The sequence below is a fragment of the Vigna unguiculata genome, chromosome 6 (genome assembly GCF_037176805.1).
Source record: "Vigna unguiculata cultivar grain cowpea cultivar isolate G323 ecotype 2 chromosome 6, ASM3717680v1, whole genome shotgun sequence".
In the NCBI taxonomy this organism is placed as follows: domain Eukaryota; kingdom Viridiplantae; phylum Streptophyta; class Magnoliopsida; order Fabales; family Fabaceae; genus Vigna; species Vigna unguiculata.
The window spans coordinates 31,240,019-31,312,107 of NC_140797.1; the positions used below are offsets into that span (position 1 = coordinate 31,240,019).

The window sequence follows — 72,089 nt, forward strand, 5'->3', positions numbered from 1 at the left end:
ATTAAGACTTGGTGTTGGAAACTTCGCAAAAACATCAGTATTGGATTAACTACCAAAGCATAGAAAGAAAAAAAGGAAAAATTGTTGATTTAATTTTCTTCGATTACAAAACTACATCCTTAAATTAATTTTCACCTAAACTCAAATGAATTTTGATTCTGTTTCTTTTTGTATATCTTATAAACACAATACCTAAAAGAGCTATGTATGCAACTTTCCTGTTAAAACTTCAACGCCCAATATTTGTCACCTAATTATTATGAAAACCATGAACTATGTTAAATAGGTACAATAAGATAAAAATAGTAATGAACTACTAATTTATACTTAAGTATATATTCAAATTACTATCACAAAAGATAAAGAAACCACCATGGTTTTAAATCCCATTGTATACTTGTATCATTAACATTATATATATATATATATATATATATATATATATATATATATATATATTTTGGTCGGCAAAAATATGTATATTTATATAATAGAGTATTTGGGGTATTCTATCCCCTATACACAGATACTTACAAGATTACCAAAATATATAAAATATAAATGAAAGACCTTAAAGTTTGTATTTAAACAATAAGTCTACAAAACTACCCCCAAACTATAGTATATATATAATCAGACAACCTACCACATTAAACAACTAAGATACTAAAAACATAACATAAATCCTCCAGTAAAAGCTCACTTCACAAAATTTGCCTCCGCACACATGCCTATATTGCATCCATGAAAGGTATCCATATGCGATTCTTCCTTGGTAGAAACTGAACAGTACACCTGCAGCAAAAACAAAACACTCTAGACCACAAAGTCTAGGTGATAAAACATAGATATCCTTTTACAAATACCATATTATTCTTCCTAACTCATGAATGCTCTATTACTCTCCCATGCTACACCTTTTAATGTAAAGCCTCCCTATGGTAAAAACCCCTCAAGACTAAGTACATACCTACTTCTGAAGATTCCTACAACCTAGGTGTGTGATGGGTGCCTACCTATTGATCTTAAGCAATGTAAGGGACAAAAGCACCAATCAGAAAAAGAAAAAGTTACATTTTCATTTTTATGTTTCAACCATGCCCATACTTTCACTTGGGCCATACTGAAGATTTCATTTGGATCTGGTAATTTGTTCTTAAAAACTACATGATTCCTTTGATTCCAGAGATTCCACACTATAGCAATCCACACCCCCCTCCATAACATATTACCTTTATGGTTGAGGTCCAACAGGTGGAAATGTTCAAAATGTGCTTGTACCTGATTATGACATACCCCTAAAGTCCCTGTTCATCTATTGCACATGTTCCAAACTTTGGTAGCAACTATGTAGGTAATGAATAAATGACTTATGCTCTCTTCATGCTCACCACACATAGCACAATTATCATTGTTTAGGTTGACCCCTCTAAGTCTTAAATTCACATTTGTTGGTATTCCATTTAGAATAACCCGCCATATAAAAAACTTCGCAGAGGGGATAACCTTTACTCTCCAAAGGTAATCGAAGAAGTGTTGTTGATCTGCTTCACTTGCTTGTAACTTTTGATATGCTGATTTAACTGTATAAACCTTATCTTCACCATCATTCCACATCCAACAATCCTTTCTTTCCCTAGCAAGAGTTATCTTATGAATGTATTCTGAGAACATTTCAATTTGAGGTCTTTCCCATTCAAACTATTCTCTTCTCCAGGCCAAATTCCATTCCCATTTGTTGTTGTCCCATTTCCCACATTCACTTATTGTTTGTTCTTTCTTATTAGAGTTGGCATATAACCTAGGATAAGATTCTTTAAGTGATCTATCCCCTACCCATATGTCTTCCCGAAATAAAATCCTAGTTCCAGATCCCACTTTCCAATACACACATTGTCAAACCAAGTTTTGTCCTCACTAGAACCATAAATCTTTCTTAAATCTTTCCACCATTTAGATGTGAGAAACTAAAGAACTAGTGGTTACTGAAAACTCCAACCAAAATTTTAAATTTGGATAATTTTCTCTAATTTATTATCACCTTTTAGGTCATGAAGACCATGAAATGAAGAAAGTAGCTAGAATAACATGATAATAGATATTTTTATATAACTTGTTCTTGGTGGTACCTTTAATCAGATAATTTTAACCTTCGAAAAACAAAAATAAATTTATTTACTTATTACATATATTATATTTATACATTGTGGCATTAGAGGATAACCCAAATGATATACTTCTCATAAGTTTAACAAATTTGGTGAATAAATGTGTATAATATTGTAGAACATTCAAATTATAAATTCAAAATTTGTTCTATTTTGATTTGTTTTCTTTTAATAATTTTCTCCATCAAACCTAATAGATGCAACATTTATGTTTCAGATATAGTAATCAAGAACATTCACTTAAACAACTTGTCAAGTTTCCAAACCTTTACTCTTATCGTCCGTTCAGTGCTCATGTACGTTAATCAATCACGAGTATATGTCAAAATGCTCTGATGCTAAAGTCAGCAATTGCTTGATCCACGTGTCAAAGGCGTTATGTTACTAAAGTAAAAAATTGTGTGATCCACGACGGCAGTTAATACTATTATTAATGTGAGATAAAAAAAAAACTCCAACAACCATACCTTTGTCTTATATTTATAGTTTTTCAAAGTAATCTCACACGAATGTTGATCAGTCGACGTGACCCATGATGGACTGGGGTGAAATCCTACAGAGAGTCCAACTAGTGTCAGTGGGATAGTTCACTCCGCTGCATGTTTGATAACCTCATAAGAACTCTTTTTGGAAGTAATCTCACACGCCCGATCGATTATTAGTGTCAACCGACCCATACAGTACAATTCATATTATTAATATAAGTCTTTTTTTTCTCATTCATATGTTCAACATATTCTTTCTCTACATTTATAGGCATGAACAAAGTTAGGAACATTATATTCTAGCACACACATACCATACATGAGTGAAATAATATGTATAATATAATAATCTTTACATAATTGATTTTGGTTTGGTTTGATTCGGTTTACACCAATTCAAAAATTTCATATTCGAAACTAATTTGAATCTTTTAGTTTCCAAAGAAAAATACAAGTTAATCCAAAAAATTCTAATTTCAATTGGTTGTCATTTTCTTAATACTTTTTAGTATTTTTTTTTTTTGGATCCGTTTAGTTATAATGACCCCTAACTAATATATATATATATATATATATATATATATATATATATATATATATATATATAATTAGTTACACAAAAATATATTACCAAATTATAAAGAAATGTTATCAATAACATTTTATCAAATGTTAGGTATATTTTACGGAATTTTAATAATATTTTACATATAAACTGAAATATTTATAAAAATGTTACTAATTTTTTTAATCACATTTAGTTAATAAAATGGTAATATTTTAAAAATGTTATTAATATTTTTAATAACATTTATTTATAAGTTAAAGTGGTAGCATTTTAAAAGTATTATAATTTGCACACATGTGTGTTAATATGCTACAATGTTTTTGGTAGTTTATAATAAGATCAAATATCCATTCATTACACGAGCTCTCACTCTATAATGACTTAATTAAAAACTTGAAACAAAGTTAAATAATATTTCAAAATTAAAATTTCAAAATCAATAAAACATTATAGAAAAAAAAGTGATCATGATAATGCTTTATTAATGACTTTAAAAATTAATTAATTAATGGTAAGAAATACTTAATGACCAACGATGAGATGTTTGGACGATCGGGTGGGATAAGCAATGTTGAGCCTGATGAACAAGACCTTTTATTCTAATAAAGAAATATTTCTTCGCGAACTTATCAATAATGCTTCAAATGTAAGTAATCTTTTAATTTGATTTTATATTTATACATTTTTTTCTTATAAGTGTTATCGATCATTGTATATACACACATGCTTTGGATAAAATTCAAGTTGAGAGGCTTATGGACCATAACATTTTACATGATAGGATGATTATAAGATTGGTGCCCCACAAGGGTAACAAAACACTTTCTATCATCGACACTAGTATTGGCATGTCCAAAGCAGGCCGGGCACTAATGTTTCGCATTTGGTTGCATTTTTGTTACATGCTCATTATATTTTAACAATGTGTCTATGTTTTTATTTTAGATTTGGCAGATAGTTTGGGAGTTGGGTTTTACTCTGCTTATTTGGTTGCTCATAAGGTTATCGTCACCTCTAAGCATAATGATCATGATCAATATATCTCGGAATCTCAATGTAGTGGCTCTTTCATTGTTACCAAGGACACCAATGCCCAACGACTCTCAAGGGGGACCAATATCACCCTTTTCCTCAAGGAAAACCAGGTTTATAAATTAACTCATTCACATTTTCTTTTATTTCTTTTGTTCAGTAATTTTATTTAACAGTTGGAGTACTTGGAAGAAACCACCATCAAGAATCTCGTTGTCAAAAATTGCCAACACATTTCCCATCCTATTTACTTATGGAATACCAAAGGGCATTGGCAACTCATTAACATTTGGTTGCACAACCAAGAGAGGGACAAACAATTTGTAGCTCAAAGACTTATGAATCACTTACCAGATGATCTTATATTCTTTATTCTTTCTAAACTGCATTTGAAATCCCTCAAGAGATTTGGATGCTTACAAAGATCATGGACCCTTTTGTTTGAAAATTCTCATTTCATGAACCTCTTTCATAATAGCTTCATTTGTAATAATCATTCCTCCTATGATGACACATCTCTCCTTTTAAGCGTCACTATAGATAGTACCACCTTATATTCAGTTTCGAATGAGTGGTTTCAAAATAAGGAAAAAATATGTTGGCCCAATCCACTTTAAGAGGATCACAATGTCATATTTTATATTTTAGGTTCTTCTACTATTAATGGAATTGTTTGCATATATTCACATGATAAATGAACTTCATGTTTGTGGAACCCAACTAACAACGATTTGAAGGTTATTCCTCCTAGTCCATTTGAGCCTTTACAATACGATATCAATTTTGATCGTCACTATCAAGGATTTGGTTATGATTGTGTTAGAGATGACTATAAGGTAATTATATATCTATCTTTTGGTGATGATACTGATATGGAAGACTTAAATGATTCCAAATATGCACCCATATTGGAGATGTATAGCTTAAAAAGTAACTTTTGGAAGAAACTCGAACATGATATTAATGTGCCTGTGTTTTACGATGATATGGATAAATTGTACTTTGAAGGAATGTGTCATTGGTTGGGTTATGAACTTTATGATAGATGTTTGGTATCATTTGACTTAAGCAATGAGGTTTTAATTATGACCTGGGCACCTTTAGACATACCCAAGGAAATATTTTATAAGTTTGAAGTAGATTATGAATGGAGACACTTATTGATCTTAAATGGGTCAATTGCTTTAATGTCAAATTATGAAGGTATAATTGATCTATATATTTTAGCTGAAGTTAGTAAAAAGGAAGCATGGACTAAACTCCATGTTTTTAGACCCATACCTTGTGTTGTTTACCTTATTGGAACGTGGAATATGGGCAATATACTCTTTAATACCCATGATGATGAACTAGTCTGGTTTAATTTAAGTACCCACAAAATTGAGAAGCTTAATGTGAAGCTTGATGTGAATGTTGTACGTTATGGGGCAGCTTATAAGGAAAGTCGTGTAAGAATTAATAGTTAATTATGTTTCTTATTCTCATCCACTGGTTATCATAATTTTCACTTGTACATATTCAAAATGTTTCATCAATTTCACACTATAATTAAGTATATGATAATTTCTGAAACCAATTGATAATATGAAAATTGATATTTAATTTTATTTTAAAGGTTTAGTCTTTCTCATTTATAATATGATATTGTTTTATTTCAATTTCAAAGTGATCTTTTTTTTACCTTGAAGCATGTGTTATCGCCTTAAAAAAGAAAGGAACTTGTTTTGATGATAAAAGATAAAAGGCTTAAATATATATCTGGTTTCTATTTTTGTTGTTTTTATTCAATTTGGTCCTCACTTTCGTTTTGTGTTCAATTAGGTTCTCGTTTTTGTCAAATTTTGTTTAATTTGGTCCTTTTCACTAACGGTGTTTAAATAGTTAACATTTTTGAACAATACATGCCACGTGTCAACTCCTGGTTTTTATATTTTTAAATATTTTTAATATTTTTTTAATTTCAAAAAAATTGTTCATGTGTCAAGTCACAATTGTTTCATGTGTCAATGCTAGTGCCATGTGTCAGTTTGTGGTAGTTTTATTTAATTACTCGAATCATACCCAGTTTGGTTCCAAAATTTCAAAATGGTACCCACTTTTAAGTTTTTCTCAATTTAATACCCAAATTTGTAATGTGCATCAATGTAGTACCCTGCCACGTGTCAACCTCTGGTTTTTTTGATTTTTTTTTGATTTTTTAATTTTAATTTTTAATTTTTTTTTGCCACGTGTCAAATCCTTGATGTGACACGTGGTATTGTCAGTGACACGTGGCAAGGTATCGCCACGTGGCAAGGTACATGCCAAGTGTCATTGTCTTGATTTCAATTTAGTACCCATATATGTTTATTTGTTTCAATTTAGTCCCTACTCTATTTGTTTGAATTTTTTTTAAAATATATATATTTTTTAAAATAGAGAAATATTGTATCTCTGTTAAGACAAAATTTATTATTTATATAAATGTTATATTGATATTTGTTACTAAAAATGACTTATAAAATTAAGTATTGAATAACATGTTTATCTTTTGTTATTCATGACTTTTACTATTAACTTTAATATAAATTTTAATACTTAATTTTATAAGTCATTTTTAATAATAAATATAAATAATAAATTTGGTCTTAAGGGAGACACAATATTTCTCTATTTTGTAAAAAATTATTTGGACAAAATTGAAACAAATAGAGCGGGTACTAAATTGAAACAAATAAACATATATGGGTTTAAAAACTACCATATATAAATAAACAAATAAACATGTAAATACCAGGGGTTCCAGAACCGCCGGTAAATACAAGGGTTTCAAAACTGCCGGTAAATACCAGGGGTTTCAAAACCGCCAGTAAGTGTTGCTTTACCAGGGGTTAGTCAAAATCGTCGGTAATATGTTAACGACGCTGGTTTTTCTAAGGGAAAAGCAAACCGCGGGTAATGCCTTTAGCGGGGTTAAAAACCCCGGAAATGCCAAAAACAATCCCGTTAAAAATAATTTTTCTTGTAGTGATTAACAAGGAAGGTTAAATTAAGCATGTATTATTTTATGTATCACGCACAAAATAGGCGTAATAAATTGAATCAAACTCATTCGTAAAAATAAAAAAATATTTAACAAAAATGTGCTTTGCAATAATCAAAGTAATATGAAGAATGGTATCGATTGATAAAATAAAAATGCATGTGCTTTGACATCTGATAACTTTTTTTAAGGATAATAATATATTAACCCACTTTTTTTTATCCAATTTTAACCCACCACTTCAATCACTCTTAGATTATCACATCCATCACTAAAAAAAATTAAAATAGATGATTTAAGAGTGATGAAAACGATGAATTAGAAGTAGGTGAAAAAAGTGGGTTAAAATATCATCATTCACGTTGTTGAATTAAAAGTTGATCTTTGGAGGTAGAGATGCATTCTAGAGACTATAGACATTCATTATAATTCTTTTTCCTAGAGTTCACAATTTATAGGAGTAACTAACTCTCGTATTCACGGGGGTTGGACATAGTATCTTAAATCTTTGTGATTTCTACTATTCAATATTTCTTTTTTCTATACTCTTGTGTTCTATTCCTGTTCTTAAATGCATGCATTGATTAATTGCATATTTGTGGGTATCTAATTATTGGACAAAATGTTAGAACCTATGTAAGACCCGTAAAATTAATTAATTAATTAATAAATACGGGTAGTGAGAGCCTTTATGGCATTGAATATTGATTGATGTGATGTGGAAAAGTACTAGCTCAAATGGTTGAGAGTATTTTATTGTGTGAGAGGACTTGGGTTTGAGTCTTATGTATGCCAATTATGTGTTGTTTTAATTATTATTATTAATTTTTAATAATATGCATGATCATGTTGAGTGATAACATAATTATAGAATTTTGTGAATTATCACGAAACACAAATTACTTGAGTGGTTGTGCATTGAATTGATGATGAGCATGGTATGGGTTCGAACTTTGGTGAAGCCCTTTTCTTTGGGCAAAAGAGCGTCTCGCTTAGGTGAGATTTCCTCGCCTAAGTGAGAATTCGAGGAATGATGTGTTGACTATTTTGACTCGTCACCTAGACGAGAGACTGGATTCCTAGGCGAAGGGTGGTCTCGCCCAAGCGTGTAAGGCTCGCCCAAGCGAGAGTTTGAGGATATTTTATGCAAGGTGCCCGCTCAGGCGAGAGATTCTAGCTTAAGCGAGATAGGATTTGGTGCTTGAATGAAGGCTTCTATCCTAAGCAAAGAATGGTGCTAATGGGTATTTCAAGTCAAGCGATATTGTCGTATTATAATGGTTTATGTTTGATTCGTGATGCATGGTCTACTGGGCTTATAGGATATCTCGAAGGTGGGCTTGCTGGTGTTCCTTGAGTTGTGGCTTGGAACGTATCCCTTGAGTTGTGGCTCGGGATAGGGGTTAAGCATGTGGCGTTCCTTGAGTTGCGGCTTGGAATGACGTCCCTTGAGTTGTGGCTCGGGATAACGGATGAACATGAGGAACTCTTGAGTTGTGGCTCGGGTTGGCGAGTGTTGTCGGTGTGAGTGTGCTGGTTGTGGCCAGTACGGATGGGTCCAGATAGATTGCCCTCCTCAGTAATTAGCTGACGAGTTTGGTAGTCTTGGGACATTACGAACTACGTTCGTATTGGGAACTCCACTTGGCGTTATAGTGTGTGATCCGTAGCATGGTTTCCTACACGTGCTCTATCGATTGTGGCCGATAGGTGTGGCAGCAAGGCGTCTTGAGGTACTCACTAGAAAACGTAGAACACGGTTAACATGGTTGTGGCTATATGGGAGGAAATGATGAGATTCCTTTGATGTAGTTGGATATCAAACCATGGTTGTGACCATGTGGGGTCAAAGGATGGAATTCCTTTGGTGTGAATTTGATATCAATCATGGTTGTGGTCATGTGGGATGGCAGGATATAATTCCTTTGATGTGTTTTTGATTTATGTATTTGAATTATATACGAATAAGTGTTTATTATGTTAGCTCACCCTATCTGCTTGTGTTTAGCGATGATTGTGTATACGATAACTCCTTTAGCAGGGTTAAAAGCTCCGAAAATGCCAAAAATAACCCCGTTAAAAACAATTTTTCTTGTAGTGATTAACAGGGAAGGTTAAATTAAGCATGTATTATTTTATGAATCATGCACAAAATAGGCGTAATAAATTGAGTCAAACTCATTAGTAAAAATAAAAAAATATTTAACAAGAAATGTGCTTTGCAATAATCAAAGTAATATGAAGAATGGTATCGATAAATAAAATAAAAATGCTTTCAGATTTTTGAATTACTCTAAAGTGTGTTAAATTTAATTATCATATAAACTACATTCACTTTCCCAAAGTGCTTTGCAATTACACACTTTTAATGCATTCCATTTTTGAGGAAGTACATAAAACATGACATAATATGCATTCCACTTTTAGCAAGCACTAAAACATGTCATAAAATTTAATCCATTTTTATGTACAATATTATGAATTTAAGGTCCCAAACATTTATGATAATTGAATAATGGTTTGATAATATATTTTTTTTCTTATTATTCTAAATGTTAGGAATTAGTTAAGATGAATTCACTACAAAGTGTCTAGCGCATAAATAGATTGAATAATAAAGAAAATTGCAAGTGCTAGACGATAAACGAGAAAGAAAGGAACAAAAAAGGAATCACACCTAGAAATCAATGTAATTTAATTAAAGTGTTAATGATATAATCTTCTTCTAGGGAAAAATTTGCTATAACACAGAGATTACAACTTCACAATTTCTTTCTAATTTAGATAGCAAAGTATTCAACTCTCAGTTAGCTTTCATTGAAAATAAAAGAACTAAATGATTTAGATTACAATTAATAAGAACAAATGTTAAAGAATTCAAACTAAAGATTATCAACAAATGTTAAAAAACAATCCAATGGTTTAGATTTTGTTTAAAGAAGTTGAAGAATATTATGAACATGTCATAAAATTTATTCTACTTTGTGAACAAATATTATGATTTTGGGATAGTTTAAATAATAATGTCGTTCCGGTTATTAAAAATAAATAAATACACTACTTCAATAAATTTGTTTTGGTTTAGGCATAACATCATTATTATTTTTTTTAAATTAGACAACACGTAAGTTGAAATAATACCTTAAATAATGTCATTGGTATGACTGTAAAGTATTTTATTTTTAAAATAAATCATAAACAAGAGGCTTATAATAGTATTCCCTTATTATAGCCTTATACTTTTGACAAGATCATGCTTCAGTTAAGAACATTAAATTAAATCATATTCAAAAAGTTTAGAGAAGGACCACCATGTTTTAAAACCAAGAACTTTATTTTTGTAAAATGCATTATTACAAGGTTGAATTTAAATTTTACAGAAAGTTTACTTTCTTAGGACAATTTAATTGTGGGTTTTGACACTTGATGTAATGGGGAATGGGGCTTTTGTTCAAGCATAACCTTATTTCAACTAAATCCTTACTTCTACAATTCAGTTGTGGTTCAACACCAATTGGTGATGTTTTTATAGTTGCGATGATTTGCCTCGCAGGGTAAGTTCTACCAGGTAATATATTTGCATGTTCAAGTATTTGTTGAAGATCATTCCTTGCATATATATCTAACGTGAGTCTGAAATAATCAAATGGTAGCATATTTGAACACGTTCCATGTTTCATCCATTCTGAATTCCAAAAGTAATTGTTGTTCCAAAGATAATTCGGCCAATCTTGATCAAGTTCATGAACTATTCCGCTAATCTAATAAAATAAATAAATAAAAGTCATCTTCTAAATATAATATCGAAATAATATTATCATAAAATAGAAGCTTACCAAAGAAATATTTAAACCAGTAGATGAGCACAAAGATGGTTGTGGTATGCTGTAATTGGATGGCCACAATCTGTGTATAGTAAACTTGAATGGTATTAGTGAGATTTACGGATTAATTAGTACATTTTAATAAGGTCTTAGTGTACTTGAATTTATTTTAGGACACATTTTGATCATCATAAAATTCATTCCATTTTTGTGTGCAGTATTATGAATTGAGGGTCCCAATTATATAATAAAATAAACAAAAAAGAAATATCATTCTGTGAATATATTATTAAGAAATAGAGCTAAGGAAACATTTAAGTTGATGGATGAACACCAAAATGGTTGTGACATGGTGTAATTAAATAGCCATAAGCTATGTATTGTCATAACTTAATTTATAAAACTTATTTCATAAAACATAACATACCATATGGCTGGCGCATGGTGTGTGATTGGACACCATACCACTTCTCCTCCTAACTTAATTCATACCATTCAATCTTCTTTTCATCTTCTCCTCCTTGCTGAGAACAAATTAATCTCTTTATTTTTGCTAAAATACTTGTGGTCTGAATGTGAAAGGGTGGGAAAGCCCTAGAGACAATGGGCTCCCAAGGGAGTTGGGAGAAACAACCTATAATGGTCTATAAAAGGTAATGATAAACATTAAAAAGGACCATTTTTCGTTTTATTTTTTTTACCACAATTAGGAGCCATATAAAAGGGGAGAATTAGGCAAATTGAAGGGTTTTAGAAGTCTGAAACCTAGAGTGAGAAGGGAGCACGAATTTTGAGTGGGAAAGTGAATTAGGATTGAGAGCAAAACTGTGGTGGTTGAGAGAGCAAAAGGAGGGTTCTTAGGTATCCCAAAGCCTAGGTTAGACAACCTTTTGAAGCAAGGATTCAAAAGTTAGGGGAGCTCTTTTTCATATCTATATGTATTTGGTGACAATCTTTGCATTCTGTGTTGGGCATGAATAAATTGTATGATAGACATAAGATTTTCGTAGCCAATATACTGTGAAATTGAGTTTCTTATGGTTTTGATGTGTATGGGAAATCCTTATGCAAATATATGCCAATAATGAGGTTTGAAATGCTGTATGCGTGGTTGTGGTTAAAAATTCGAATTTTATGGTCAAGTTGGAGTCTGAATCAAGTTCTTAATGCTGGTGTTATGTGATGAAGTGTTTGGGTAATGTTGAATGTGATTTTGGGTCTTGTTTATGTGTTTGGGTGTGCGTAAACAGGGAACTTATCTGCTGATTTCGCTCAGGCGAGCCAGGCTCGCTCAGGCGAGAATTGCAGAGTGGTGACCCTGATTCTGCTCGAGCCACTCGCTCAGGCGGAGGCCCATGGTTTTGGGCAACTTGTTAGCTCTCTCAGGCGAGTGTATCTCGCTTAAGCGAGAAATTGAGGGTTGTGAGACTCGGGTTTGGGGCATCTCGCCCAGGCGAGAGGTTCTCGCCTAAGCGAGAACTCGTGATTGTTTTGTGTGATGTTTAGCTCGTCGCCTAGGCGAGAGTGATGCTCTAGGCGAAGGAAGGGCTCGCCCAAGCGAAATAGGCTCGCCTAAGCGAGACTTCGCAAGTGAGCTGCTGTAGCACACTCGCTCAGGCGAGGAAGCTTAGCCTAAGCGAGACAAGCCTGATCGCTTAAGCTAAGGCTTCTAGCCCAAGCGAGTTTAGTGCAGTTTGTGGGTATTGTTTGTACGCATTTATGAGAACGTGGATCAGGAGATGCTGTGCCATGAGCGGGTAGGTTCATGGAAGGTGATTGGCATGTGATGGTATGAGCGGGGAGGTTCATACTCAATTACTCTCCTGTGAGGATACGAGCGAGGTAAGTTTGCATGTTCCGTGCTCACAATTGAGAGATGCTGCATGCGGAGAGGTACGTAGCTGGTGGATCACATGTGTTGGACTACGGGCGGGCAGGTCCGTAGAGTAGGACTACGAGCGGGGAGGTTCGTAGAGGCTGGACCACGAACGGGAAGGTTCGTGTGAGCATCATGAATCCTGAGTCCATGGCTAACTTTGTTGATTAAATTGGAGTTTACAAGCCTTGGGGGTATTAAGGATGTGATTAGGGTCTAACTATGAGAATATAATTGGGTGTAATTGTATTGTTTACCTATTATGTTTCTTATATTCTGTTGAGCTCACCCTTTCTATTTGTGCTTGGCGATGATCGTGTAATTCTTTACACGAGAGCAGTTTATGATACAGTTGATGCTGCTAACACCTGAGATGGAGAGAGGGCTATCCTAGGGATTTTGAGTTAGGAAATTCTTAGGGTTTTCATTGTTTGTCAGATTTTGAAAATTGTAATAAAAGTACTATTTAGTTTCCTTTAAATTTATAATGCTATTATTATTGTGTTAAATTTTCCCGCGTTTTGGAAGTAATAAAGTGCAACATTTGAACTCATTTATTATTATTTATATATTGATTTATTTAAATCAAGAAATTTCTAGTAAGTTAAATTATTTTTATATGTAAGATAAAATAGTAATTTATTATTTTTATCAATTAAATTATTTGTCATTCACTAATTTTTATAAACTTTCTTCTTATTTATCTTCAAATTTCTCTATCTTTCCCTTAATCCAAACAATCTAATTTTCATCTTTCTTTCTTCTCAAATCTGTTTAAATTCACTCTTTCAAATCTATTCCTGAAAACAAACACAAGTTATAAGAGCGTGTAGAAAGGTTATTAGAATTTACGTAAGTCTTGCTTCAACAGTGTGGAGGAGTAATTAGAAGAATTTTTGGACTAAACCTCACAATACCCTAACCACAAGAGTGTAAGAAAGGTCAAACACTAGCTCAAAGTATCTTTGAATTGGGACAAGGAACATCATAGACTTAGAGTCTATTATATAGTCACTAACACCCACCTCCTACGTTATCCGAGGCGATGTAGGACTTTTCAAGACATGTTCCTTTCATCAGCCCAACATTCTCCACCCTGATCAAAATAAACATATCTTCATTGCCTATATCAACAATCACACTCCACCATAAAGAGTATCACTTGAAATCAAATCGTCTCAAGAATTTCCACTTGGAATCAAACTATTCAGGGAATTTCCACTTGGAATTCAACCATCCCAAGAATTTTCACTTAAAATCAAACCATCCTAAGAATTTCTACTTGGAATCAAACTATCCCAAAAATTTTCACTCAGAATCAAACTATCCCAAGAATTTCCCTTGGAATTAAACCATATGAAGAATTTTCACTTGGAATCAAACCATCCAAAGAATTTTCACTTGGAATCTATCACGTGACTCTACAAGTCACCCTCTGTACTCTATATATAGTTTTCCTTTTGCAATAATAAAATAACTTTTCTCTCTCATCTTACATGGTATCTAGAGCTAAAATTTTTGCTCAACCATGACCTCTTCTTCCGCTGTTACTTCTTCCCTCACTGCAGAAAAATCTTCTCTTCTCCCCCAAACCTTCAATACACCCATTAGTCTCAAATTGGATGAAGACAACTATCTTCTTTGGCAACAACAAGTTCTGGCAACCGTGGAAGGTCTTGATCTGTTATATTTCTTGGATGAATCTTTAGTTTCGTGTGATAATACAACAACCCACACTCCTCCTCCAAATACTGCCCTTCATCGTCAACAAGACCGGCTTCTTCTTGCTTGGCTCCTGGCCTCTATGACCCAACCTCTCTTGACCAAAATGGTGGGCCTTCGTACTTCAGCACAAGTTTGGGGTCGGCTGCGCACGTACTATGCCACGCACACAAAAGCCAAGATTCGAAAGTTAAAGGTACAATTACGTCAACCCAAAAATAATAGAACGATTGCTAATTATCTTCTTGATATCAAGAAGATAGTAGACACTCTTTTAGCTGTTGGATCACCTGTTACTACTGAAGATCATATCGAAGCCATTCTTGATGGCTTACCTGAGGAATTTGATGGGTTCGTCACGTCTCTAACTTCTCGCTTGGATCCATATACCGTGGAAGATGTAGAAGCATTACTGCTGGCTCAAGAAGAAAGGCTTGAGAAACATCGCCTCCAAAAACAACACATGGTGCAAGCTCATATGACTTCTACATCTGATGATCATTCAAGAATCTCTTCTAGACCCCCGTCGAATTCTTTCAGAGGTGGCAGATTTCGCTCTACCAGGGGTGGAAGATCTTCGTCTCGCAATCCCTCTAGACACAATAACACGTACACCACTACTCGCGTGCAATGCCAAATTTGTGGAAAGAATGAACATAGCGTCGTGGACTGCTGGCATAGGTATGATCAAGGTTCATCCCCTCAGATTAATGCTAACTCTGCTCAGTTTTTCTCAACAGAAGACACAACTTCATCCATTCTGGGTGCACCCTCCACCATAAATGATCCACTATGGTATCCTGATAGTGGAGCTACTCACCATATTACAAATGATGTCAATAACTACACCAAGAAACAAGCTTTCAATGGAAATGACGTTGTCAAATTGGGTAATGGTGCAGGTATGAATATTCGTCATGTAGGCACTGCTTGTTATCAACTTACACACACATACAATCACCTATTTTTCTTCACAATCTTTTGCATGTCCCTGAAATCACAAAGAACCTCATGAGTGTTTCAAAATGTGCTCAAGATAATAATGTCTTTTTTGAATTTCATGCTAACAAATGCTTTGTTAAACATCAGGCAACCAAGGAGATAATTCTTCAAGGAAATGTTAAAGATGGTTTATATGTTTTTCCATCCCTTAAAAACATAAACATGTGTTCTGTTAATACTACTACATGTAACTCTGTACAATCTCCCTTTTCTCTTTGGCATTCAAGACTTGGCCATGCATCTATGGCTGTTGTTAAACGTGTGCTCACTGATTGTAATATTACGTGTAATAAGCAATCTTTTATGTGTGACTCATGTATTGTTGCTAAAGCTCATCAAATCCATTTTTCTACATCTAATACTGTGTATGATACTCCTCTTCAATTAGTTTACATCGATATATGGGGTCCAGCACCTATTAATGCAACTTGTGGTGCTCGTTATTACATCTCCTTTTTAGATGCTTTCACACGTTATACCTGGTTGTATTTAATCAATACCAAATCTTAAGCCTTGGCTGTTTTCAAATTATTCAAAACTTTTGCAGAAAACCAAACTGGTCATAAGTTAAAAAGTATTCAAACAGACAATGCCAAAGAGTTCTTATGCTTTAATTCGATTTTATGTGAATATGGTATTCATCACCGCTTAACTTGTCCCTACACTCATGAGCAAAATGGTTCTATTGAACGTAAGCATAGACATATAGTTGATGTTGGGTTATCTATGTTAGCTCACTCATCTTTGCCTATGAGTTATTGGGGGGAGGCTTTTACTTCCGCTGTATACATAATCAATATGCTTCCTACACCTGTCTTGCACAATAAATCTCCTTATCAACTTCTGTTTAACAAAGTACCTGAATATCAATTTTTAAAAACTTTTGGGTGTGCCTGCTATCCTATGTTAAGACCTTACAACACCAATAAACTTAGTTTGCGGTCTACTTTGTGTGTGTTTCTTGGATATACTTCTAACTTCAAAGGCTACATATGTAAATCTCCAACTGGAAAAACCTATATATCAAGACATGTTGTTTTTAATGAACAAAGTTTTCCATATAAAATGGTTTCTAATCCTTTTATCAAAAATGATTTGGTTACTGATTCTACTATATATCATACATCTCCACTAACTGTTTTTAAAACTCAACCTATTCAACATGTGCATGATAATGTCACTTCTCCCGAAGACTTTAATTCTCGTATACCTACTTTCATTGATAATGCATCCCCACATGATTCTTTGGATAACCCTGCTTGTGAACAAAATGATATTGCTTTGTCTCTTGTTACTTCATCTTTTGCAACATCATCTACCGAACACCCAGAACCTTCTCCCTCAAATAACCATCCAATGATCACACGTTCTAAGGCAGGGATTTTCAAACCAAAGACCTTTAGTGTGGAAGCTGACAATGCTCTACGTGAACCCACCACAGTCAAGGCAGCCTTATCTCAACCACAATGGTTTCAAGCCATGCAAAAGGAATATGAAGCTCTGCAACAAAATAACACTTGGACTCTTGTATCACCTCCTTCAAACGCTACCATCATAGGATGTAAATGGATCTTCCGAAATAAGTTCAACGCTGATGGTACGCTTCAACGGCATAAAGCGAGACTTGTCGCCAAAGGGTATCATCAAACTCAGGGTCTCGATTATAATGAAACTTTTAGCCCCGTAATCAAGTTTTCCACTGTACGTATCATTCTCTCCCTAGCTCTCTCATATAAATGGCCAATACATCAGATAGATGTCAATAACGCTTTCCTTAATGGAGAGCTTGAAGAAACGGTTTACATGGAACCCCCACCAGGTTTTTCTCCTCCTGACTAAAATCTTGTTTGCAAGTTAAACAAAGCTATATATGGCTTAAAACAAGCCCCTAGATCCTGGTACTTAAAACTTGCTAACACTCTAACCACTCTTGGTTTCTCTTCTACAAAGAGTGACACATCCTTATTCATAAAGTTTTCAAAAGTGGCTACTGTTTTTGTTTTAATTTACGTAGATGATATTATTATCACAGGAAGTTCTTCCTTAGCCATTCAAAACTTGATTAAAATTCTCCATACTAACTTTGCTCTCAAGGATTTAGGTAAATTGCACTACTTTCTTGGAATTGAAACTACATGGACTCCAGAAGGCAATCTTCATCTTTCGCAGTCCAAATACATACGTGACCTTCTACACAAAACCAACATGACCGGTGCCAGTCCTCAACCCACACCCATGATATCTTCCTTACGTCTAACCCAAGAAGGGTCCACTGCCGTTTCAGATCCCACGCTTTATCGTTCTGTTGTAGGCTCTCTTCTTTATATCACCATCACACGCCCTGAGTTAGCTTTCTCAGTGAATAAAGTATGTCAGTACATGACCAATCCTCAAGAACACCATTGGAAGGCAATCAAGAGGATTCTGCGCTATCTTGCCGGCACCATTAATCATGGTCTTCTCCTCCGACCGTCAAAGCAACTCACTGTCATGGGCTTCTGCGACTCAGACTGGGCAACTGATGTAGATGACCGAAAATCCATAACAGGGTATTGCATATATTTTGGATCGAATGCTGTTTTGTGGAAATCAAATAAACAAAAGGTTGTGTCAAGGAGTAGTACGGAGGTTGAATATAGAAGCTTAGCTGCAGCTCTCACTGATATTATATGGATTACTTCGCTATTAAAGGAGCTGCGCGTTCAAATTTCAACACCCATCCTTTATTCCGATAATTTGGGTGTAGTTTTACTTGCTGCCAATCTGGTTAACCATGCTCGTTCGAAACATTTTGAACTGGATTTGCACTTTGTACGTGACAGGGCTCATCAAAAGCAAATTCAGATCATTCATATGCCATCACGTTTTCAGATCGCAGATATTTTAACAAAGCCATTATCTTTTTCTTCTTTTCAGCACTTTACCGATAAACTTATGGTGTCTGTAAAACCCCTCATAAGTTTAAGGGGGAATATCACGTGACTCTACAAGTCACCCTCTGTACTCTATATATAGTTTTCCTTTTGCAATAATAAAATAACTTTTCTCTCTCATCTTACAGAATCAAACTATCCCAAGAATTTCCACTTCGAATGAAATCATCCGAAGAATTTCCATGTGTTAGCACAAATAGCCTTAATGATTTGGTGCTTGAAGATTTGATGAAGATACATGAAGCCATTGCCTTGGAACATGTTGGAACCATGCTTAAATTGAGGAAGATGTGAAGATTTGATGTTTCACGTATTGATCAAGGCTTGTGTGCGTGCTCTCTATCTAGTTTATTCATGAAGAAAATAAGCTTGAAGATTGGTGTTCATGTTATAGACCATTTTGCATTGTATAGATGTATAGGGTCTTAGTTGTGTCTTTTAATATGTTGAAATGTTTTTCAACAGATTAAATGGTGTCTTTTAATTTGTTGAATGACTTTTTAACAAATTAAAAGGTTCGTTTTAGTAGTTTTAACCGATACATATTCAATCAGTTGATTTATTTTGTAATTGACTAATTTCACTTAAGTTAAGTAAAATCAACCGATTGATTTGAAAATAAACCTGTTGAATTTCGTAACAGTTTGCCTACAAAGTTTGTTTTTCTCGAAAGAGAGGTAACACTTACCATTTTGAGCGCGAAGACTGTTTGGAATCAATGGAATACTCTCTCTTTCGTGATCATACAGATGTGCAACTGTTGAAGATTTATCTTAGATCATTCTTGGAGCTTTTAGCTTTGTGTTTGAAGCTTGGAGAAAGAGGTTTTTATAGGCAAGGTTTTGCTACCACTGAGGTTTGATCTTTCTCAAGTTTTTGGGTTTGATCTTTTGAAATAGTGCAAAATCAGGCTTGGGTTGCCTTGACTAATTGGATATAGCTCAGGTTTGAGTGAACTAATATAAATATCTTATGCATTGTACTTGTCTCTAACTCTTCTCAATTGTTTAGCACTTTAAAGTTTAAAGAAATTTGAATTGAACCATATTTTTTATATGTTATGTTGTGTATTCCTTAATTACTATACTTGTTAACTAATTTTCTCATTACCTAAAACAATATCCATCTTAAGTAATATTTTAATACAACTCAATATAAGTGATTTCTCTTTTAATAAAACTTTTTTTTTTCATTTGTGGAGAAATCTAAAAAAACTAGCATGTTCCAAGTGAAATCAAACTAAAATTCGTTGAATAAAATTTGGAGTTTTAATTTTGTGTGAATAAGAAAAAATTATTATTCTAAGAAAAAAAATCTAACTAAATATGGTTAAACTAGTTTTTTCATAATATTTTGTACAAATATCATGGTAGGAAACCCGAGCTTATGTTTAATTAAGACATGATAGTTGGGTCGATGGAAATTTCAAAGAAAATTGTTAATATATATATCTATATATATATATATATATATATATTATTTAATAATTCAATTTAAAGTGAGAATAATAAATTTTTGAATATCTTTCCAGAAAGATGATGTTTTCATGATTCTACACCATGTTTCTTCTACTAAACTAATTCTAGTAAGGATGAATAGTGGAGGGTAAGATGAAGTGTTACATCCAGTTTAAAGGAGAACTTTTGCTAAGGCTTTACAAAGTTAAAACTTAACTCCCTTTTGGGAAACCTCCCTTTTTGGGGAGGGATGAAACATGATCTTTGGAAGCATAGACACATTCCGGAGGATAGAGATATTCATTATTATACTTTTTCCTAGAGTCCAAAATGTATAGGAGTAACTTACTCCCATATTCACGGGAGTTGGACATAATATATCTTCAATCTTTGTGATTTCTACTATTCAATTGTATGAATTGATTGATTGCATATTTGTGTGTATCTAATCATTAGACACAATGTTAGAACCTAGACTAGAATAAAACAATTAATTGAGTGTGAATGACATAAAGTACATCATTGGTCATTCCTAGCATCCAAATTTAAAGCTTAATGCAAACTTAATATGCTTTAGAGGGAAAATATTTGACTTTGACTAAATTAGTGGAAATTAAGAGATTATGTTGGAGAAGGTTCAGCACAACAAACAATACAGTGGGCCTTTAAACAAACTCAGTTGTGGTTCTACATATATTCCTTTTATATATTTGGATAAATAGAGTCATTGTCGCACATGTTTGTTCAAATGTAATTAGTCCAATTATGAGGGTTGGGCAAAATAAACCAAACTGCACTGCATTATCAAAAACTGCACTGAACTAAAAAACTGTTCGCATGAACTGCACTGAATTGAAAAACAATTTAGATGAACTGAACTGAACTGTTATTCTTAAAAATAAACTGGACTGCACTACACTGAACTACACTGCACTATAATATAAACTGAACTAAACTATTATAAACTGAACTGTTTTATGAACTACACTACGTAAGATCTGAACTGCACTATTTTTGGACTGAATTGCACTAATTTTTAACTTAACTACACTGTTTTTGAATCGTTTTTGAACCGAATTGCACTGATTTTGAATAAACTTCACTCTTTTTGAACTGAATAGTACTATTTTTGAATCGGATTGCATTGATTTTGAATTGAATTGCACTATTTTTGAACTCAATTACACTGTTTTGAATCGAATTGCACTAATTACATATGATTGTACTACACAATAATAATCTAAAGTTTATAATTTGAAAGTGCGTAGAAAATAATATTTGAAATATGCATCATACTTCAATACACCAATTAACACCAATTACGTTAGTACCAATATTTATATTTATTATACTAATTTCAATATTTAAGTTACAAAAAACTTTAATATAAATAAAAAATTATAAAAATGTTAGCTGTCACAAAATTTAATTCTTAAAAATAACTTCCGTAAAATCATAACATAAAAAGAACATTACATAATAAAATTCATTCAAAATAAAATAAGATATTGAATTAATTTATAATTTTTTTAATAAATTAATTATAAATATTTTATATTTTTCTCAAAGAAAAAGTAAAGAAAAAAATTAAGACAAAATAAAATAAATATTTCAATATGAAAGAGAAAGAATAGAACGTAAGACATAAAACACATAAGTCCAATTCTTATCCTAATACCAATATTTTTATTTGAGGTATTTTGCTCTTTCAATCTACTATAGTTCAATAGTTAACTTAACATAAGTTTAGTTTCTTAAAACTGAACTATTTTATAGTACAATTCAATTATTATTATGAATAGTTTAGTATATTTTAGTTTAATATAGTACAATTAACTATAGTTTAGTAAATTATGCCCAGCCCTACCAATTATAGAAGACTATGCTTTGGAAGCTATTTTTAAATTGATTACGGAAATTGTAGTAGAAATTTTTTAGTTTGAGTGTTTATTTTTATATCTAAAAGTGGTTGATCGTGACTCATTTATCTTTTAGTAATTTATTATTAGACAATTTAGTAACTATATTATGCTAATAGAAGATTATAACGTTGTGATGAATTAATACCGCATTTTAAACATGTCTAATAATAAGTATGAAAGCTTTAAATTATAATAAAAAGTATAAGCAATAAAAAAATTAGTTCATTAATAAGTTTTATTTATAATCATCAAAACAAGTTCCTTTCCTTTTTAGGCGATAAGATATGCTTTAAGGTAAAAGATCACTTTGAAAATTGAAATAAAATAAGGTCATATTATAAATGAGAAAGACTAAACCTTTAAAAGAAAATTAAATATTAAATTTCATATTATTTGGTTTCATAAATTATCATATGCTTAATTATAATGTGAAATTGATGAAACATTTTGAATATGTACAATTGAAAATTATGATAACCATTCATTTACCACATTGATGAAAATGAGAAACATAATTAACTATTAATTCTTACAAGACTTTCCTTATAAACTACTAATTGCAATCCGTTACTACATGTAACATGCACATTAACCTTAAAATTAAGCTTCTCAATTTTGTGGGTACATAAATTAAACCAAACTAGTTCATCATCATCTGGAGTATTAAAGAGTATATTACCCATATTCCATGTTCCAATAGGGTAAGCAATGCAAGGTGTGGGTCCAAAAACATGGATTTTTGTCCATGTTTCCTTCTTACCAACTTCAACTAAAATATATAGATAAATTGTACGTTCAAAATTTAACATAAAAGCAATTGACCCATTTAAGATCAATAAGTGTCTCCATATGTAATCTGCTTGAGAATTATAAAATATTTCCTCGGGTATGTCTAAAGGTGTCTTGGTGATAATAAAAACCTCATTGCTTAAGTCAAATGATACCAAATATGCTTCCGCAGCTTCATATGGATAACCCAACCAATGACACATTCCCTCGAAGTAGAATTTATCAATATCATCATAGCACACAGGCAAATCGATATCATGTTCGAGTTTCTTCCAAGAGTTCCTTCTTAGGCTATACATCTCTACTATAGTTGCATATTTGGGATCGTAAAAGTCTTCAATAGTAAAAGCGTCATTTAAAGATACATGCTTAATCACCTTATAGTCATCTCTAACAGAGTCATAGCCAAATCCTTGACAATTACGGTTAAGAGGGATACCATATTGTAAAGGCTCAAATGGACTAGGAGGAATGACCTTGAATTCATTGTTTGTCGGGTTCCACAAATACATAGTTTCTCCAACATGTGAGTATATGCAAATAATTCCATTAATACTATAAGAACCCACAATAGAACACAAAGCAGAGTAATCCTCTTGAAATGAATTTGGCCAATCTATTTTTTCCATATTTTGAAACCTCTCATCAGAAACTGAATATAAGGTGGTACGATCTATAGTGAGGCTTAAAAGGAGAGATGTGTCATCATAAGAGGAATGATTATTACAAATGAAGTTATTATGAAACAAGTTCATGAAATGGGAATTTTCAAACAAGAGGGTCCATGATCTTTGTAAGCATCCAAATCTCTTGAGGGATTTTAAACACAGTTTAGAAAGAATGGAGAATATAAGACCATTTGGTAAGTGATTCACAAGTCGTTGAGCTATAATTATTTTGTCCCTCTCTTGGTTGTGCAACCAAATGTTAATGAGTTGCCAATGCTCTTTGGTGTTCCATAAGTAAATAGGATAGGAAATGTGCTGACAGTTTTTGACAACGAGATTCTTGATGGTGGTTTCTTCCAAGTACTCCAACTGTTAAATAAAATGAGTGAACAAAAGAATAAAAGAAAATGTGAATGAGTTAATTTGTGAACCTGGTTGTCCTTGAGGAAGAGGGTAATGTTGGTCCCCCTTGAGGGTTGTTGGGTATTGGTGTCCTTGGTAACAATGAAAGATCCATTAGACTGAGATTCCCAGATATATTGATCATGATCATTATGCTTAGAGGTGACGATAACCTTGTGAGCAACCAAATAAGCAGAGTAAAACCCAACTCTCAAACTATCTTCCAAATCTAAAATAAAAACATAGACACATTGCTAAAATTAATGAGGGTGTAACAGAAATGCAACCGAACGCGAAATATTAGTGTCTGACCTGCTTTGGACATGCCAATACCAGTGTCGATGATAGAAAGTGTTTTGTTACCCTTGTGGGGGACCAATCTTATAATCATCCCATCATCTAAAATGTTCTCGTCTATAAGCCTCTCAATTTGAATTTTATCCAAAGCCTGTGTATATATATATAATGATCAATAACACTTATAAGAAAAAAAATAAAAAATATAAAATCAAATTAAAAGATTACATACATTTGAAGCATTATTGATAAGTTCACGAAGGAATATTTCTTTATTAGAATAAAAGGTCTTGTTCATTAGGCTCAACACCTTGCTCATCTTGCCCGGTTGTACAAACATCTCATCATCGTTGGCCATTACAATTGGTTTGGAATAATGATAAACCAAATGGAGCCAATTCAACAAATCAAATCCACTCATAACTAGATTTATATTCGATTATAAAAACCACTAAATTTTAATCTCTTAATAGAAAACTATTATACACTCTTACTTTTATTATCTAATGCAAACATCTAATCATTGACCATTACAATTGGTTTGAAATAATAACCAACCAAATCCATGCAATTCAACAAAACAGAACCACTCATAACCATTTTTATATCCATTTATCACAACTGCCAAGTTTTAGTTTTTTAAAAGAAAAACATCATACACTTTTACTTTTTATTATTTAATTTAAAAAACATTAAGTATTTCTTAATATTAATTAATTTTTAAAGTTATTAATAAAGCATTATCATGATCACTTTCTTTTTTTCTTAAATGTTTTTTTTTTAATTTTGAAATTTTAATTTTGAAATATAATTTAACTTTGTTTCAAGTGTTTAATTAAGTCATTATAGAGTATGAGCTCGTGTAATGCACAAATATTTGATCTTATTATTGCAGGAACGTTTTTGACTTTCTATAATGCTCTCCTAAAAGCTTAATGAATCTTTATTAATGTAGTTTCTTTTATTGTTTGTGTATTTCTATTACTTGTGATTCATTGTTTTCAAAACAAACTCCACGAAGAGATAAATATTGTGAAATGAGGATGGGATGCTCAAGTTCTTGGTGAAGCCTCTCATAAGTTCAGATTTTTGCTTGCAAGTAAAATGTCTTTGTTCAAATCATTAATAGGATTTTCCATAATATTGTAATTTATGGAAATCCATAATATTTCTAGCTGCTTATTTTGTTATTAATGGTGAATGATGGAACTATGTAATACATGAGAATTATGAATTACTAACTTCCTTGCCAACATTGTAGGGTGATGAATGTAAGTACCCTTGTTCTCGTCTAATCATTCCGACAAATTCAGTTAGCTCTATCAAAACATACTTTTTTTATTCTTTGCATTTTAAATGAAAATTGAGCTTTCTGAAATCAAAATTAATATTTTTTTTAACATTTGTATTAATTAATATTTGTGTGAAAAATGTTATAGAAAGTTTATGAAGTTCTAAAATTAATATTTTAAGAATTTTTTAAAATAAAATCTCTTTAAAAAAGTTGATGCCACATAATAAATATTTTAAAACTAAAAAATAATATTACATAAGATTTTAAAATAAAAAAAGGGTTAAATATGTCTTTGGTCCGTCAAGTTTCAGCGAAATTTGGAATTAGTCCCTCATCAAAAAATTTGACCAATTTAGTCCTTCATCTTTCAAAATGCATGAATTTATTCCTTTTAACCAAATTTTGTTAAGTTTATCTGACGTTTCAAGCGCATTTCATGATAGTATTTAAATTATTTACACTGTTTGACACATTTTTGCTTCAATGTTAACTTAAATACTATCATAAAATGTGCTTGAAACGTAAGATAAACTTAACAAAATTTGGTTAAAAGGACTAGATTCATACATTTTGAAAGATGAAGGACTAAATTGGTATAAAGTTTTGATGAGGGACTAATTCCAAAATTCACTAAAACTTGAAGGACCTAAAACATATTTAACCCATAAAAAAATACGTTAGTACCAATATTTATCCTAATACCAATATTTTTATTTGAGGTATTTTTGCTCTTTCAATCTACTATAGTTCAATAGTTAACTTAGTTAACTTAACATAAGTTTAGTTTCTTAAAACTGAACTATTTTATAGTACAGTTCAATTATTATTATGAATAGTTTAGTATATTTTAGTTTAATATAGTACAATTAACTATAGTTTAGTAAATTATGTCCAGCCCTACCAATTATAGAAAACTATGCTCTGGAAGCTATTTTTAAATTGATTACGGAAATTGTAGTAGAAATTTTTTAGTTTGAGTGTTTATTTTTATATCTAAAAGTGGTTGATCGTGACTCATTTATCTTTTAGTAATTTATTATTAGACAATTTAGTAACTATATTATGCTAATAGAAGATTATAACGTTGTGATGAATTAATACCGCATTTTAAACATGTCTAATAATAAGTATGAAAGCTTTAAATTATAATAAAAAGTATAAGCAATAAAAAAATTAGTTCATTAATAAGTTTTATCTATAATCATCAAAACAAGTTCCTTTCCTTTTTAGGCGATAACATATGCTTTAAGGTAAAAGATCACTTTGAAAATTGAAATAAAATAAGGTCATATTATAAATGAGAAAGACTAAACCTTTAAAAGAAAATTAAATATTAAATTTCATATTATTTGGTTTCATAAATTATCATATGCTTAATTATAATGTGAAATTGATGAAACATTTTGAATATGTACAATTGAAAATTATGATAACCATTCATTTACCACTTTGATGAAAATGAGAAACATAATTAACTATTCATTCTTACAAGACTTTCCTTATAAACTACTAATTGCAATCCCTTACTACATTTAACATCCTCATTAACCTTAAAATTAAGCTTCTCAATTTAAACCAAACTAGTTCATCATCATCCGGAGTATAAAAGAGTATATTACCCATATTCCATGTTCCAATAGGGTAAGCAATGGAAGGTGTGGGTCCAAAAACATGGATTTTTGTCCATGTTTCCTTCTTACCAACTTCAACTAAAATATATAGATAAATTGTACGTTCAAAATTTAACATAAAAGCAATTGACCCATTTAAGATCAATAAGTGTCTCCATATGTAATCTGCTTGAGAATTATAAAATATTTCCTCGGGTATGTCTAAAGGTGTCTTGGTGATAATGAAAACCTCATTGCTTAAGTCAAATGATACCAAATATGCTTCCGCAAGTTCACATGGATAACCCAACCAATGACACATTCCCTCGAAGTAGAATTTATCAATATCCTCATAGCACACAGGCAAATCGATATCATGTTCGAGTTTCTTCCAAGAGTTCCTTCTTAGGCTATACATATCTACTATAGTTGCATATTTGGGATCGTAAAAGTCTTCAATAAAAGCGTCATTTAAAGATACATGCTTAATCACCTTATAGTCATCTCTAACAGAGTCATAGCCAAATCCTTGACATTTATGGTCAAGAGGGATACCATATTGTAAAGGCTCAAATGGACTAGGAGGAATGACCTTAAATTCATTGTTTGTCGGATTCCACAAATATATAGTTTCTCCAACATGTGAGTATATGCAAATAATTCCATTAATACTATAAGAACCCACAATAGAACACAAAGAAGAGTAATCCTCTTGAAATGAATTTGGCCAATCTATTTTTTCCATATTTTGAAACCTCTCATCAGAAACTGAACATAAGGTGGTACGATCTATAGTGAGGCTTAAAAGGAGAGATGTGTCATCATAGGAGGAATGATTATTACAAATGAAGTTATTATGAAATAAGTTCATGAAATGAGAATTTTCAAACAAGAGGGTCCATGATCTTTGTAAGCATCCAAATCTCTTGAGGGATTTTAAACACAGTTTAGAAAGAATGGAGAATATAAGATCATTTGGTAAGTGATTCACAAGTCGTTGAGCTATAATTATTTTGTCCCTCTCTTGGTTGTGCAACCAAATGTTAATGAGTTGCCAATGCTCTTTGGTGTTCCATAAGTAAATAGGATAGGAAATGTGCTGACAGTTTTTGACAACGAGATTCTTGATGGTGGTTTCTTCCAAGTACTCCAACTGTTAAAGAAAATGAGTGAACAAAAGAATAAAAGAACATGTGAATGAGTTAATTTGTGAACCTGGTTGTCCTTGAGGAAGAGGGTAATGTTGGTCCCCCTTGAGGGTTGTTGGGTATTGGTGTCCTTGGTAACAATGAAAGAGCCATTAGACAGAGATTCCCAGATATATTGATCATGATCATTATGCTTAGAGGTGACGATAACCTTGTGAGCAACCAAATAAGCAGAGTAAAACCCAACTCCCAAACTATCTTCCAAATCTAAAATAAAAACATAGACACATTGCTAAAATTAATGAGGGTGTAACAGAAATGCAACCGAACAAGAAATATTAGTGTCTGACCTGCTTTGGACATGCCAATACCAGTGTCAATGATAGAAAGTGTTTTGTTACCCTTGTGGGGGACCAATCTTATAATCATCCCATCATCTAAAATGTTCTCGTCTATAGGCCTCTCAATCTGAATTTTATCCAAAGCCTGTATATATATATATATATATATATATATATATATATATATATATATATATATATAATGATCAATAACACTTATAAGAAAAAAAATGAAAAATATAAAATCAAATTAAAAGATTACATACATTTGAAGCATTATTGATAAGTTCACGAAGGAATATTTCTTTATTAGAATAAAAGGTCTTGTTCATTGGGCTCAACACCTTGCTCATCTTGCCCGGTCGTACAAACATCTCATCGTTGGCCATTACAATTGGTTTGGAATAATGATAAACGAAATGGAGCCAATTCAACAAATCAAATCCACTCATAACTAGATTTATATTCGATTATAAAAACCACTAAATTTTAATCTCTTAATAGAAAACTATCATACACTCTTACTTTTATTATCTAATGCAAACATCTAATCATTGACCATTACAATTGGTTTGAAATAATAACCAACCAAATCCATGCAATTCAACAAAACAGAACCACTCATAACCATTTTTATATCCATTTATCACAACTGCCAAGTTTTAGTTTTTTAAAAGAAAAACATCATACACTTTTACTTTTTATTATTTAATTTAAAAAACATTAAGTATTTCTTAATATTAATTAATTTTTAAAGTTATTAATAAAGCATTATCATGATCACTTTCTTTTTTTCTTAAATGTTTTTTTTTTAATTTTGAAATTTTAATTTTGAAATATTATTTAACTTTGTTTCAAGTGTTTAATTAAGTCATTATAGAGTATGAGCTCGTGTAATGCACAGATATTTGATCTTATTATTGCAGGAACGTTTTTGACTTTCTATAATGCTCTCCTAAAAGCTTAATGAATCTTTATTAATGTAGTTTCTTTTATTGTTTGTGTATTTCTATTACTTGTGATTCATTGTTTTCAAAACAAACTCCACGAAGAGATAAATGTTGTGAAATGAGGATGGGATGCTCAAGTTCTTGGTGAAGCCTCTCATAAGTTCAGATTTTTGCTTGCAAGTAAAATGTCTTTGTTCAAATCATTAATAGGATTTTCCATAATATTGTAATTTATGGAAATCCATAATATTTCTAGCTGCTTATTTTGTTATTAATGGTGAATGATGGAACTATGTAATACATGAGAATTATGAATTACTAACTTCCTTGCCAACATTGTAGGGTGATGAATGTAAGTACCCTTGTTCTCGTCTAATCAATCCGACAAATTCAGTTAGCTCTATCAAAACATACTTTTTTTATTCTTTGCATTTTAAATGAAAATTGAGCTTTCTGAAATGAAAATTAATTTGAAGCCTTTCCTGCTTTTCTTCTCTAGCTGTTTGTTAAAGGGTGTATTGTCCTCATTTATACGTACTTCTTAAGTTAATCATTGTTGGTCTCTTTTGTTTTGGATTCAGCAATTCAAGCTCTTTTTGAATGTTTGGGTTTGTTAAAGACTTATGTCGTTCTATTGTACCTTATAAGACTAAAGAAAATTAGGAAAGGAAATAATACATGAATACCAAGTTCCTCACTAGCAAACATACCTCACCTCTCTGTTAAGACAAAATGTGCAGAAAATAACTTTGGAGTTCAGGCACAAATCTGAAAATAAATTAGTTGGAACATATTATGGAGAAGATAGTGGAAGTGGTTGAAGGCTTGAAGTTTGTGTATATGTGTATTTACTTCTGTGATGATTGGTATATTTCTTAGTTGGAACGTGGTTGAAGGCTTGAAGACAACACAAGGAGCAGTAAATTTAATCTGCTTCATGAAGGTGATCACTTTTCATCAATCATATCTGTTTGGTAGCAATAGTGGTTAACAAAATTCCTTATAACTGTAGGAGTTAATGGAATCGGGGATGTTTATGTTGTGCAATTACTCACTCGATTTGGTAAGGTTTTATTAACTCTGTCTTATTTTATCCAAAAGGTCAAATTGTCTTAAGTAGATGATTCTCATCTAGTGTTTTATTAGCTTAAATTATCTATAGTGTTGCAGATGTAACAATACTTTATTTGGATTGTTTTCCCTTTTCAATGATGTTCTTGTTCTGTCTATAAATTATTTTAAAAATTATTGATGTGGTATGAAATTATGGGAAATTATGATAGGTGGTACTAGCAATAGGAAAGATTTGTTATGAAATTCCATCAATATTTGGTAGATATATGCTTTGTTGTCCTCCTCCATCCAAAAGAGGAAATTTTTTAATACAGGGCTTGCTAGCAAGAAAAACTTGAATTTGTTAAAATAATGCTAGAAAAATTATGAGTATACTTAATACCAAGGTCCAAATTAATGTTCTATCTATATGGTATCCCTTTTTCGTTGTCTCACAGTTCTTTATCAAGCATTATTTACTATAGGATAAACTTCGGAATTCACAAAAATATTCCTCAAATAAGGAATGAGATTTATGTTATTTAGTGAGTTTGATATTTGGCTGTGTTGGCATAATGCATCAAAAACCTTTTCTCTTTGATTTCTTAATATCAATTTTCATTTTTTACAGCCTCAATATTACTGGATAGGAAATGATGTATAACTTGGTTTCATGGCTACTGCAAGGTATATTCATTCCACTTTCTAGTGTTCACTCTATTCTTTTGTTTTCTTTCCTCACTAGGAGCTTTTAAATATTAGATATTGTATACAGGTTAATCATTTCTTAACACTACTAAAATATTTAATTTTAACGAAGGTTTACCTGATATTTATGTCCTTCAAATTTTTTTATGTGAAAACATAAATAACACCTAAAAGAACTTTTATACAATGAGACTCTTTATGAAGTTTGATTGGAAACTACTGCATATTGAGAATAAATGTAGAACTGAAAATGGTTAAAGAATATTTTTAGTAGTATATCACAAATTAATAATCTTAATACGTGATACAATATTAGTTAACTTTATAGTATTTCTCCTAATGCCACTTTATGCACATTCAACTAAATATATATATATATATATATATATATATATATATATATTAATTGAATGTGTATAATATTCTACTTTTTTGTGTAATATTTTACAAATACATATATAAGAGATAACTTTGACAATTATCTCATATTTTACCATCATGTCCACATATATATGATAACTACTATGTACTTTGTCTTTGTGTTCTGTTTCTCTAAAATGATAAATCATCATTGTTTATATATTTTATACTAGTTTCTTAAATAGTGGTTAACTATCTAATCAAACCTTTTTGTCAGGAATGCTGAAAAGTTTGGAAAGATCTTCGGCCAAGAAAACATGTAATCAAATAAATTCCATAGAAGGTGGGTTCATGTGGTAGTTATTATAAGTTAGCATTGGGTGAAATATGAAATATATTTGAAGATTTTTTGTCATAAATTACTTACCTTCATATACTTCATACAACGAGTTTGCTCGAGATAAAAATGTTATCTTTTTCTTGATATTACTAACAGAGAGACTAATAAAGATATTTTGTGTTATTATTATGGGTTTTAATCATACAAAGGGATGAAACAATCAAACAGCCACTAGCAACAAGAACAAAACATTGGTCCTCCAACATTCTGTAAAATTTGAACATGAGATTGAGTGTGGTGGAGGTTACATCAAGCTTCTCTTTGGATTTGTTAATCAAAAGAAGTTTGGTGGGGATACACCTTATATGTATGTTCCTTATTCCATGTTTTCTACTTTGTTTTTCTTCTTGGTTTATGTCAAATGAACGAATAGTAAATCTGCAACCTAAATAAGTTAACTTAATGGTGCCTATAGCTCATTACACAATCATACAAACTGTTGAGATATAAAACATGTCTACTAATGAGTGAACCTTATTACACAGAAGATTCAACATCAGTATTTCATACTTTAATATTTTGATAATATTTTGTTTTTGTTTATTTTTATTTTTATACTTAAAATTTTTCGCTAAATTTGAGTGATTCCACTGTTAAATATGTATTTGACATATGATGTGACACTACAAAAAAATATGTCAATACCGACGTTTATTTTTGTAATTTACGTCATTTTTAACTGTCTTTATTTACTTGAGTGAGGGTTTCCTGAAATGTCGTAATTCTTGCTGTCACAAGGTATAATATAGCAGTTATAGATGAACCGCCGCAACAACTGTCATTTTATACAACGTATAAAGTGGCGGTTTAAAGAGGCAAAAAGCGTAAGTTAAAATTGATGTAATATTTTTACTGGATGACAAATATAATGTGAAAAACAACGCTTTAAACTGACACTATTATCATTATATTATGACATTTTTAAATGTCACCAGTTCAATTAATTAGAATTAATTCTGATATTAATTACGTCATTATCAAATGTATCATGTGACGTAATTTTAATATTTAATTATTTATTCATTTTTAATATTTCTTATACTTTCATAATTCGATAAAATTATTTTTTCATGATAATTTAAAAAATATAAAAAATTATAGCACTATCAAATAGAAATTGATAAACTAAATTGATTCATTGTCAATATAACATAACTACACCAAAGTACCAATTCAAGCATTTGAAAAAAAAAAGACAACATTAAGAGTACCAAAATATTCAAGCATCTAAGAAAAAAAGACAACATTAGAAGTCCTAAGTCTAAGGTGCTTTGCTTCTACCACTTGATCCTAGTATTTCATGCGGAGATGGCACACCACTTTCAATATTTGGTGCCTGCAATGAAGAAATAATATAGTATATATGAGTAAGTGAAATTGAAATAAATTATGACATCCACACAGTAAGTTTAAGTAATTTACTAATGTAAATTATAACTAATGTAAATTATGAAATAAGCTGGACAAAGTTTGCAGCAGCTTTAACTTGCAAGTTGTCCAAGTTTTATCCTATACAAATAGAGAAGGTATATATGAAATTGGAGTTCATGCCATGTAATATCTGATTAGAGAGAAAAAATTGCTGCAGATCCTTACAAACAATAACACCAATAATGTACCAACATAAATAACTAGTATGCAGAACCACAAAAAAAAATGTATTTGTTAATAAATTTCAGTCAAAAATTACAGATTATGATCACAAAAAAATAACCATGTTTCAGAACATGAAAAAATGCTGAAATCATAACTAATCACAAGCACCAAGCAACCAAATTTTTTGCAGAACCACACCAAGGCAGACACAAAATTTAACTATACTACTTAAATATGAGAAATTTAAGAATAATGTCATCAGCAATTCAAACATGTACCTAAATGTACCAACATTTTTGCACCAACCATGTGTCAAAAATATTAGCTTATAGTAGATAATAGGAAGAGTGGTTACCCAATCATTTATAATGGAGAAGAAAACAAATCATGGATAGTGTGCTTAAGATCACATATCTTCATATACTCCAAAATCACAGGAAGGAAAAAACAAAATAACCAGCACCAAACAAGCTAAACTAATATCAATATTAACACAAGAAATGCCTTCTCTAGGGCACAAACAAATTATTCAAAATTCCAACAGAAACCTTAAATGGACTAAACTAAAGATAGGGTAATTAATTCTACATAAGTGAAAAGTATAAGCCAATGATCACTTTTCATTGACATGATATGAATGGTGTATGATTCAAAACCTCACAACACTAAGAAAAAGGTCTAGTATAAAAACGTGATTGCATTCTTCATATTAGTTAATGAACACTATCATACCATGCCACAAACAATCTTATGCTTCATGCACTTTTCAGATGTAGCAAACACAGGTAACAAATGAATAAATAAATATATTATATATATAAAATGTATTGCAATCCACATGACATAATCGTCCAATATATAAAACACTTTCAGACAACTAAAATGGGGAAGCATGTGCAGGGGAAATCAATAAGGTGTAGTTATTGGTAATGGAAGTTTAGTAGTTTAGCAGACGAAAATCGAGCAATAGAAGAATTAAATAGCCCTAATTTCAGTTGGAGCAATGCAAACCATAACATTATTGAATCCATTGTTTCCTACTCAAAAGGGGCATGATAAATGTATTTTGACCACAAATCAAGCAGAAAACCAGCACCCAACAAAAAAAAAGAAAATAAAATATTGGAAGTGAAATTCGGAGGCAGAACCGGAAGTGGTTTTGTTCTACGAAGAATGTATTTCGAGCTTCAGTGTGGTGGAGACAACTGGTGCGAGTTCCTCACCCTTCGATGTCAAACTGGCGTTATCCACCGCACGAACCCTAATCGTACAATTGGTCACTCAAATCAAAAATAGGCAAGAGTAAATTCAAAAAGGCAACACTAATTTGATGAATGTCATACCAGAAATAGAAAAGGAGTGGACTGAGGCGCAAATGCGAGCAATCGAACCTTTCTCCTTCAGAACGAGGTTGAAGAACCCAATGAGCAAATGCGAACGGAGGCAATGGTGGACTGAGGCGCAAATGGAGGTGCGAACACAGATTGAGAAGGAAGGAGAAAGGAGAAACAGGCGAAATGGAGAGGTGAGTGAACAAAGAGGTGAGTGAACGAAGAGGTGAGTGAATGAAGAGGTGAGTGAACGGAGATGTGAGTGAACGAAGTGATTTAGGGTGAAATGAAGGAGAAAGGAGAAAGAGGCGAACGCAGAGCTGAGTGAACGCAAAGAGTGAGAGTGAAGTGATCTGGGTTTGAGTAATTTAGGTGTCAGTGACTCTCGAAAGTTAAGAAAATATTAAATTGTTGAGTGGGAAAATGAAATAGAAAAGAGAGGGAACAAAGTTTTACCAAAAAAAAGGAGTATCGAGACAAAAGTGGGACAGAAAATAATTTCATAAAATTATAAAAATAATGTTTTATATAAAGTGGCATTTCAAAATGACATAATTTTAAATAATAATATGACAATGTAAAAGATGGTGGTTAGAAATGCCATATTATACATTTACATTATGGTTGTTGTCAAACTGACGTATTATACTGCAAAAAGCGACAGTTTTAATTAACCGTTGTATTAAAAACATCGTTATATACATGATTTCTTGTAGTGATTATAACCTATTGAATGATGAACATAAATATCTCTCTTTTTATACCAATTGAATGAAATGTGTACATATATATTCAGACTCAGTTTGAACAGAAATGAAACTCTATATAGTTTATTCTTTGTCAATATACAATCTTTCAATGTGGTTGCCATTGCCTTGCTTTTCTTCTTGATAAACTCTCACGATTTGACCAGCTTCTAGATGTTATTAACAAGATAAAGTATAACCTTGATGATCGAGGGATAATTCTTTCAGTTGGAATCCATCTGATCTTAAAATGATGGCACTTCCTCCTTGCCACATGTTTGTGCAGGTTTGCAGCTATATTTGGGTTTATCTTAGAATAACTATCTCTTTCTCTCATTTACCTTTCATGAAGTTTTTTCAACAAAAAAAATCCTGCAGTTTTACGTAGAAAATGGGGAATTATCGTGTCAAATGTATCAGCAATCTGCGGACATGGGCCTGGGTGCCATTTACTAATGCAACAATTATCTTACCATTCACAGAAGTAGCATTGGTAATTGCGTACTATGTTTATCATAAAAGCTAAGCTCAATGAATTAGTTGTTATGTTTATGTGCAACAACATTGCAAATTTTGTAAAAGAAAACGTAGTTCTTTACTGAACATTTTTAGGATTAGAGATAAATATGTAAAGCTCAAGAAAAGTGTCCATTTAAATTTTCAGTTCTTTTTCTACCATCAACAATATTGTGAACCATGTGGTGCAAGAGCCAAAGATCAACACATATGCCAACTTTAGAGATGATGTACTACCTCACATTAAAAAGCTTGGCTATAATGTTGTCCAGAATATGGCCATCCAAGAACATTCTTATTATGCCAGACAAGCTTTGTGCTTTCAGGTCAATCTCCCATAAAATTTCTTGATAGACCAGCTTACGAGTCAGGTTTATAAGTGTACCTTGTACTAAATCTTAACATTGATAACTACTTTGACTCATTATGTATAATCTCACTTGTTTGAGGCCGAATTAGCATAGCTTCTGCTTAAACATGCATTTTTGCTTACCTCAAATCTCCTTCTAGCAAATAAAAATTCTTAAGAGAATAGCCACAAGATCTTTTTGTTGTCATTCATCATATTTTGATCCTCTACTAATAGAATATTAAGTGGAAAAGACGTGATATTTTTATATCTTCGGTTTTCTTCTATCGAATATAACTTTATATATAATAATTGGAATTTTAATCTTAAGAATACTAAAGTTAGCAAGGATAAAAGTTTCAGCAAACAGAATCACAAATGTTATGGCTGGAAGGATGAAAATGATAAAATTAATGGAATTTGAAAAATAAGTAAAAACATCAACAAATAATGAATTGCATTGAAGGGTAAAAAACATTGAAAAGGGAATTTCAGTACCGTTATACGGGGTTCTCGAACGGTCAGTAAATATCAGGGATTTCAGAATCGTTGGTAAATATTAGGGGTTCCAGAACCGTCAGTAAATACCAGGGGTTCCAGAACCGCCGGTAAATACAGGAGTTTCAAAACCGTCGGTAAATACTAGAGGTTTCAAAATCGCTAGTAAGTGTTGCTTTACCAGGGGTTAGTCAAAATTGTCGATAATATGTTAACGACGCTGGTTTTTCTAAGGGAAAAGCAAACCGCGGGTAACGCCTTTAGCGGGGGTTAAAACCCCCGAAAATGCCAAAAATAACCCCGTTAAAAATAATTTTTCTTGTAGTGATTAATAGGGAAGGTTAAATTAAGCATGTATTATTTTATGAATCACGCACAAAATAGGCATAATAAATTGAATCAAACTCATTCGTAAAAATAAAAAATATTTAACAAGAAATGTGCTTTGCAATAATCAAAGTAATATGAAGAATGGTATCGATAGATATTTTTAGTTTAATTTAGTCCCTATATTCGTTATTTTTGTTCAATTTAATCCCAATTTTTGTTAAAATAAATAAACTTTGTCACTATGAAATTTACATTAAATTTAATATCTTTTATACAAATTATATTAATTTTTTTTTCTAAAATTGACATTTGAATTTATAATTTTTTAAATTCAATTATAAATTATTAAATTTAATTATAAATTGAATAAAATTCTTATATTTAATTGTTAAATAGAATATAATTATTTAAAATATTATAAGAATATAATTATTAAATATTTTGTTTCTAATATTTATATTCTAAATACTTTTAAAATTTATATTCAAAATATTTTAGAGAAGCAAACTAATATTTGTAAAATTAATATTTAAATATAAAATATTTTAGATTTTAATATCTAAAATGCAATAAAAATATTAAATATTTAGATTTAAATGTCAATTTTACAAATGTTAATATAGATTTTTAAAATTTTAATAATATTTAAATAATTATATTCTATTTAACATTTGAATCTAAGAATTATATTCAATTTATAATTAAACATTATAATTTATAATTTAATTTCAAAAATAACAAATAGTAATGTCAATTTTAAAAATTAAATTGTTCCATTTTAACAAAATTTGGGACTAAATTAAACAAAAATAACGAATATAGGGATTGAATTGAACCAAAAAAACCAATATTGAGATTAAATTGAACAAAAAGAAATAATACAACCACACACTGACATGTGGCACTAGCATTGAGACGTAGCACAATTGTGACTTGACATGTGGACAATTTTTTTGAAATTAAAAAAAATTTAAAAATTTTAAAAAACATCAAAAAAACTAGGAGCTGACACCTTGCATGTGTTGTTCAAAAACGTTAACTATTTAAACACCGTTAGTGAAAATGACCAAATTGAGCAACATTTGATGAAAATGAGGACCTAATTGAACACAAAATGAAAATGGGGACAAAATTGAAAAAAAACAACAAAAATAGGAACCAAATGTATATTTAAGCCAAAATAAAACTTAATAATGAACTAATTGTTTTATTGCTTATAATTTTTTACTATCATTTAAAGCTTTCATACTTATTATTAGACATGTTTAAAATGCAGTAATAATTCATCACAACTTTATAATCTTCTATTAGCATAATATAATCACTAAATTGTCCAATAATAAATTACTAACAAATAAATGAGTCACGATTGACCATTTCTAGATATAAAAATAAACACTCAAACTAAAAGTTCTCTAATAGAATTTACTTAATCAATTTTAAAAATAGCTTCCAAAGCATAATCTTCTATGATTGGACTGATTACATTTGGACAAACATTTATCAATCTTAATAATTAAAATAGAGAACCACATCACTTAGGATTGTGAGATGTGGTTCTCTATTTTACTATATAAGAGACCCTATGTAAAGTTTGAGATATATCATAAATAAAAATACTTCCTAGTGTAGTCGTGGACGTAGGCATACACATTGTACGCCGAACCACGTTAAATTCTCCGTGTCTATTTTTTCTCTCCTTTATTCTTTCCTTTATTGCCTTGTTCCTAACAATTGGTATTAAAAGCCATTTTTCTTAGTATGCTCTATGGTTGCAGCATTGTCTGATCTTCCACATCATAAAAGATTTGGTTTCTTTTTCTTCTTGGGAATCTCAGTTTAGAGAAGTAGTGGGAGCTTTGGTCAAAAGCAGCATGAGCTTTCGTCAAAGGCAGCAGGAGCTTTCATTAAAGGCAGCAAAAGCTTTCGTCAAAGCAATAGGAGCAATGACATTGGAAGAAGGGAAGGTGATGATTGAGAAGTTTGATGGCAATGACTTCGGGTTCGGGAAGATGCAGATAAAGGACTACCTTTATCAAAAGAAGTTGTATCTACCCTTAATAGGGCAAAAGCCAACCAACATGGCGCAGCCAGAATGGGAGTTGTTCGATCGGCAAACACTGGGTGTGATCCGGTTGACATTAGCCAAGAATGTTGCGTTCAACATCATGAACGAGAACACAACCATAGATTTGATGAAGGCGTTGTCAAATATGTATAAGAAGCCATCTACAGCCAATAAAGTGTATTTGATTCGCAGACTAGTTAACCTAAAAATGGGTGAAGGTAACTCGATTACTAATCATATTAGTGAATTTAATACAATTATTGCATAGTTGACATCAGTGCAGATAACATTTGATGATGAGGTGAAAGCATTAATTTTATTATCATCTCTTCTGGAAAGTTGGAGTGCAACTGTTACTGTAGTTAGTAATTCTGCAACCGCTCGGCGCTGGCTTGTACTGCCAGGCGCAAGGCTCCTGATTGTGGGTGCTAGGCGCCACCATTTTTTTTGGTTTGTGCATTTTTCGTAAAACTGCATTTCCCGGTTCGTTAACCGTCCGATTTAGGAGAAATTTTGACAGGTGGTCCATAACATGTAGTTCTTCACTTTGAACGGTGTACATTTTTATTTGGATTTCATTAACGAGAGATATATGTTATGCACAATTGTTGGTTTCATAGTTTATCTTGTAAGCGAATTGATCGTATGTGCGTATAAAAGAGTTATGGGACGTTAAGGGGTAATACAGGGAGCTATCATAGCTAATGTAAATATTAAAGTGCTACCAGGACCATAAACAAACATATACATGTACTGGTTTGAGGTGGGGAACACATGGATGTTACCTAACTGTTTTAGATCCCTTGGAAGGGAATAACTTTGTGGCAAATGGCTGAATAATATGGTTGGAGTTGGGGATACCCTTACATGTATATGAAAGTAGCACATGGGTACAGAGAATTGTTATGGGAATAGAGGTGGAAATTCTGTTGTAGCACCTACACGAACTTGGGAAAAAAATCAGGCTACAAGGGGATAACCAGTACAACTCACTATACTGATGTATCGCATGGCGGAAGTTTTGGAGCTGCTAGGCGGTAGTTTCGAAACCAATGGCTATTGGAACGCGTGGCGCCTAGCGGTGAGGAGTGTCTTGCCAGGCGATAACTACAGGCATGGGCATCAGAGGCGCGTTTACGCTTGGCGATACATGTCCCCCGCCAGGCGATTTTGGAAGCAGTAGCGCTTGGCACCTCATGAGCAGCGCCAAGCGATCTGGTGGTAGCAGAATGATGTGTCCTTGCTGGTATTTGTTTGCGTGGTCTATAAGGCTTCTTTGATACCCAAAATGTGGGTTTGCTGGTGTTCCTTGAGTTGTGGCTCAGAACGTATCCCTTGAATTGAGCTCGGGATAGGGGTTAAGCACATGGCATTCCTTGAGTTGAGCTCGGAATGGCATCCCTCGAGTTGAGCTCGGGATGGCGGATGAACACAAGGAACCCTTGAATTAAGCTCGGGTTGGCGAGTGTGCTAGTTGTAGCCAGTACGGATGGGTCCAGATAGGTTACCCTACTAAGTAGTTAGCTGACGAGTTTGGTAGTCTTGGGACGTTACGAACTATGTTCGTATTTGGGAACTCCACCTGGCGTTACACTGTATGATCCGTAGCAATGGCTTCCCGCACGTGTTCTATCGGTTGTGGCCGATAGGTATGACAACAAGACATCTTGGAGTACTCATTAGAAGACGTAGAACATAACTGACATGGTTGTGGCCATGTGGTATGGAATCAAGGGAAGGGATTCCTTTGGTGTGTTTGTGTGATATATATAAAGGTGTTTATATTTATATGTTTATTCTATTAGCTCACCCTATCTGCTTGTGTTTGGCGATGATCGTATATGTGGTATACGTGAGCAGATGGTGTTGCAGGTGTATCTGGTGAGGCGTAGAGCTGGAGCGGGGCTAGCTTAGGGGTAATTTTCTCAAAGTTTTTACATTGTCTTTATGATTTCAAATAAGTTGTAATTATTAATATTACTGGACTATTTGATAATAGTAATAGTAATTATATTCAGGGATTTTGGAATTGTTATTGAAATAAATAAAGTTTTGAAATTTCCCGCGTTTTTGGGAAATGGATTTACAATTAAGGAGATTTTAATTTCTTATTTTATTTTATTATTTAAATCCGTAATATCCAGTAGGGATGTTACACTTAATATCTATATGGTAGTTGGATGATGAGGGACATTACACCACCTTTGGAGATGGACATTGGAAGGCAATGAAAGGTAATCTTGTTTTTGCTCGTGGAAAGAAGCAAAGATCTCTTTACATGATTGCAGATAAGGATATGATATCAGTTGCAGAAGTTGGCAACAATTCCTCTTTGTGGCATCAGAGGCTTGGGCATATGAGTGAGAAAGGAATGAAGCTCATGGTCTCAAAAGGTAAAATACCTAACTTGAAGCATGTTGATGTTAGAAAGCAGAAAAAAGGTTAGCTTCTCCAAAATAAGTAAATCGTCTAAAGTTGAAAGACTACAACTAATACATACAAATGTTTGGGGGCCAACTCCAGTGAAATTCCTTGGAGGTTCACAATATTAAGTAACCTTCATTGATGACTCTACAAGAAAGGTATGGATTTATTTTCTTAAAAATAAATATGATGAGTTTTTTGTGTTTAAAAGGTGGAAAAAGGAGGTTGAGACTCAAACAGGTTTAAAGGTTAAATGTTTGAAGTCTGATAATGGTGGAGAATTTGACAGTAGTCAATCCAATGAGTTTTGTTCAAAGAACGAGATCCGAATGATCAAGACAGTTCCAGGAACACTAGAGAAAAATGGTGTTGTAGAAAGAATAAACAAAACCTTAAATGAGAGTGCAAGATGTATGAGAATCAAATCAAGATTACCCAAGGTATTTTGGCCAGATGTAATATGCACAACAACTTATCTCATAAATAAAGGACCATCAGTTCCTTTAGACTATCAGTTACCTGAAGAAGTATGGTTTGGAAATGAGGTAAACCTTTCACATTTGAAAGTTTTTTGTTGTGCTTCATATATTTGTTGAACTCTAATAGTAGAGATAAACTAGACCCTGAGGCACAGCAATGCTATTTCATTGGTTATGGATCTGACATGTATGGCTAAAGGTTTTGGGATGACCAAAACAAGAAAATTATCAACAGTAGAAATGTTAATTTTAATGAAAACATGTTATATAAAGACAGGACTGCAGAATTTGCAAATGCAAATAAACAGCCAGAGCAGGTATCATTAGAAGAAATTTCAAAAAGTGATGTAGCCAACAAAAGGTAGAATATAGAAGTAGAGCTTGAGTCAAAGCCTGAGTCAGAGTATGAGTCAGAACCTGAACAAATAGTAGAGTCAGTAACTCCTGAATTTCCAATTAGAAGGTCTAGCAGAACAATTGTAGCACCACAAAGGTACTCTCCTTCATTGCATTACTTGTTGTTGACTGATGCTAGTGAGCCAGAGCATTTTGTTGAGGCTATGCAAAGAGATGAATCTATTAAGTGGGAGTTAGCAATGGAAGAGGAGATAAAGTCTCTTCGGAAGAATAAAACATGGTCTTTAACCAAACTTCCAGAAGGAAAGAAGGATTTGCAAAACAGGTGGGTTTATTGGTTATAAGAAGAACCAGATGGTAGCAAACGATATAAGCCTACACTCGTAGTGAAAGGGTTCCAACAAAGACAAGGAATTGACTTCACATAAATGTTCTCCCTTGTTAAGATGACTACCATCATAGTTATCTTGAGTATAATAGTTGCAGAAAATCTTTATTTGAAGCAATTAGATGTGAAAACTACATTCCTACATGGGGCTCTTGAGGAAGAATTCTTTATGGCACAGCCAAAAGGTTTTGAAGTACAAGGCAAAGAGAATTTTGTATGCAAGCTTCATAAAAGTTTGTATGGATTGAAACAAGCACCGAGACAATGGTACAAGAAGTTTAATAAGTTTATGAGAAACTCAAGATTTCACAAATGTGAAGAAGATCAATGTTGTTACGTGAAAAAATATGTTAACAACTATATCATTATTGCCTTGTATGTTAACGACATGTTGATTGCTGGTGCTAATATGGTAGAAATTGACAAGTTGAAGAAACAATTGTCAAAAATTTTTGAAATGAAGGATCTTGGTCCAGCCAAGCAAATTCTTGTCATGAGAATTTTGAGGGATAGATCTGAAGGTATTATGAACTTATATCAGGAAACATATGTAGAAAAATTACTTAGTAGATTTAATGTTGGAAATACTAAAACTAGGAATACACCTTTAGGAACTCACTTAAAGTTCTAAAATAGGAAATCTTCTCAGATAGAGGAAGAAGAAAGTCACATGTCTAAAGTGTCATATGCATCTGCAGTAGAGAGCTTGATGTATGTTATGGTTTGCACTAGACCTGACATAGCACATGCAGTGGGAGTTGTGAGCAGATTTCTATCAAATCCCGAAAGGGAGCATTGGGAAGGCGTGAAGTTGATATTGAGATATTTGAATGGCACTTGAAATATGAATTTGTCTTTTAGAAGAAGTAATCTCACTTTACAAGGGCTTTTTTATGTAGATTTGGGAGGTGATTTGGATGGTAGAAAGAGCACAACAAGTTACATTTTTACGTTGGATGGTACAACTATTAGTTAGAAGTCCAAACTTCAAGGGAGAGTCTCCCTTTCAACCACTGAAGCTGAGTATGTTGCTATCTTAGAAGCAACAAAGGAGATGATATGGTTGAAGAAGCTTCTAAAAGAATTAAGAAAAAAGCAAGATGATTCTCCGTGTCAATTTTTTCTCTCATTTATTCTTTCTTTTATTGTCTTGATCATAACAATTGGTATCATCCATACACTGGTCCTGACTCACTGTTTATGGGTAATGGTTTAGGTTTAAACATCTCTCACTCTGGAACACTTTTACTTAATGATTTATCCCTGTCTAATATTTTGTGTGTTCCTTCCCTGAACCAAAAAATCGTTTTTGTCTATAAACTTACCTAACAAACTAACTTTGCTGTTGTTTTCCTGCCAAACTCTTTTTACGTGAAGAATTTGCAAACAGGCCAAACAACCCATAAAGGCTCATGTGTGGATGGACTTTATCTTTGGCCCGCTACCTCACCATCCATCCACAATGTCTGCACAGATTCCTCTGCCTCATGGCACCATAGCCTTGGGCATCCTTCATCTTCTATCTTCAAATTTATTCAACAACACTTTTCTCTAGGCTGCAATAAATTCCAACAATCAGATTGCACATCCTGCCATATTAGCAAAAGTCATAAGCTTCATTTTCATGAATCCACTCTTAAATCTTCTTATCCATTGGAAATAATTTTTTCAGATGTATGGACTTCCCTTATTTTATCAATTGATAATTTTCACTACCATTGCATGTTTGTTGATCATTTTACTCGTTATATTTGGCTTTATCCAATGAAACACAAATCTGATGTGCAAACTATATTTCCCAAATTTAAATTGCTCAATGAAAATTTCTACCACCACACAATAAAAATCTTGTACACAGATAATGGAGGCGAATATATTGGTCTTCGCCCTTTTTTAAGCACTCATGGTTTAAGTCATCACACCACCCCACCTCATACACCTGAACATAGTGGATTTTCATAACGACGCAATCATCACATCGCCGAAATCGGTCTCTCTCTTCTTCATCACTTGGGCTTGCCTCTCACCTATTGGCCTCATGCCATGACCACTGTAGCCTACCTCATAAATCGCCTCCCATTTCCAATTCTTGGGTACAAGTCACCCTATTCCAAACTGTTCCACATTAGCCCGGATTATCATAAGTAAAAATGTTTTGGATGTTTGTGTTTTCTCTAGATTAAACCATATGCTAACCATAAACTTGCGCCAAAGTCTACTTTGTGTGTTTTTATAGGTTACTCAACAGATCAACATGCTTACTTATGTCTCGATCCCAAAACATATAGGATTTACACCTCTCGACATGTGAAGTTCGTCGAATCTGAGTTTCCGTTCACCTCCCTCGTAGCTAAACCCAATCCAAGTGAAGAACAACAAAAAAGTCCACTTCGCTACCCCTTACTCTCCATCCATCCTTCACTCACTAGATCTGCCCCAATCCTCAACCCCAAACGAACCTACCAACACCACTCAATCTTCCCCTCCAACCTTATGACCATCCCCACAACTTTCTAACCCACCACCCACTCTTGTTTCCAATCCCCATGGCATCTCTATTCATATACCAAAAATCGCGGACAGCCTTAGGTTCAGCTCCCCGGCCGTCCGCAAAGCCTCTTCCTCAGCACGTCTTTCAACATGTCCTTCACGCGGGGCCCAAGTGGAAGGAGACCTCCTCACTACCGAGGAAGGCAGTGGCCAATGATCCCGAAGCCTCGACCTTCTTGCTTCTCTTGGACTAGCGGCTTGCGGGAGAGTCGTCTTTCTTCGTCTTCTTCCCCTTATCCCCTACGACGGCAGGAACAATAGTGAAGGGGGGGGATGGCGACTATCCGAGGCCTAGTCCCGACACTCGAGGCCCTGGTCGGTGCGTTGGTCGTAGGGGAAGGAGCCGTTGAAGGACCGACCTCGACGTTCTGTTGAGGTGCAACATCATCCGCCGAATCATTGACCTTCGACGAGTCTTCGCGCGGGCCATGAATTCGCCGTTAAAGATCGTCATACGGGCCATGATATCTGCAAACAAGCAAAAAATTGCATAAGTTAATAGCGACCTCTACAACGATCGGGAAGATCAGAACAACTAACCATAAACCACCCTCGGCAAGTCTGGAGAGCGAAGACATTGGATCAGCGGCCTCGGTGGGATCTTGTCAAGGAGAGTTTTGAGGACGGCAAGGTCAGCCCGCTCGGCGGGGGTCAATCGGTCCTCCGCCCAAGGATCGACTGGTGGGGGCAACGTCGTCCAGTAGAGGGGGAACTTCGGTCGATCCTCCTCATAAAAAATGTATTTCCTGCCTCGACCGCGAATTGAGACCTTAAGAAAACCGATCTTAAAACCCTTGTACGAACCAAGGTAAAGGCTAAACAAACTTTTGTTCGCCCCAAGAAAAGAGACCCAACCTTTGGATGTGGTGGGTCGGGTCTTGTAGAAATGCAGGAATAACGGTATGGTTGCGGTCAAACCAGCCGCTAGGCAGAGGACGTCGAAGGCCTGCATCGACGCCCAGACGTTCGGGTGTATCTGGGTAGGAGCACACCTGATCTCCCTTAGCACCGCCATTTGCCAGTCGACGAACGACACAGTCAGGCCCAAGTCGTGGAAGAAGCAAGTGTAGACATAGAAAAAATCTAGCTTCGCTCCTTCCTTACCATGGCACACCTTCTCGTTGCCCGCGCAGACCTTCACCCGGAGGAACCCGTCCTCCACTTCGTCTCCAAAGACCTTTGTCCGCTCCACCAGGTCCCCGAGGTCGTTCCCCCATCGAAACCTCATCTCATGCGTACACGGCTCATATAGTGCCCACTCATATCCCTGCACCACCGGCAGATTGGCCTGTTCCCCCTTGTCAGCGACGTCGATACTGATCACGTCTCCACTCTCCGCAGGAGCGTTGGTCTGCTCTACCGCTGCGTCGGCCGACTCTTCAGTTGGGCGACCATCATTACTTTGGATGGAAGAATCTATTGAAGACGACACCCCCCTGAGCGACGTCCCTGCATCGGACGAACTGAACAGGGCGAAGACCGACCCGTCGCCCACATATACCTTGATCGCCCCACCGGAGGACCCGTCTAAACTCGATGCACTAGAAGCCATTATTACCTATAGAAAGAGAAGGACAATCGGTGACTCGGGTAGAAAGAGAGAAGAAAGCATGAAAATAACGCCAGCCACACATACCTATTTATAGAAAGGTCTGGGACACGTGGCAGCACCTGAGCCAAACGATCACTTGACGATCAACACAAACATCGCGACGCTTCGCATCCCAACTGACAGGCACGATCTACGAAGCCAGATAACTGTCAGGGAACCCCTTCGGCCCATCGGCACAACAGTCTTTGCAAACCTTCTCGCTTCACCTTCAACCGATCGAGGAAAGAGGAAGATTTCTTGGCGAGGAAGTTACAGCAGATTACGAAGAGAGGAGACATAGAGAAAAAAAGAGTAAAATTGAAGTGGTTCTTAGTAGGAGCTTGGTCTCTACACCAGAAACACAAACCAAAATAAAAAAATACAAATTATTTATGTGTTGGATAAAAAAACAACTTAACATGATCCAAATGTAAAGCCCAACTTAATAAAAATAAATAAAAACACTTGTGTGACTCTTTTATCTGCGGGTTGGTGAGCCAACCCGGCTCGCCACGGGTTCAACCCAGATGAACCGGGTTCTAAATGAGCCAGGTCAAAAATCAACCCGTATTGAAATTTGTAAAAAAAGTTCAACGCAACCCGATCCGAACCCGTGATGAGCCGGGTTAACTCGCGGGTTCCAACCCATTTTGACATCTCTACCTTTTCCCCTATTGAATGTGTATCTTCCCATTTTTATCTTGTGTGATCCCTCTTCTTAGGGCAGAAGAACCCTCGTGCTCTAACATCAAATCACTTCAAGAGGAAGTGGCGGTTGCGGATTTGTTTGAAAATATTTTGAGAAAATTAATTTTATTTGACGTCGAAAAATCAATTTTAGTTTGAAGAAATTAGAAAAATTTAATCTTTTTAATGTGAATTTTTTATTTATAATTAATTCATCATCAATCCATCTTCTAAAAATTTCCCTTTTTTGTGTATCACCTAGCAGCATTACAACAAAGTATAGACTGGAACACTGAACACTTACCGAATGAAGAAAATGAGATAGCCTGTTAAGCTCCAAATTTTGAATCTCTATGCTGCATTTTATTTTCTCAATAAAGGTAAAATTAGAAATATATATATATATATATATATATATATATATATATATATACTAAAATAAAAAAATAAAATAGAATAAAATAAAATAAAATAACAATATGAAAACAAATACTAAAAATAATAAAACTTAACAACAAAACTAAACATATATTTTCCTGTTCTCCTTCTTTTACTTTCATGTTTTTAAAATATTTTTCATTTTTAATATATTTCACTTTTATTAATTTCTAAAAATAAATTTTGATTACTCGAATGAAATAGGCCGAACCCATGTACCTCCACTCATCAAACATATTCTTTACCCACTAAGCTAATTAATTTTCATGATTTAAGGAGCATTACTAATTTATACGCACTATTTTTTCATAAATCAAAATTAAATTAAATAAACAGCAACTTAACTCAATTAAATAATTAAATTAATTCTTCCATGTTAAGCCTCATCCACTGTATACTCTTACTCAAAAATCCTAAAGCTTTTTTCCAGTCTTACAGTTTCCCAACTCAAAAATGTTTGTCCTGGAAAATTGTTTAACTAGGAAAGTAAAATATCATGCGTACCTAAAATTTTGCAGTCATGAAATATGAAAGTCCCACACCAAATAAATTTGCACAAATAAAATATTCACTATTAATATAAAATAAAAACCTCATATTTCAAAAAAAATAAAATGTCCTTACCCAAAAAACAAAAATCATCCATGAATTAACGTAACTAAAATATTATTCGAAAAAAATATTAATTTAACATACAATTTTTTTTTCCAATTTCTTTCACACGTAGCTTTTTGTACCTTATGTATTTTCATAATATTTTTAAATAAAAATTATAAACAGCAAATCAACTAAAAAATATACAAAATTTATATTATTTTCTTTTAAATTTATTAAAACAAAACAACCACTAAAATAATTATATAACATTATTTTACTCAAATAAAACTCACCTCGTTTGATCTTAACATATGTATAACTCCACAAACATAACCTGAAATATGTTCCCAAAATAAAAATATGCAATCATTAACATATTACTACCAAGTAATATCCAACGGTAACCAACCATTTCTGCGTAACAATGCCTCTTGGAAAGGGTCTTTCCCTTACAAGCAACAACTTTACTCGCTCAACAAAGCCTTGGGTAAAAGCACTCATGCTAAGCTTAGACCAAAATCTTACAATAGAACATAACCCCTTTTACCCGACTCACCATAGTCTTATGGGATTCTACATATATAAGAGAATTCATATTATAAATAACATTTGTACATTATTAAGTATAACATGCTTCATGACCATAACATTCACCACGACTAGCATTTCACCAAAGCATGCATCATACCAATATCACCAATCATAAGCTAGATGAGCTCACATCCCACAATCCCAAAGTTTTTTCGAGGCTCTGATACCAAGATGTAACATCCCAAATTGGGGTGTTACAATTATGAAGTGTGTACAAAACGTATAACTTAAGATAAGACATTTCTTAATGTGCATCAAATTTATAACATAGTGAACTAAATAATCTTATGACATTCCATGTGACCAAAAACTTACTATTGTTGCCCCAAACAAATATTTCACTTTGGACTTTTTTATTTGGTGCAAAAAGTATAAAACATAAAGCTTGTTACTGCTTAATAAAAAAACCATAAGGCAACTGAGATCTGGCTTCGTTCATAGTTGGCCTGTAATAATTGACTTGACAATTATTAAACAACTAAGACAAAAAGGCAACTACGTTTTACTCCAACTATCAAACTTCCTCAGCTCAAATTAATTTCATATTTCAGATTACAGGAATGATCTGATCATGAGATTAATTCCTATTGATCTCTTGATTTTGGACATTAATGTTGTAGCTAGATCTAATTTTATACATAGTATAGAAACATTTATGAATATATATTTTTGTTTGCGGATCAAAAGACCACAAAAAGATTGTCTAATTATTGAGGATTGCACCCACTCAATATCGGGTGGAACAAAATGTCCAAGAAAGTTCACTAGCTAGGATAGAGTCTAACCTGGCTCTGATACCATATTAGAAGTGGGCCTTAAGCCTAACTCAACCCCACAAAACCGGCTTGTAAGGTGAGGATTGCATCCACTTATATATTGTGAATTGGCTTTATCTCTAGTTGATGTGAGACTTCTAACAGTATTTATATTTACTTTCCATTAAAAGAGAAAAATATATCTCAACAAATTATAATTTCTTAAAAATGTACTCAATTAAATAATCTTTCACTAATGATAAACTATCTTCTTATGCGTAAAGAGATTTGTCTCTTTGCTCTCAGCAAATCTTAACTTTAATCGGATGCACTTTAAAGAATAAGAATGAATAAGAAAAAATAGTGGAACTATTTTTGTTTTTTTCAAATGGAAATAAGTTTAAAACAATATTTTTTATGTTATAAATTAATGGTTGTCTATTGATTTGATACAATTACTCTCACATGATTTATATGATTGATTGATTTGCTACAATTACTTATATGAGTAATTACTCTTTATGAAATTTAAATATTAAATATTTATATAAACTATTTGATTTGTATCCTTCATGGATTACATTTTGTAATACTTGATCTCAATTCTCACTTTTTTCATTCTCTCCTTCCATCTATTATATTTATTAATAGTTTTATTTTATAACACTTAATTATTAATAAATAAGATAGAATTGATTATCATATAAATAACGAAATTTTACAAGAAATAATACGTAAATAAGACATTAACCCAAAAATGAGGTAATTAAGACTTGGTGTTGGAAACTTCGCAAAAACATCAGTATTGGATTAACTACCAAAGCATAGAAAGAAAAAAAGGAAAAATTGTTGATTTAATTTTCTTCGATTACAAAACTACATCCTTAAATTAATTTTCACCTAAACTCAAATGAATTTTGATTCTGTTTCTTTTTGTATATCTTATAAACACAATACCTAAAAGAGCTATGTATGCAACTTTCCTGTTAAAACTTCAACGCCCAATATTTGTCACCTAATTATTATGAAAACCATGAACTATGTTAAATAGGTACAATAAGATAAAAATAGTAATGAACTACTAATTTATACTTAAGTATATATTCAAATTACTATCACAAAAGATAAAGAAACCACCATGGTTTTAAATCCCATTGTATACTTGTATCATTAACATTATATATATATATATATATATATATATATATATATATATATATATATATATATATATATATATATATATATTTTGGTCGGCAAAAATATGTATATTTATATAATAGAGTATTTGGGGTATTCTATCCCCTATACACAGATACTTACAAGATTACCAAAATATATAAAATATAAATGAAAGACCTTAAAGTTTGTATTTAAACAATAAGTCTACAAAACTACCCCCAAACTATAGTATATATATAATCAGACAACCTACCACATTAAACAACTAAGATACTAAAAACATAACATAAATCCTCCAGTAAAAGCTCACTTCACAAAATTTGCCTCCGCACACATGCCTATATTGCATCCATGAAAGGTATCCATATGCGATTCTTCCTTGGTAGAAACTGAACAGTACACCTGCAGCAAAAACAAAACACTCTAGACCACAAAGTCTAGGTGATAAAACATAGATATCCTTTTACAAATACCATATTATTCTTCCTAACTCATGAATGCTCTATTACTCTCCCATGCTACACCTTTTAATGTAAAGCCTCCCTATGGTAAAAACCCCTCAAGACTAAGTACATACCTACTTCTGAAGATTCCTACAACCTAGGTGTGTGATGGGTACCTACCTATTGATCTTAAGCAATGTAAGGGACAAAAGCACCAATCAGAAAAAGAAAAAGTTACATTTTCATTTTTATGTTTCAACCATGCCCATACTTTCACTTGGGCCATACTGAAGATTTCATTTGGATCTGGTAATTTGTTCTTAAAAACTACATGATTCCTTTGATTCCAGAGATTCCACACTATAGCAATCCACACCCCCCTCCATAACATATTACCTTTATGGTTGAGGTCCAACAGGTGGAAATGTTCAAAATGTGCTTGTACCTGATTATGACATACCCCTAAAGTCCCTGTTCATCTATTGCACATGTTCCAAACTTTGGTAGCAACTATGTAGGTAATGAATAAATGACTTATGCTCTCTTCATGCTCACCACACATAGCACAATTATCATTGTTTAGGTTGACCCCTCTAAGTCTTAAATTCACATTTGTTGGTATTCCATTTAGAATAACCCGCCATATAAAAAACTTCGCAGAGGGGATAACCTTTACTCTCCAAAGGTAATCGAAGAAGTGTTGTTGATCTGCTTCACTTGCTTGTAACTTTTGATATGCTGATTTAACTGTATAAACCTTATCTTCACCATCATTCCACATCCAACAATCCTTTCTTTCCCTAGCAAGAGTTATCTTATGAATGTATTCTGAGAACATTTCAATTTGAGGTCTTTCCCATTCAAACTATTCTCTTCTCCAGGCCAAATTCCATTCCCATTTGTTGTTGTCCCATTTCCCACATTCACTTATTGTTTGTTCTTTCTTATTAGAGTTGGCATATAACCTAGGATAAGATTCTTTAAGTGATCTATCCCCTACCCATATGTCTTCCCGAAATAAAATCCTAGTTCCAGATCCCACTTTCCAATACACACATTGTCAAACCAAGTTTTGTCCTCACTAGAACCATAAATCTTTCTTAAATCTTTCCACCATTTAGATGTGAGAAACTAAAGAACTAGTGGTTACTGAAAACTCCAACCAAAATTTTAAATTTGGATAATTTTCTCTAATTTATTATCACCTTTTAGGTCATGAAGACCATGAAATGAAGAAAGTAGCTAGAATAACATGATAATAGATATTTTTATATAACTTGTTCTTGGTGGTACCTTTAATCAGATAATTTTAACCTTCGAAAAACAAAAATAAATTTATTTACTTATTACATATATTATATTTATACATTGTGGCATTAGAGGATAACCCAGATGATATACTTCTCATAAGTTTAACAAATTTGGTGAATAAATGTGTATAATATTGTAGAACATTCAAATTATAAATTCAAAATTTGTTCTATTTTGATTTGTTTTCTTTTAATAATTTTCTCCATCAAACCTAATAGATGCAACATTTATGTTTCAGATATAGTAATCAAGAACATTCACTTAAACAACTTGTCAAGTTTCCAAACCTTTACTCTTATCGTCCGTTCAGTGCTCATGTACGTTAATCAATCACGAGTATATGTCAAAATGCTCTGATGCTAAAGTCAGCAATTGCTTGATCCACGTGTCAAAGGCGTTATGTTACTAAAGTAAAAAATTGTGTGATCCACGACGGCAGTTAATACTATTATTAATGTGAGATAAAAAAAAAACTCCAACAACCATACCTTTGTCTTATATTTATAGTTTTTCAAAGTAATCTCACACGAATGTTGATCAGTCGACGTGACCCATGATGGACTGGGGTGAAATCCTACAGAGAGTCCAACTAGTGTCAGTGGGATAGTTCACTCCGCTGCATGTTTGATAACCTCATAAGAACTCTTTTTGGAAGTAATCTCACACGCCCGATCGATTATTAGTGTCAACCGACCCATACAGTACAATTCATATTATTAATATAAGTCTTTTTTTTCTCATTCATATGTTCAACATATTCTTTCTCTACATTTATAGGCATGAACAAAGTTAGGAACATTATATTCTAGCACACACATACCATACATGAGTGAAATAATATGTATAATATAATAATCTTTACATAATTGATTTTGGTTTGGTTTGATTCGGTTTACACCAATTCAAAAATTTCATATTCGAAACTAATTTGAATCTTTTAGTTTCCAAAGAAAAATACAAGTTAATCCAAAAAATTCTAATTTCAATTGGTTGTCATTTTCTTAATACTTTTTAGTATTTTTTTTTTTTGGATCCGTTTAGTTATAATGACCCCTAACTAATATATATATATATATATATATATATATATATATATATATATATATATATATATATAATTAGTTACACAAAAATATATTACCAAATTATAAAGAAATGTTATCAATAACATTTTATCAAATGTTAGGTATATTTTACGGAATTTTAATAATATTTTACATATAAACTGAAATATTTATAAAAATGTTACTAATTTTTTTAATCACATTTAGTTAATAAAATGGTAATATTTTAAAAATGTTATTAATATTTTTAATAACATTTATTTATAAGTTAAAGTGGTAGCATTTTAAAAGTATTATAATTTGCACACATGTGTGTTAATATGCTACAATGTTTTTGGTAGTTTATAATAAGATCAAATATCCATTCATTACACGAGCTCTCACTCTATAATGACTTAATTAAAAACTTGAAACAAAGTTAAATAATATTTCAAAATTAAAATTTCAAAATCAATAAAACATTATAGAAAAAAAAGTGATCATGATAATGCTTTATTAATGACTTTAAAAATTAATTAATTAATGGTAAGAAATACTTAATGACCAACGATGAGATGTTTGGACGATCGGGTGGGATAAGCAATGTTGAGCCTGATGAACAAGACCTTTTATTCTAATAAAGAAATATTTCTTCGCGAACTTATCAATAATGCTTCAAATGTAAGTAATCTTTTAATTTGATTTTATATTTATACATTTTTTTCTTATAAGTGTTATCGATCATTGTATATACACACATGCTTTGGATAAAATTCAAGTTGAGAGGCTTATGGACCATAACATTTTACATGATAGGATGATTATAAGATTGGTGCCCCACAAGGGTAACAAAACACTTTCTATCATCGACACTAGTATTGGCATGTCCAAAGCAGGCCGGGCACTAATGTTTCGCATTTGGTTGCATTTTTGTTACATGCTCATTATATTTTAACAATGTGTCTATGTTTTTATTTTAGATTTGGCAGATAGTTTGGGAGTTGGGTTTTACTCTGCTTATTTGGTTGCTCATAAGGTTATCGTCACCTCTAAGCATAATGATCATGATCAATATATCTCGGAATCTCAATGTAGTGGCTCTTTCATTGTTACCAAGGACACCAATGCCCAACGACTCTCAAGGGGGACCAATATCACCCTTTTCCTCAAGGAAAACCAGGTTTATAAATTAACTCATTCACATTTTCTTTTATTTCTTTTGTTCAGTAATTTTATTTAACAGTTGGAGTACTTGGAAGAAACCACCATCAAGAATCTCGTTGTCAAAAATTGCCAACACATTTCCCATCCTATTTACTTATGGAATACCAAAGGGCATTGGCAACTCATTAACATTTGGTTGCACAACCAAGAGAGGGACAAACAATTTGTAGCTCAAAGACTTATGAATCACTTACCAGATGATCTTATATTCTTTATTCTTTCTAAACTGCATTTGAAATCCCTCAAGAGATTTGGATGCTTACAAAGATCATGGACCCTTTTGTTTGAAAATTCTCATTTCATGAACCTCTTTCATAATAGCTTCATTTGTAATAATCATTCCTCCTATGATGACACATCTCTCCTTTTAAGCGTCACTATAGATAGTACCACCTTATATTCAGTTTCGAATGAGTGGTTTCAAAATAAGGAAAAAATATGTTGGCCCAATCCACTTTAAGAGGATCACAATGTCATATTTTATATTTTAGGTTCTTCTACTATTAATGGAATTGTTTGCATATATTCACATGATAAATGAACTTCATGTTTGTGGAACCCAACTAACAACGATTTGAAGGTTATTCCTCCTAGTCCATTTGAGCCTTTACAATACGATATCAATTTTGATCGTCACTATCAAGGATTTGGTTATGATTGTGTTAGAGATGACTATAAGGTAATTATATATCTTTCTTTTGGTGATGATACTGATATGGAAGACTTAAATGATTCCAAATATGCACCCATATTGGAGATGTATAGCTTAAAAAGTAACTTTTGGAAGAAACTCGAACATGATATTAATGTGCCTGTGTTTTACGATGATATGGATAAATTGTACTTTGAAGGAATGTGTCATTGGTTGGGTTATGAACTTTATGATAGATGTTTGGTATCATTTGACTTAAGCAATGAGGTTTTAATTATGACCTGGGCACCTTTAGACATACCCAAGGAAATATTTTATAAGTTTGAAGTAGATTATGAATGGAGACACTTATTGATCTTAAATGGGTCAATTGCTTTAATGTCAAATTATGAAGGTATAATTGATCTATATATTTTAGCTGAAGTTAGTAAAAAGGAAGCATGGACTAAACTCCATGTTTTTAGACCCATACCTTGTGTTGTTTACCTTATTGGAACGTGGAATATGGGCAATATACTCTTTAATACCCATGATGATGAACTAGTCTGGTTTAATTTAAGTACCCACAAAATTGAGAAGCTTAATGTGAAGCTTGATGTGAATGTTGTACGTTATGGGGCAGCTTATAAGGAAAGTCGTGTAAGAATTAATAGTTAATTATGTTTCTTATTCTCATCCACTGGTTATCATAATTTTCACTTGTACATATTCAAAATGTTTCATCAATTTCACACTATAATTAAGTATATGATAATTTCTGAAACCAATTGATAATATGAAAATTGATATTTAATTTTATTTTAAAGGTTTAGTCTTTCTCATTTATAATATGATATTGTTTTATTTCAATTTCAAAGTGATCTTTTTTTTACCTTGAAGCATGTGTTATCGCCTTAAAAAAGAAAGGAACTTGTTTTGATGATAAAAGATAAAAGGCTTAAATATATATCTGGTTTCTATTTTTGTTGTTTTTATTCAATTTGGTCCTCACTTTCGTTTTGTGTTCAATTAGGTTCTCGTTTTTGTCAAATTTTGTTTAATTTGGTCCTTTTCACTAACGGTGTTTAAATAGTTAACATTTTTGAACAATACATGCCACGTGTCAACTCCTGGTTTTTATATTTTTAAATATTTTTAATATTTTTTTAATTTCAAAAAAATTGTTCATGTGTCAAGTCACAATTGTTTCATGTGTCAATGCTAGTGCCATGTGTCAGTTTGTGGTAGTTTTATTTAATTACTCGAATCATACCCAGTTTGGTTCCAAAATTTCAAAATGGTACCCATTTTTAAGTTTTTCTCAATTTAATACCCAAATTTGTAATGTGCATCAATGTAGTACCCTGCCACGTGTCAGCCTCTGGTTTTTTTGATTTTTTTTTGATTTTTTAATTTTAATTTTTAATTTTTTTTGCCACGTGTCAAATCCTTGATGTGACACGTGGTATTGTCAGTGACACGTGGCAAGGTATCGCCACGTGGCAAGGTACATGCCAAGTGTCATTGTCTTGATTTCAATTTAGTACCCATATATGTTTATTTGTTTCAATTTAGTCCCTACTCTATTTGTTTGAATTTTTTTTAAAATATATATATTTTTTAAAATAGAGAAATATTGTATCTCTGTTAAGACAAAATTTATTATTTATATAAATGTTATATTGATATTTGTTACTAAAAATGACTTATAAAATTAAGTATTGAATAACATGTTTATCTTTTGTTATTCATGACTTTTACTATTAACTTTAATATAAATTTTAATACTTAATTTTATAAGTCATTTTTAATAATAAATATAAATAATAAATTTGGTCTTAAGGGAGACACAATATTTCTCTATTTTGTAAAAAATTATTTGGACAAAATTGAAACAAATAGAGCGGGTACTAAATTGAAACAAATAAACATATATGGGTTTAAAAACTACCATATATAAATAAACAAATAAACATGTAAATACCAGGGGTTCCAGAACCGCCGGTAAATACAAGGGTTTCAAAACTGCCGGTAAATACCAGGGGTTTCAAAACCGCCAGTAAGTGTTGCTTTACCAGGGGTTAGTCAAAATCGTCGGTAATATGTTAACGACGCTGGTTTTTCTAAGGGAAAAGCAAACCGCGGGTAATGCCTTTAGCGGGGTTAAAAACCCCGGAAATGCCAAAAACAATCCCGTTAAAAATAATTTTTCTTGTAGTGATTAACAAGGAAGGTTAAATTAAGCATGTATTATTTTATGTATCACGCACAAAATAGGCGTAATAAATTGAATCAAACTCATTCGTAAAAATAAAAAAATATTTAACAAAAATGTGCTTTGCAATAATCAAAGTAATATGAAGAATGGTATCGATTGATAAAATAAAAATGCATGTGCTTTGACATCTGATAACTTTTTTTAAGGATAATAATATATTAACCCACTTTTTTTTATCCAATTTTAACCCACCACTTCAATCACTCTTAGATTATCACATCCATCACTAAAAAAAATTAAAATAGATGATTTAAGAGTGATGAAAACGATGAATTAGAAGTAGGTGAAAAAAGTGGGTTAAAATATCATCATTCACGTTGTTGAATTAAAAGTTGATCTTTGGAGGTAGAGATGCATTCTAGAGACTATAGACATTCATTATAATTCTTTTTCCTAGAGTTCACAATTTATAGGAGTAACTAACTCTCGTATTCACGGGGGTTGGACATAGTATCTTAAATCTTTGTGATTTCTACTATTCAATATTTCTTTTTTCTATACTCTTGTGTTCTATTCCTGTTCTTAAATGCATGCATTGATTAATTGCATATTTGTGGGTATCTAATTATTGGACAAAATGTTAGAACCTATGTAAGACCCGTAAAATTAATTAATTAATTAATAAATACGGGTAGTGAGAGCCTTTATGGCATTGAATATTGATTGATGTGATGTGGAAAAGTACTAGCTCAAATGGTTGAGAGTATTTTATTGTGTGAGAGGACTTGGGTTTGAGTCTTATGTATGCCAATTATGTGTTGTTTTAATTATTATTATTAATTTTTAATAATATGCATGATCATGTTGAGTGATAACATAATTATAGAATTTTGTGAATTATCACGAAACACAAATTACTTGAGTGGTTGTGCATTGAATTGATGATGAGCATGGTATGGGTTCGAACTTTGGTGAAGCCCTTTTCTTTGGGCAAAAGAGCGTCTCGCTTAGGTGAGATTTCCTCGCCTAAGTGAGAATTCGAGGAATGATGTGTTGACTATTTTGACTCGTCACCTAGACGAGAGACTGGATTCCTAGGCGAAGGGTGGTCTCGCCCAAGCGTGTAAGGCTCGCCCAAGCGAGAGTTTGAGGATATTTTATGCAAGGTGCCCGCTCAGGCGAGAGATTCTAGCTTAAGCGAGATAGGATTTGGTGCTTGAATGAAGGCTTCTATCCTAAGCAAAGAATGGTGCTAATGGGTATTTCAAGTCAAGCGATATTGTCGTATTATAATGGTTTATGTTTGATTCGTGATGCATGGTCTACTGGGCTTATAGGATATCTCGAAGGTGGGCTTGCTGGTGTTCCTTGAGTTGTGGCTTGGAACGTATCCCTTGAGTTGTGGCTCGGGATAGGGGTTAAGCATGTGGCGTTCCTTGAGTTGCGGCTTGGAATGACGTCCCTTGAGTTGTGGCTCGGGATAACGGATGAACATGAGGAACTCTTGAGTTGTGGCTCGGGTTGGCGAGTGTTGTCGGTGTGAGTGTGCTGGTTGTGGCCAGTACGGATGGGTCCAGATAGATTGCCCTCCTCAGTAATTAGCTGACGAGTTTGGTAGTCTTGGGACATTACGAACTACGTTCGTATTGGGAACTCCACTTGGCGTTATAGTGTGTGATCCGTAGCATGGTTTCCTACACGTGCTCTATCGATTGTGGCCGATAGGTGTGGCAGCAAGGCGTCTTGAGGTACTCACTAGAAAACGTAGAACACGGTTAACATGGTTGTGGCTATATGGGAGGAAATGATGAGATTCCTTTGATGTAGTTGGATATCAAACCATGGTTGTGACCATGTGGGGTCAAAGGATGGAATTCCTTTGGTGTGAATTTGATATCAATCATGGTTGTGGTCATGTGGGATGGCAGGATATAATTCCTTTGATGTGTTTTTGATTTATGTATTTGAATTATATACGAATAAGTGTTTATTATGTTAGCTCACCCTATCTGCTTGTGTTTAGCGATGATTGTGTATACGATAACTCCTTTAGCAGGGTTAAAAGCTCCGAAAATGCCAAAAATAACCCCGTTAAAAACAATTTTTCTTGTAGTGATTAACAGGGAAGGTTAAATTAAGCATGTATTATTTTATGAATCATGCACAAAATAGGCGTAATAAATTGAGTCAAACTCATTAGTAAAAATAAAAAAATATTTAACAAGAAATGTGCTTTGCAATAATCAAAGTAATATGAAGAATGGTATCGATAAATAAAATAAAAATGCTTTCAGATTTTTGAATTACTCTAAAGTGTGTTAAATTTAATTATCATATAAACTACATTCACTTTCCCAAAGTGCTTTGCAATTACACACTTTTAATGCATTCCATTTTTGAGGAAGTACATAAAACATGACATAATATGCATTCCACTTTTAGCAAGCACTAAAACATGTCATAAAATTTAATCCATTTTTATGTACAATATTATGAATTTAAGGTCCCAAACATTTATGATAATTGAATAATGGTTTGATAATATATTTTTTTTCTTATTATTCTAAATGTTAGGAATTAGTTAAGATGAATTCACTACAAAGTGTCTAGCGCATAAATAGATTGAATAATAAAGAAAATTGCAAGTGCTAGACGATAAACGAGAAAGAAAGGAACAAAAAAGGAATCACACCTAGAAATCAATGTAATTTAATTAAAGTGTTAATGATATAATCTTCTTCTAGGGAAAAATTTGCTATAACACAGAGATTACAACTTCACAATTTCTTTCTAATTTAGATAGCAAAGTATTCAACTCTCAGTTAGCTTTCATTGAAAATAAAAGAACTAAATGATTTAGATTACAATTAATAAGAACAAATGTTAAAGAATTCAAACTAAAGATTATCAACAAATGTTAAAAAACAATCCAATGGTTTAGATTTTGTTTAAAGAAGTTGAAGAATATTATGAACATGTCATAAAATTTATTCTACTTTGTGAACAAATATTATGATTTTGGGATAGTTTAAATAATAATGTCGTTCCGGTTATTAAAAATAAATAAATACACTACTTCAATAAATTTGTTTTGGTTTAGGCATAACATCATTATTATTTTTTTTAAATTAGACAACACGTAAGTTGAAATAATACCTTAAATAATGTCATTGGTATGACTGTAAAGTATTTTATTTTTAAAATAAATCATAAACAAGAGGCTTATAATAGTATTCCCTTATTATAGCCTTATACTTTTGACAAGATCATGCTTCAGTTAAGAACATTAAATTAAATCATATTCAAAAAGTTTAGAGAAGGACCACCATGTTTTAAAACCAAGAACTTTATTTTTGTAAAATGCATTATTACAAGGTTGAATTTAAATTTTACAGAAAGTTTACTTTCTTAGGACAATTTAATTGTGGGTTTTGACACTTGATGTAATGGGGAATGGGGCTTTTGTTCAAGCATAACCTTATTTCAACTAAATCCTTACTTCTACAATTCAGTTGTGGTTCAACACCAATTGGTGATGTTTTTATAGTTGCGATGATTTGCCTCGCAGGGTAAGTTCTACCAGGTAATATATTTGCATGTTCAAGTATTTGTTGAATATCATTCCTTGCATATATATCTAACGTGAGTCTGAAATAATCAAATGGTAGCATATTTGAACACGTTCCATGTTTCATCCATTCTGAATTCCAAAAGTAATTGTTGTTCCAAAGATAATTCGGCCAATCTTGATCAAGTTCATGAACTATTCCGCTAATCTAATAAAATAAATAAATAAAAGTCATCTTCTAAATATAATATCGAAATAATATTATCATAAAATAGAAGCTTACCAAAGAAATATTTAAACCAGTAGATGAGCACAAAGATGGTTGTGGTATGCTGTAATTGGATGGCCACAATCCGTGTATAGTAAACTTGAATGGTATTAGTGAGATTTACGGATTAATTAGTACATTTTAATAAGGTCTTAGTGTACTTGAATTTATTTTAGGACACATTTTGATCATCATAAAATTCATTCCATTTTTGTGTGCAGTATTATGAATTGAGGGTCCCAATTATATAATAAAATAAACAAAAAAGAAATATCATTCTGTGAATATATTATTAAGAAATAGAGCTAAGGAAACATTTAAGTTGATGGATGAACACCAAAATGGTTGTGACATGGTGTAATTAAATAGCCATAAGCTATGTATTGTCATAACTTAATTTATAAAACTTATTTCATAAAACATAACATACCATATGGCTGGCGCATGGTGTGTGATTGGACACCATACCACTTCTCCTCCTAACTTAATTCATACCATTCAATCTTCTTTTCATCTTCTCCTCCTTGCTGAGAATAAATTAATCTCTTTATTTTTGCTAAAATACTTGTGGTCTGAATGTGAAAGGGTGGGAAAGCCCTAGAGACAATGGGCTCCCAAGGGAGTTGGGAGAAACAACCTATAATGGTCTATAAAAGGTAATGATAAACATTAAAAAGGACCATTTTTCGTTTTATTTTTTTTACCACAATTAGGAGCCATATAAAAGGGGAGAATTAGGCAAATTGAAGGGTTTTAGAAGTCTGAAACCTAGAGTGAGAAGGGAGCACGAATTTTGAGTGGGAAAGTGAATTAGGATTGAGAGCAAAACTGTGGTGGTTGAGAGAGCAAAAGGAGGGTTCTTAGGTATCCCAAAGCCTAGGTTAGACAACCTTTTGAAGCAAGGATTCAAAAGTTAGGGGAGCTCTTTTTCATATCTATATGTATTTGGTGACAATCTTTGCATTCTGTGTTGGGCATGAATAAATTGTATGATAGACATAAGATTTTCGTAGCCAATATACTGTGAAATTGAGTTTCTTATGGTTTTGATGTGTATGGGAAATCCTTATGCAAATATATGCCAATAATGAGGTTTGAAATGCTGTATGCGTGGTTGTGGTTAAAAATTCGAATTTTATGGTCAAGTTGGAGTCTGAATCAAGTTCTTAATGCTGGTGTTATGTGATGAAGTGTTTGGGTAATGTTGAATGTGATTTTGGGTCTTGTTTATGTGTTTGGGTGTGCGTAAACAGGGAACTTATCTGCTGATTTCGCTCAGGCGAGCCAGGCTCGCTCAGGCGAGAATTGCAGAGTGGTGACCCTGATTCTGCTCGAGCCACTCGCTCAGGCGGAGGCCCATGGTTTTGGGCGACTTGTTAGCTCTCTCAGGCGAGTGTATCTCGCTTAAGCGAGAAATTGAGGGTTGTGAGACTCGGGTTTGGGGCATCTCGCCCAGGCGAGAGGTTCTCGCCTAAGCGAGAACTCGTGATTGTTTTGTGTGATGTTTAGCTCGTCGCCTAGGCGAGAGTGATGCTCTAGGCGAAGGAAGGGCTCGCCCAAGCGAAATAGGCTCGCCTAAGCGAGACTTCGCAAGTGAGCTGCTGTAGCACACTCGCTCAGGCGAGGAAGCTTAGCCTAAGCGAGACAAGCCTGATCGCTTAAGCTAAGGCTTCTAGCCCAAGCGAGTTTAGTGCAGTTTGTGGGTATTGTTTGTACGCATTTATGAGAACGTGGATCAGGAGATGCTGTGCCATGAGCGGGTAGGTTCATGGAAGGTGATTGGCATGTGATGGTATGAGCGGGGAGGTTCATACTCAATTACTCTCCTGTGAGGATACGAGCGAGGTAAGTTTGCATGTTCCGTGCTCACAATTGAGAGATGCTGCATGCGGAGAGGTACGTAGTTGGTGGATCACATGTGTTGGACTACGGGCGGGCAGGTCCGTAGAGTAGGACTACGAGCGGGGAGGTTCGTAGAGGCTGGACCACGAACGGGAAGGTTCGTGTGAGCATCATGAATCCTGAGTCCATGGCTAACTTTGTTGATTAAATTGGAGTTTACAAGCCTTGGGGGTATTAAGGATGTGATTAGGGTCTAACTATGAGAATATAATTGGGTGTAATTGTATTGTTTACCTATTATGTTTCTTATATTCTGTTGAGCTCACCCTTTCTATTTGTGCTTGGCGATGATCGTGTAATTCTTTACACGAGAGCAGTTTATGATACAGTTGATGCTGCTAACACCTGAGATGGAGAGAGGGCTATCCTAGGGATTTTGAGTTAGGAAATTCTTAGGGTTTTCATTGTTTGTCAGATTTTGAAAATTGTAATAAAAGTACTATTTAGTTTCTTTTAAATTTATAATGCTATTATTATTGTGTTAAATTTTCCCGCGTTTTGGAAGTAATAAAGTGCAACATTTGAACTCATTTATTATTATTTATATATTGATTTATTTAAATCAAGAAATTTCTAGTAAGTTAAATTATTTTTATATGTAAGATAAAATAGTAATTTATTATTTTTATCAATTAAATTATTTGTCATTCACTAATTTTTATAAACTTTCTTCTTATTTATCTTCAAATTTCTCTATCTTTCCCTTAATCCAAACAATCTAATTTTCATCTTTCTTTCTTCTCAAATCTGTTTAAATTCACTCTTTCAAATCTATTCCTGAAAACAAACACAAGTTATAAGAGCGTGTAGAAAGGTTATTAGAATTTACGTAAGTCTTGCTTCAACAGTGTGGAGGAGTAATTAGAAGAATTTTTGGACTAAACCTCACAATACCCTAACCACAAGAGTGTAAGAAAGGTCAAACACTAGCTCAAAGTATCTTTGAATTGGGACAAGGAACATCATAGACTTAGAGTCTATTATATAGTCACTAACACCCACCTCCTACGTTATCCGAGGCGATGTAGGACTTTTCAAGACATGTTCCTTTCATCAGCCCAACATTCTCCACCCTGATCAAAATAAACATATCTTCATTGCCTATATCAACAATCACACTCCACCATAAAGAGTATCACTTGAAATCAAATCGTCTCAAGAATTTCCACTTGGAATCAAACTATTCAGGGAATTTCCACTTGGAATTCAACCATCCCAAGAATTTTCACTTAAAATCAAACCATCCTAAGAATTTCTACTTGGAATCAAACTATCCCAAAAATTTTCACTCAGAATCAAACTATCCCAAGAATTTCCCTTGGAATTAAACCATATGAAGAATTTTCACTTGGAATCAAACCATCCAAAGAATTTTCACTTGGAATCTATCACGTGACTCTACAAGTCACCCTCTGTACTCTATATATAGTTTTCCTTTTGCAATAATAAAATAACTTTTCTCTCTCATCTTACATGGTATCTAGAGCTAAAATTTTTGCTCAACCATGACCTCTTCTTCCGCTGTTACTTCTTCCCTCACTGCAGAAAAATCTTCTCTTCTCCCCCAAACCTTCAATACACCCATTAGTCTCAAATTGGATGAAGACAACTATCTTCTTTGGCAACAACAAGTTCTGGCAACCGTGGAAGGTCTTGATCTGTTATATTTCTTGGATGAATCTTTAGTTTCGTGTGATAATACAACAACCCACACTCCTCCTCCAAATACTGCCCTTCATCGTCAACAAGACCGGCTTCTTCTTGCTTGGCTCCTGGCCTCTATGACCCAACCTCTCTTGACCAAAATGGTGGGCCTTCGTACTTCAGCACAAGTTTGGGGTCGGCTGCGCACGTACTATGCCACGCACACAAAAGCCAAGATTCGAAAGTTAAAGGTACAATTACGTCAACCCAAAAATAATAGAACGATTGCTAATTATCTTCTTGATATCAAGAAGATAGTAGACACTCTTTTAGCTGTTGGATCACCTGTTACTACTGAAGATCATATCGAAGCCATTCTTGATGGCTTACCTGAGGAATTTGATGGGTTCGTCACGTCTCTAACTTCTCGCTTGGATCCATATACCGTGGAAGATGTAGAAGCATTACTGCTGGCTCAAGAAGAAAGGCTTGAGAAACATCGCCTCCAAGAACAACACATGGTGCAAGCTCATATGACTTCTACATCTGATGATCATTCAAGAATCTCTTCTAGACCCCCGTCGAATTCTTTCAGAGGTGGCAGATTTCGCTCTACCAGGGGTGGAAGATCTTCGTCTCGCAATCCCTCTAGACACAATAACACGTACACCACTACTCGCGTGCAATGCCAAATTTGTGGAAAGAATGAACATAGCGTCGTGGACTGCTGGCATAGGTATGATCAAGGTTCATCCCCTCAGATTAATGCTAACTCTGCTCAGTTTTTCTCAACAGAAGACACAACTTCATCCATTCTGGGTGCACCCTCCACCATAAATGATCCACTATGGTATCCTGATAGTGGAGCTACTCACCATATTACAAATGATGTCAATAACTACACCAAGAAACAAGCTTTCAATGGAAATGACGTTGTCAAATTGGGTAATGGTGCAGGTATGAATATTCGTCATGTAGGCACTGCTTGTTATCAACTTACACACACATACAATCACCTATTTTTCTTCACAATCTTTTGCATGTCCCTGAAATCACAAAGAACCTCATGAGTGTTTCAAAATGTGCTCAAGATAATAATGTCTTTTTTGAATTTCATGCTAACAAATGCTTTGTTAAACATCAGGCAACCAAGGAGATAATTCTTCAAGGAAATGTTAAAGATGGTTTATATGTTTTTCCATCCCTTAAAAACATAAACATGTGTTCTGTTAATACTACTACATGTAACTCTGTACAATCTCCCTTTTCTCTTTGGCATTCAAGACTTGGCCATGCATCTATGGCTGTTGTTAAACGTGTGCTCACTGATTGTAATATTACGTGTAATAAGCAATCTTTTATGTGTGACTCATGTATTGTTGCTAAAGCTCATCAAATCCATTTTTCTACATCTAATACTGTGTATGATACTCCTCTTCAATTAGTTTACATCGATATATGGGGTCCAGCACCTATTAATGCAACTTGTGGTGCTCGTTATTACATCTCCTTTTTAGATGCTTTCACACGTTATACCTGGTTGTATTTAATCAATACCAAATCTTAAGCCTTGGCTGTTTTCAAATTATTCAAAACTTTTGCAGAAAACCAAACTGGTCATAAGTTAAAAAGTATTCAAACAGACAATGCCAAAGAGTTCTTATGCTTTAATTCGATTTTATGTGAATATGGTATTCATCACCGCTTAACTTGTCCCTACACTCATGAGCAAAATGGTTCTATTGAACGTAAGCATAGACATATAGTTGATGTTGGGTTATCTATGTTAGCTCACTCATCTTTGCCTATGAGTTATTGGGGGGAGGCTTTTACTTCCGCTGTATACATAATCAATATGCTTCCTACACCTGTCTTGCACAATAAATCTCCTTATCAACTTCTGTTTAACAAAGTACCTGAATATCAATTTTTAAAAACTTTTGGGTGTGCCTGCTATCCTATGTTAAGACCTTACAACACCAATAAACTTAGTTTGCGGTCTACTTTGTGTGTGTTTCTTGGATATACTTCTAACTTCAAAGGCTACATATGTAAATCTCCAACTGGAAAAACCTATATATCAAGACATGTTGTTTTTAATGAACAAAGTTTTCCATATAAAATGGTTTCTAATCCTTTTATCAAAAATGATTTGGTTACTGATTCTACTATATATCATACATCTCCACTAACTGTTTTTAAAACTCAACCTATTCAACATGTGCATGATAATGTCACTTCTCCCGAAGACTTTAATTCTCGTATACCTACTTTCATTGATAATGCATCCCCACATGATTCTTTGGATAACCCTGCTTGTGAACAAAATGATATTGCTTTGTCTCCTGTTACTTCATCTTTTGCAACATCATCTACCGAACACCCAGAACCTTCTCCCTCAAATAACCATCCAATGATCACACGTTCTAAGGCAGGGATTTTCAAACCAAAGACCTTTAGTGTGGAAGCTGACAATGCTCTACGTGAACCCACCACAGTCAAGGCAGCCTTATCTCAACCACAATGGTTTCAAGCCATGCAAAAGGAATATGAAGCTCTGCAACAAAATAACACTTGGACTCTTGTATCACCTCCTTCAAACGCTACCATCATAGGATGTAAATGGATCTTCCGAAATAAGTTCAACGCTGATGGTACGCTTCAACGGCATAAAGCGAGACTTGTCGCCAAAGGGTATCATCAAACTCAGGGTCTCGATTATAATGAAACTTTTAGCCCCGTAATCAAGTTTTCCACTGTACGTATCATTCTCTCCCTAGCTCTCTCATATAAATGGCCAATACATCAGATAGATGTCAATAACGCTTTCCTTAATGGAGAGCTTGAAGAAACGGTTTACATGGAACCCCCACCAGGTTTTTCTCCTCCTGACTAAAATCTTGTTTGCAAGTTAAACAAAGCTATATATGGCTTAAAACAAGCCCCTAGATCCTGGTACTTAAAACTTGCTAACACTCTAACCACTCTTGGTTTCTCTTCTACAAAGAGTGACACATCCTTATTCATAAAGTTTTCAAAAGTGGCTACTGTTTTTGTTTTAATTTACGTAGATGATATTATTATCACAGGAAGTTCTTCCTTAGCCATTCAAAACTTGATTAAAATTCTCCATACTAACTTTGCTCTCAAGGATTTAGGTAAATTGCACTACTTTCTTGGAATTGAAACTACATGGACTCCAGAAGGCAATCTTCATCTTTCGCAGTCCAAATACATACGTGACCTTCTACACAAAACCAACATGACCGGTGCCAGTCCTCAACCCACACCCATGATATCTTCCTTACGTCTAACCCAAGAAGGGTCCACTGCCGTTTCAGATCCCACGCTTTATCGTTCTGTTGTAGGCTCTCTTCTTTATATCACCATCACACGCCCTGAGTTAGCTTTCTCAGTGAATAAAGTATGTCAGTACATGACCAATCCTCAAGAACACCATTGGAAGGCAGTCAAGAGGATTCTGCGCTATCTTGCCGGCACCATTAATCATGGTCTTCTCCTCCGACCGTCAAAGCAACTCACTGTCATGGGCTTCTGCGACTCAGACTGGGCAACTGATGTAGATGACCGAAAATCCATAACAGGGTATTGCATATATTTTGGATCGAATGCTGTTTTGTGGAAATCAAATAAACAAAAGGTTGTGTCAAGGAGTAGTACGGAGGTTGAATATAGAAGCTTAGCTGCAGCTCTCACTGATATTATATGGATTACTTCGCTATTAAAGGAGCTGCGCGTTCAAATTTCAACACCCATCCTTTATTCCGATAATTTGGGTGTAGTTTTACTTGCTGCCAATCTGGTTAACCATGCTCGTTCGAAACATTTTGAACTGGATTTGCACTTTGTACGTGACAGGGCTCATCAAAAGCAAATTCAGATCATTCATATGCCATCACGTTTTCAGATCGCAGATATTTTAACAAAGCCATTATCTTTTTCTTCTTTTCAGCACTTTACCGATAAACTTATGGTGTCTGTAAAACCCCTCATAAGTTTAAGGGGGAATATCACGTGACTCTACAAGTCACCCTCTGTACTCTATATATAGTTTTCCTTTTGCAATAATAAAATAACTTTTCTCTCTCATCTTACAGAATCAAACTATCCCAAGAATTTCCACTTCGAATGAAATCATCCGAAGAATTTCCATGTGTTAGCACAAATAGCCTTAATGATTTGGTGCTTGAAGATTTGATGAAGATACATGAAGCCATTGCCTTGGAACATGTTGGAACCATGCTTAAATTGAGGAAGATGTGAAGATTTGATGTTTCACGTATTGATCAAGGCTTGTGTGCGTGCTCTCTATCTAGTTTATTCATGAAGAAAATAAGCTTGAAGATTGGTGTTCATGTTATAGACCATTTTGCATTGTATAGATGTATAGGGTCTTAGTTGTGTCTTTTAATATGTTGAAATGTTTTTCAACAGATTAAATGGTGTCTTTTAATTTGTTGAATGACTTTTTAACAAATTAAAAGGTTCGTTTTAGTAGTTTTAACCGATACATATTCAATCAGTTGATTTATTTTGTAATTGACTAATTTCACTTAAGTTAAGTAAAATCAACCGATTGATTTGAAAATAAACCTGTTGAATTTCGTAACAGTTTGCCTACAAAGTTTGTTTTTCTCGAAAGAGAGGTAACACTTACCATTTTGAGCGCGAAGACTGTTTGGAATCAATGGAATACTCTCTCTTTCGTGATCATACAGATGTGCAACTGTTGAAGATTTATCTTAGATCATTCTTGGAGCTTTTAACTTTGTGTTTGAAGCTTGGAGAAAGAGGTTTTTATAGGCAAGGTTTTGCTACCACTGAGGTTTGATCTTTCTCAAGTTTTTGGGTTTGATCTTTTGAAATAGTGCAAAATCAGGCTTGGGTTGCCTTGACTAATTGGATATAGCTCAGGTTTGAGTGAACTAATATAAATATCTTATGCATTGTACTTGTCTCTAACTCTTCTCAATTGTTTAGCACTTTAAAGTTTAAAGAAATTTGAATTGAACCATATTTTTTATATGTTATGTTGTGTATTCCTTAATTACTATACTTGTTAACTAATTTTCTCATTACCTAAAACAATATCCATCTTAAGTAATATTTTAATACAACTCAATATAAGTGATTTCTCTTTTAATAAAACTTTTTTTTTTTCATTTGTGGAGAAATCTAAAAAAACTAGCATGTTCCAAGTGAAATCAAACTAAAATTCGTTGAATAAAATTTGGAGTTTTAATTTTGTGTGAATAAGAAAAAATTATTATTCTAAGAAAAAAAATCTAACTAAATATGGTTAAACTAGTTTTTTCATAATATTTTGTACAAATATCATGGTAGGAAACCCGAGCTTATGTTTAATTAAGACATGATAGTTGGGTCGATGGAAATTTCAAAGAAAATTGTTAATATATATATCTATATATATATATATATATATATATATATTATTTAATAATTCAATTTAAAGTGAGAATAATAAATTTTTGAATATCTTTCCAGAAAGATGATGTTTTCATGATTCTACACCATGTTTCTTCTACTAAACTAATTCTAGTAAGGATGAATAGTGGAGGGTAAGATGAAGTGTTACATCCAGTTTAAAGGAGAACTTTTGCTAAGGCTTTACAAAGTTAAAACTTAACTCCCTTTTGGGAAACCTCCCTTTTTGGGGAGGGATGAAACATGATCTTTGGAAGCATAGACACATTCCGGAGGATAGAGATATTCATTATTATACTTTTTCCTAGAGTCCAAAATGTATAGGAGTAACTTACTCCCATATTCACGGGAGTTGGACATAATATATCTTCAATCTTTGTGATTTCTACTATTCAATTGTATGAATTGATTGATTGCATATTTGTGTGTATCTAATCATTAGACACAATGTTAGAACCTAGACTAGAATAAAACAATTAATTGAGTGTGAATGACATAAAGTACATCATTGGTCATTCCTAGCATCCAAATTTAAAGCTTAATGCAAACTTAATATGCTTTAGAGGGAAAATATTTGACTTTGACTAAATTAGTGGAAATTAAGAGATTATGTTGGAGAAGGTTCAGCACAACAAACAATACAGTGGGCCTTTAAACAAACTCAGTTGTGGTTCTACATATATTCCTTTTATATATTTGGATAAATAGAGTCATTGTCGCACATGTTTGTTCAAATGTAATTAGTCCAATTATGAGGGTTGGGCAAAATAAACCAAACTGCACTGCATTATCAAAAACTGCACTGAACTAAAAAACTGTTCGCATGAACTGCACTGAATTGAAAAACAATTTAGATGAACTGAACTG

The 72,089-nt window shown here is 33.1% G+C and overlaps 2 protein-coding genes and 1 pseudogene across 2 annotated transcripts; all 3 read right to left on the bottom strand.

Moving 5' to 3' along the window:
- Positions 1-22,465: 22,465 nt before the first annotated feature.
- Positions 22,466-24,546, bottom strand: LOC146885789 (uncharacterized). The gene is made up of 4 exons (XM_085674269.1): positions 24,400-24,546; positions 24,183-24,318; positions 23,900-24,099; positions 22,466-23,837 (listed from the first exon to the last, which is right to left on the bottom strand). The coding sequence occupies exons 1-4, from the start codon at positions 24,523-24,525 to the stop codon at positions 22,527-22,529; spliced, it is 1,773 nt and encodes a 590-aa protein (XP_085530395.1). The 5' UTR covers positions 24,526-24,546; the 3' UTR covers positions 22,466-22,526.
- Positions 24,547-26,932: 2,386 nt separating this feature from the next.
- LOC146885790 (uncharacterized) lies at positions 26,933-29,027 on the bottom strand (annotated as a pseudogene).
- Positions 29,028-61,763: 32,736 nt separating this feature from the next.
- Positions 61,764-62,315, bottom strand: LOC146885791 (uncharacterized; the record flags this gene model as incomplete). Its single annotated transcript, XM_085675096.1, has 2 exons — positions 61,764-62,150; positions 62,226-62,315. Coding segments are annotated over 2 exons (477 nt in total), but the record flags the coding sequence as incomplete, so codon positions are not given.
- Positions 62,316-72,089: the final 9,774 nt, after the last annotated feature.

Coding starts and splice junctions, on each gene's coding strand:
- LOC146885789 (XM_085674269.1), bottom strand. CDS start 24,525: ATGGCCAACGATGATGAGATGTTTGTACAACCGGGCAAGATGAGCAAG. Junction 24,319..24,399: donor TTATCAATAATGCTTCAAAT/GTATGTAATCTT, acceptor ATATATACACAG/GCTTTGGATAAAATTCAAAT. Junction 24,100..24,182: donor TATTGGCATGTCCAAAGCAG/GTCAGACACTAA, acceptor TTTTTATTTTAG/ATTTGGAAGATAGTTTGAGA.